The 72,089-nt window shown below is 44.8% G+C and overlaps 1 protein-coding gene across 1 annotated transcript; it reads right to left on the reverse strand.

Annotated features, from left to right (window-relative positions):
- Positions 1–12,710: 12,710 nt before the first annotated feature.
- LOC126191128 (venom toxin OcyC11) lies at positions 12,711–43,606 on the reverse strand. The gene is made up of 3 exons (XM_049931876.1): positions 43,450–43,606; positions 18,298–18,418; positions 12,711–12,884 (listed from the first exon to the last, which is right to left on the reverse strand). The coding sequence occupies exons 1-3, from the start codon at positions 43,547–43,549 to the stop codon at positions 12,791–12,793; spliced, it is 315 nt and encodes a 104-aa protein (XP_049787833.1). The 5' UTR covers positions 43,550–43,606; the 3' UTR covers positions 12,711–12,790.
- Positions 43,607–72,089: the final 28,483 nt, after the last annotated feature.

Genomic DNA, 72,089 nt, shown 5'->3' on the forward strand with positions numbered 1-72,089 from the left:
GCATAGAATGTATAAAGGAGAACTGTTGCAAAACATTGTAGCTGAATTTCGTTTTAAGCATTTATAAAGATCCCAGGATGCTCGAAGATGGGCGTTAATGGCGACAGATGATGTTCTTGAAGTCCAATCATTGAAAATTTGTTATTTTTATTACACCAACCTGTTTGATCGTTGCTGCAGCTGTTGTTCTTGTAAATGTTGATTTAAGTGAATTTGGCTCCTACAATTTCTACAGTATTTTTTTTTCATTTGATCTATGAAGTACCTTATATAAAGTTCCTATGAAATCATGAATTTCATCCCAATCTTCACCGAATTGCAATTCGAGTAAGAATTCGTGTATAGTTAAAGATTCTTCAGCAGTACAACAATAATCGATCACATTTACATGGAAAGATTCAAAACATACATTTTTAGCACTCTGAAGAAGAGCATGTTCAGTAGCGTGTATACTTACGGCAATTAGAACATGTTCAGGGGCTTGCTGAAATACTTTATCACCACGAGTAGATAAAGAAACTGCGGATTTTGATGACCTTACAACTTATGTAATAGGTACACTTCCTGGTTATGCATAAATTGTATTATATCCTGAAACCCAGATTTTTTTGTGACATTCCCCCTGTAAGGTCTCCAGGTAGTATTGGCTTTTAATAATTGGATCCCTGATTGGTTTCACTATTTATGTTTGGCGAATGCTGTCTAGATCCACAAATAAACGAATTTCCTGTTCCTTGCTTTCGAACCACTGATTTTTTGCTGATTTTTGCATTTTGCGACCGTCGAAAACGTGCGAAGTGATGTTAGGTTGGAAAGGTTTCTCTAGAAATTAGGATTTTGTACATCCGTGTTTGTTTTTGATCCAAATAATTGATTAGATTAAGTTCCCACGTTTTTACTTCTTGGGAATAATTTTGTGAATCGACCCCCCCCCCCCCCAATCACCCCTCCCAATTCTATTAACGATGAAGTAATCGAAAACACTCATGGTGTCTTTCACAGAAATGAGTTGTGTAGATTAAGAGATAGAGTATATGAGGATATTGAACAGGCAATTCATTACGTAAAGGGAGAGAGAAATCTAATAGTCAAGGGGGGTTGTAGGGGAAGAAGTAGAAGAAAGCATTACGCCAGAATATGGGGTTCTTAGTAGGAATGAGAGAGTGGAAAGGCTAACTTAGTTACAGAATAAATTTCAGCTATTAATAGCGGACACTCTGCTCGAGAATCACAATAGCAAGAGGTATACTTGAAAACGCCGGCAGATACGGGAAGATTTCAGCTAGATTACATCATGGTCAGACAGGTATTCCGAAATCAGGTATTGGATTGTAATGCGTACCAGGCACAGATACAGAGTCATATCACAATTTAGTAGTTACGAGGTGTAGCGTGAAGCTTAAGAGACTAGTCAGAAAGAATCAGTGAGCAAAAAAGTGGGATACGGTAGCTCTAAGAAATGAAGGGACACGCTTGAAGTTCTCTGAAGCTATTGCTACTGCGATAATGAATAGCTCAGTAGGGAGTTCTGCTGAAGAGGAATGGCAGTCACGGAAGTTAGAAATAAAACCATAGGTACAAGAAAGGCAACACGGAAGTTAGAAACAAATCCATAGGTAGTTCCGCAAGGCGTTCGATACAGTTCCCCACAGTCGTTTAATGAACAAAGTAAGAGCATATGGTCTATCAGACCAATTGTGTGATTGGATTGAAGAGTTCCTAGATAACAGAACGCAGCATGTCATTCTCAATGGGGAGAAGTCTTCCGAAGTAAGAGTGATTTCAGGTGCGCCTCAGGGGAGTGTCATAGGACCGTTGCTATTAACATAAATGACCTTGTGGATGACACCGGAAGTTCACTGAGGCTTTTTGCAGATGATGCTGTGGTGTATTGAGAGGTTGTAACAATGGAAAATTGTACTGAAATGCAGGAGGATCTGCAGCGAATTGATGCATGGTGCAGGGAATGGCAATTTAATCTCAATGTAGACAAGTGTAATGTGCTGCGAATACACAGAAAGAAAGATCCCTTATCATTTAGCTACAAAATAGCAGGTCAGCAACTGGAAGCAGTTAATTCCATAAATTATCTGGGAGTACGCATTAGGAGTGATTTAAAATGGAATGATCATATAAAGTTGATCGTCGGTAAATCAGATGCCAGACTGAGATTCATTGGAAGAATCCTAAGGAAATGCAATCCGAAAACAAAGGAAGTAGGTTACAGTACGCTTGTTCGCCTACTGCTTGAATACTGCTCAACAGTGTGGGATCCATACCAAATAGCGTTGATAGAAGAGATAGAGAAGATCCAACGGAGAGCAGCGCGCTCCGTTACAGGAGCGTTACGGAGATGATAGATAAACGCCAGTGGAAGACTTTGCAGGAGAGACACTCAGTAGCTCGGTACGGGCTTTTGTTGAAGTTTCGAGAACATACCTTCACCGAAGAGTCAAGCAGTATATTGCTCCCTCCTACGTATATCTCGCGAAGAGACCATGAGGATAAAATCAGAGTGATTAGAGCCCACACAGAAGCATACCGACAATCCTTCTTTCCACGAACAATACGAGACTGGAATAGAAGGGAGAACCGATAGAGGTACTGAGGGTACCCTCCGCCACACACCGTCAGGTGGCTTGCGGAGTATGGATATGGATGTAGATGTAGATGTAGAAGAAAGGCAACTGCAAACAAACCATGGATAACAGATGAAATACTTCAGCTGATCGACGAAAGAAGGAAATACAAAAACTCTCAGAAAAATTCAGGAACACAGAAATACGAATCACTTAGGAACGAAATAAACAGGAAGTGTAGGGAAGCTAAGGCAAAATAACTGCATGAAAAATGTGAAGCAATCGCAAACAAAATGACTGTCGGAAGAACTGACTCAGCTTACAGAGACGTCAAAACAGCCTTTGGTGAAACTAAAAGAAAGGGCGGTAACATTAAAAGAGTCCAACGGGAATTCCACTATTAAATGCAGAGGAGAGAGCGGATAGGTGGAAAAAGTACACTGAAAGGGTGAAGACCTCTCTGATGACGTGATAGAAGAAGAAACAGAAGTCGATACCGAAGAGATTGGGGATCCAGTATTAGAATGAGAATTTAAAAGAGCTTTGGAAGAGTTATAATCAAATAACGCAGAAGGGATGGATAACACTCAATCAGAAATTCTAAAATCTTTGGGGGGAAGTGGCAACAACGAGTACTCACGTTGATGTGCAGAACATATGAGACTGGCGATATAATATCAGACTTTCCAAAAAACGTCATCCACACAATTCCGAAGATTGCAAGAGCCGTCAAGTGCGATAACTGTCGTACAATCAGCTTAACAGTTCATGCATCCAAGTTGCTGCCGAGAACAACATACAGAAGAATGGAAAAGAATATTGAGGATCTATTACATGACGAGCAGTTTGGCGTGAGTAAAGGTAAAGGCAGCAGAGAGGCAGTTCTGACTCAGAGGTTAGTAATGGAAGAAAGACTGAAGAAAAATCGAGACACGTTCTTTGGATTTGTCGACCTGGAAAAAAAGTTCGACAATGTCAAATGGTGCAAGACGTACAAAGTTCAGAGAAAAACAGAGGTAAGTTATAGGGAAAGACGGTTAATACACAATATGTGCAAAAACAAGACGGGAACAATAACACTGGAAGATCAAGAATGAAGCTCAGATTAGAAAGGGTCTAAGGCGAAGGTGTAGTCTTTCACCCCTGCCGTTCAGTCTGTACGTCAAAGAAGCAATGAGAGAAATAAACGAAAAATTGATGTGTGGTATTAAAATTCAGTGTGAAAGGATATCAATGATATGATTCGCTAATGACATTACTGTCCTCAGTGAAAGTGAAGAAGAATTACAGGATTTGTTGAATGGAATGTACAGTCTAATAATTACAGTATATGGATTCACAATAAATCGAAGAAAGACGAAAATAATGAGAAGTGGCAGAACTGAGAACAACGAGACGCTTAACATCATAATTGGTGATCGCAAAGCAGAAGAAGTTAAGGAATTTTACTACCTAGGCAACTCAATAACCTTTGACGAACGGAGCAAGGAGGACGTAAAAACAGACTAGCACTGGCAAAATGGACATTCCTCATCAAGAGAAGTCTGCTATTATGAAACAAAGATCTTAGACTAAGGAAGAAATTTCGTTGAATGTACGTTTGGAGCACAGTATTGTGTGGTAGCGAGCTACGGAATGTGGGAAAACTGCAACATAAGATAATCGAAGCATTTTAGATGTGTTGCTACAGAAGAACGTTGACAATTAGGTGGACTGATAAGGTAAGAAATGAGGAGTTATCCGCAGAATCAGCTAGATAGGGAATACACGTCAAACACTGACAAGAAGAAGGAACAGGATACTAGGACATCTGTTAAGACATCAGGGAATAGCTTCCATGGTACAAGAGGGAACTGTAGAGGTTAAAAACTGTAGAGGATGACAGAGATTGGACTACAACCAGCAAATAATTGAGAACGTAGTTTGAAATTGCTCCGCTGAGATGAAGAGGTTGCCACAGGAGAGGAACTCGTGGCGGGCCGCATCAAATCAGACGACTGATCTCTCAACAAAAAAGGGGAATCTCTCTGGTCAACTGAAAGGTGGCTGGGCGAGGGTTCTGAAAAGTGGGTCGCCGCGAGAGAGCTAGGATGAGGGTACTACAGCTAGTTGGCCCTGGTTCCTCGTGTGGCGCGAACAAGGAAGCAAGGGTGGCGTGGCGACTGTGCATATGGAATGTTTGGAGTAACGTACGATATTGCAATGAAAATGTTATTCCGAATTGCAGTGTAATGTTCCATCGGACATGCACACAAGCCAGGTTAGCCAAGAGCACGCCGGCACGGTAGCTCAGCGTGTTCGGTCAGAGGCATAGCTGCCTTCTGTAATAAAAAAACTAAGTTAATGGACCAACGACGAACTGTAATGGGTGTCTTGCGACGTCCGCGCCGAGCAGATACAACGAACGAAAACGAACAAAATGAGACCCTGGATCGAATCCGCCCGGCGGATTACCGACGGCGGCTGGTGTGTCGGCCAGTCTGGATGTGGTTTTTAGGCGGTTTTCCACATCCCGCTAGGTGAATACCAGGCTGGTCCCCACGTTCCACCTCAGTTACACGACTCTCAGACATCTGAACACGTTCGCACTATTCCATGGATTACAGTAGACGCAGACAGCTGGGGTTCACTAATTCCGTCCTAGGGGGTATAGGGTGGCGGCAGGAAGGGCATCCGGCCACCCCTTAAAACTAACCTTGCCAAATTCGTTCCTAACCGTGCCGACCCTGCGAAACCGCAGGACAAGGCACCAGCAAAAGAAGAAGAAGTTCCATCGGACATGCACGTCCGAAGGAACTTCGCATCTAATTCGGAATAACATGCATGCATGTCCGAAGAAACTTCGCACCGTAATTGGGAATAACACAAGCACTGCAATATCGTATTTACCCGCCGACACTGGGCAAGTGAATTTGAAGAATTTGAGATGTGATGTCTCCCCTGTACGGGAATATATGTAACGGATGTACGAGTAGGGTTGTAGACACTTGACTGACGTCGTATGGAAGTTTGGGTTATCTGTGACTCGTGCTCGGATAGCCAAATGGTAAGTCGACCACTCGCGATAAGTTGCAAATCCGGGTTCGAGTCCCGGCCCAGCATAAATTTTCGCTGTCCGTTAGGTTCCAACACTTCCTGTGTGGCTCGAAGTGACTGTTGACATTGAACGCTTTGCCACGACGAACGCTCATAGTGCCTTGTCAGTGGTCGAGTTTCAACACCGCAAAAGAACATCACTGTATTTGCACTACCCAGTTCTGTTTCTTCTTAACAGAGCACTATCTGCATCCATAAGCTCGCCAAAAGTTTCGTTTTATTAATGTTTAAGATTGAATAATTTCCTTGTATCTAATGGCAGATTTATCTTTTGTATTAGTGGCCAGTGTTAGACGAACTTAGGATTGTTCTTGTTTTGCAAAGTGCTGGTTCAGCCGCCAGGGAATTCGCCCTCGGCCGGATGTAGTGGGAGAATATAAACCAGTGAGGGACTGTTGGCCTGTATTTATGTATGGCTCATCTTAATTCTGATACTAAGTAGATACACCATTATCTAGTCAACATTTGGCAGTATGTAACTGTAGCCCCTAAGGTCGTTTCTGCGGATTTCTTTTTTGATATTTACTGAAGCTTGAAAAAAATTGTTAAAAATATGTTATTTGCATTTTGGTGCCGTGTCGTATTGAGCGGTTTAGCTTTAGTTACTCAGCAGTGAGACTGATTTATTATTCTTAAAAACATCTGATTTCGCATTTAATGGAAACTCACTTAAACAAAAACATTTAAAAATTATTATTGCCAATTCAAGTTGTGTCTGCTTTTGTTAATTAAATGGTGACCACTCATTATAAGTCACTGCTGAGTTTGTCGAAGTACTGTTTAATCTTCCATAAGGTAAATTTTATTAAAAGTTATTATTGTCTTGCTGGTGTGTTGTAGTCCACAATCTACACTCCTGGAAATTGAAATAAGAACACCGTGAATTCATTGTCCCAGGAAGGGGAAACTTTATTGACACATTCCTGGGGTCAGATACATCACATGATCACACTGACAGGACCACAGGCACATAGACACAGGCAACAGAGCATGCACAATGTCGGCACTAGTACAGTGTATATCCACCTTTCGCAGCAATGCAGGCTGCTATTCTCCCATGGAGACGATCGTAGAGATGCTGGATGTAGTCCTGTGGAACGGCTTGCCATGCCATTTCCACCTGGCGCCTCAGTTGGACCTGCGTTCGTGCTGGACGTGCAGACCGCGTGAGACGACGCTTCATCCAGTCCCAAACATGCTCAATGGGGGACATATCCGGAGATCTTGCTGGCCAGGGTAGTTGACTTACACCTTCTAGAACACGTTGGATGGCACGGGATACATGCGGACGTGCATTGTCCTGTTGGAACAGCAAGTTCCCTTGCCGGTCTAGGAATGGTAGAACGATGGGTTCGATGACGGTTTGGATGTACCGTGCACTATTCAGTGTCCCCTCGACGATTACCAGTGGTGTACGGCCAGTGTAGGAGATCGCTCCCCACACCATGATGCCGGGTGTTGGCCCTGTGTGCCTCGGTCGTATGCAGTCCTGATAGTGGCGTTCACCTGCACGGCGCCAAACACGCATACGACCATCATTGGCACCAAGGCAGAAGCGACTCTCATCGCTGAAGACGACACGTCTCCATTCGTCCCTCCATTACACGCCCGTCGCGACACCACTGGAGGCGGGCTGCACGATGTTGGGGCGTGAGCGGAAGACGGCCTAACTGTGTGCGGGACCGTAGCCCAGCTTCATGGAGACGGTTGCGAATGGTCCTCGCCGATACCCCAGGAGCAACAGTGTCCCTAATTTGCTGGGAAGTGGCGGTGCGGTCCCCTACGGCACTGCGTAGGATCCTACGGTCTTGGCGTGCATCCGTGCGTCGCTGCGGTCCGGTCCCAGGTCGACGGGCACGTGCACCTTCCGCCGACCACTGGCGACCACATCGATGTACTGTGGAGACCTCACGCCCCACGTGTTGAGCAATTCGGCGGTACGTCCACCCGGCCTCCCGCATGCCCACTATACGCCCTCGCTCATAGTCCGTCAACTGCACATACGGTTCACGTCCACGCTGTCGCGGCATGCTACCAGTGTTAAAGACTGCGATGGAGCTCCGTATGCCACGGCAAACTGGCTGACACTGACGGCGGCGGTGCACAAATGCTGCGCAGCTAGCGCCATTCGACGGCCAACACCGCGGTTCCTGGTGTGTCCGCTGTGCCGTGCGTGTGATCATTGCTTGTACAGCCCTCTCGCAGTGTCCGGAGCAAGTATGGTGGGTCTGACACACCGGTGTCAATGTGTTCTTTTTTCCATTTCCAGGAGTGTAATTTAACGGTGACTATTCATTAATATTTAATCAGAGTCACTGCTGAGGTTACTGAAGTACTATTTAACGTACCTTAAGAAGAATTTTATTAAAAGTTATTGTGTCATTCTGGTTCAAAAATGGTTCAAATGGCTCTGAGCACTATGGGACTTAACGTCTGAGGTCATCAGTCCACTAGAACTTAGAACTACTTAAACCTAACTAACCTAAGGAAATCACACACATCCGTGCCCGAGGCAGGATTCGAACCTGCCACCGTAGCGGTCGCGCAGTTCCAGACTTTAGCGCCTAGAACCGCTCGGCCACGCCGGCCGGCTGTCATTCTGCTCCTGTGTTGTATTCCACTGTTTAATTTCAGGGTGACTGCTCGTTAGGAAAATTTTAATAAAAGTTATTATCGGGATTTTGCTGCTGTGTTGTATTCCACAGTTTAGTTGAACGGTCACTACTTATTAGTATTTGAGATGATAAGTTGCTGTAGAAGTTGCTGAAGCGCTATTTAACCTATTTTAAAAGAGAATTTTATTTAAAGTTATAGTGTCATTTTGCTGCTGTGTTGTATTCCACAGTTTAATTTAACGGTGAATACTCATCAGTATTTAAGCAGATAAGTCGCAGTTGAGGTTCTTGGAATACTGTTTTACTTCTACCACAAGAAAATCTTCTTGAAAGTTATTAGTGCCATTTTGGGGCTGTGCTACGTTGCAGTCAACGTAATCGTTCATTATTTGCGTTCTTTTGGGTTGTACTAATGTCTTGGGGCTGGGGTCTTAATTTGTAGGCACAAGGCAATTATCAATGAACCCTGATGTTTCTGTTAAATAAAAGATTACTCCTGACCCCTGCCACTTCCCAAACAACCCCCACCCCCATATCAGTTGATAGAGGGGTGTCCTTATGGCTAAGTGTTTTACATTTTGTCATGTGTTAAGTAAACGTTCATCATTGGTGTCGCAAATAGAAAACTTTTTATTCATAGTATGTACCAATGGCGACCTGTCATTTTAATGTTCATAGACACTACCTAACGAAAAAGTAAAACACCCAGAAGAGGCGGAGGAAGAAAAATGAGACTTCACGCGTTGAGGGGTACGTGATGTCATTTCGGTGACTGCAAAATCGAGTCAAATTTATGAAGCACGTGGCAGTATGAATCCATTTATCAGTAATACGTTACAGAGCACTGCCCTGGATGCATGCACTGATTCGATTTGGAAGGGTGTCGAAAAGCCGTTATATACTCTCCTGAAGTAAGCTGGCCGACAACTGTTGAAACTGGTCCTTGATATTCTCGATACTGCCACTAGGAAGGAGTTGAGGTCCAAGCTGGTCCCAAAGGGCTCTGAGCACTATGGGACTCAACATCTTAGGTAATAAGTCCCCTAGAACTTAGAACTACTTAAACCTAACTAACCTAAGGACATCACACACACCCATGCCAGAGGCAGGATTCGAACCTGCGACCGTAGCAGTCCCGCGGTTCCGGACTGCAGCGCCAGAACCGCTAGAAGCTGGTCCCACACATGTTCAGTTGAGGAGAGATCCAGAGACATTTGTGGCCATGAGAGTACTTCAGCATCACGCAGATAGTTCACAGAGGCACGAGGCATGGGTGGACGAGCATTGTCTTGCTGAAAAATGGCAACACTATACTGTTATGCTGGCAATAGTGACAATTTAGGGGGGAAATAAGCTGAAGATGTGAAGTTTGTGTTGGAGAGGGCATTTGACTTAGGTAGTTCGTGCAGCAATGTTAACCATAATGCTGCGGTGGTGTACTGGTCAGCAATTCTGCCTCTTAGATAAGGAGACATGGTTTCGAGTCCCGGTCGTGTCAGAAATTTTAATTCACTTCTTCAGCTTCCAACATTATCGTAGATAAATATGAGACTTAAATGTCTCGGGAAAATTTAATTATAAGAAATTAGGAGACCGCAGGATGCCCATGACTTACTGTTGTGCCGTCAGAGTTCTCTCAGTCGCTACCAGCCATGGTCTGAGGTCATACGTGATAGCTTCTCACACTATGACGCCAAGAGTAATACTGCAGTACACTGAAAGTACGGGACGTATCCCAAGGTCGCTGCCCTCCTGAATAGGGCAGAAGGCGATACATTTAAGAAGACAAAGGTAGTCCAGTCCTTGTTCTCGAGTGTCAGGCGCAAATGTAACGGTGTGCTTAGTGCATAATTTGGCAACCCTCCTATGTGTTGGTCACGCGTGATCGGATGTAACCTGGATGAAGAGTATACCTGCACTTGCAGATCTGGATATTCCAAGATTCGACCAGCCGGGCAAATGGACATCGACATTGAGACGTATTTCGAACTCCGTCAGTTGCTGATAATGGTCTCACGGCATCTCCGTGGTCACTCCACAGTCTGCCGCCGTTCACGCCTCTTACATATCCTACCAAACCTGGTAACAACATAAAACATAAAGAATTGCAACAGATTATTTCTACACTATGCGGAGGCATTGAATAGAATTGGGGAGAAGAGGAGTTTGTGGCACAACTTGACAAGAACAAGGGACCGGTTGGTCGGACATGTTCTGAGGCATCAAGGGATCACAAATTTAGCATTGGAGGGCAGCGTGGAGGGTAAAAATTGTAGAGGATGACCAAGAGATGAATACACTAAACAGAAAGGATGTAGGCTGCAGTCAGTACTGGGAGATGAAGAAGCTTGCACAGGATAGAGTAGCATGGAGAGCTGCATCAAACCAGTCTCAGGACTGAAGACAACAACAACAACATGCGATCAAAGGTATCCGGACACCTGGCTGGAAATGGCTTGCAAGTTCGTGGCGCCCTCCATCGGTAATGCTGGAATTCAATACAGTGTTGGCCCACCCTTAGCCTTAATGACACCTTCCACTCTCCCAGGCACACGTTCAATCAGGTGCAGGAAGGTTTCTTGGGGAATGGCAGCACATTCTTCACGGAGTGCTGCACTGAGGAGAGGTATCGATGTCAGTCGGTGAGGCCTGCTCGAAGTCGGTGTTCCAAAACATCCCAAAGGTGTTCTATACGATTCAGGTCAGGACTACGTGCAGTCCAGTCCATTACAGGGATGTTACTGTCGTGTATCCACTCCGCTACAGGCCGTGCATTATGAACAGGTGCTCGATCGTGTTGAAAGATACAATAGCCATCCCTGAATTGCTCTTCAACAGTGCGCAGCAAGAAGGTGTCTAAAACATCAATGTAGGCCTGTGCCGTCGTAGTGCCACGTACAACAAGAGCTGCAATCCCCCTCGTTGAAAAATACGACCACACCATAATACCACCGCCTTCGAATTTTTCTTTGGCACTACACACGCTGGCAGATGACGTTCACCGAGCATTCGCCACACCCACACCCTGCCATCGGATCGCCACATTGTGTACCGTGATTCGTCAACCCACACAACGTGTTTTCACTGTTCAGTCATCTAATGTTTACGCTCATTACACCAAGCGAGGCGTCGTTTGGCATTTACATGCCGCTCGACCATGAAATCCAAGTTTCCACACCTCCCGCCTAACTGTCATAGAACTTGCAGTGGATCCTGATGCAGTTTGAAATTCTTGTGTGATGGTCTGGTTAGATGTCTGCCTATTACACATTACGACCCTCTGCCACTGACGGCGCTCTTTGTCAGTTAACAGCCGAGGTCGGCCTGTACGCTTTTGTGCTGTAAGTGTCCCTTCACGTTTCCGCTTCACTGTCACATCGGAAAAAGTGGACCTATGGATATTAAGGAGTTTGGAAATATCGCGTACAGACGTAAGACACAAGTGACACCCAATCATATGACCACGTCCGAAGTCCGTGAACTCCGCGGAGTGCCCCATTCTGCTCTCTCACGATGTCTAATGGCTCCTGAAGTCGCTGATATGGAGTACCTGGCGGTAGTTGGTAGCACAATGCACCTAATATGAAAAACGTATGTTTTGGGGGTCTCCGGATACTTTTGATCACATAGTTTATACTTGCCAACAGCTAGTACGTGCAGGAAGTTTAGTGTATTCATCTCTTTGTCTCCCTCTACGATTTTTACCCTCCACGCTGCCCTCCAATACTAAACTGGTGATCCCTTGATACCTCAGAATATGTCCTACCAACCGATCCCTTCTTCTAGTCAAGCTGTGCTACAAATTTCTCTTCTCCCCAATTCTATTCCTCTTCATTAGTTATGTGATCTACCCATCTAATCTTCAGCATTCTTCTGTAGCACCACACTTCGAAAGCTTCTATTCTTTTCTTGTCTAAACTATTTATCGTCCATGTTTCACTTTCATGCATGGCTACACTCCATACAAATACTTTCAGAAACGACTTCCTGACACTTAAATCTATACTTGATATTAACAAAGTACTCTTCTTCAGAAACGCTTTCCTTGCCATTGCCAGTCTATATTTTATATCCTCTCTACTTCGACCATCATCAGTTATTTTGATCCCCAAACAGCAAAACTTATTTACTACTTTAAGCGTCTCATACCCATCATACCACATTGTAAAATATGTTATTGTAACAGCAGAAATTTTATTGGCTTGTCTGGATATTCAATTACTCAGTGCAGAATTTCCCTGATGTAAAACAGTAGATCACGAGAACCTCTGTTTATTTCTATATACTACAACCACCGGTGCTGTGTCAAGCGTAAGATGTGCAGAACACGCATTTCAAGAACAAAGAGAGCTTGACAATGTACTGAATGGAGAACAGGTCGAAGAAAGCTCAAGGTACACTGACAATAATAGTTGGTTGGTTTTCGTGGCTGGTACATGCAGTTGGTTTATTGAAGCTGAAAACAGTAATTAAATGTGGACGACGAATCTGAGACTGCCTCTATGGACACTTGACGGTGGGGCAGCACTCTGGGTACGGCTTGGACGTGTCCCTCACCACCTCACACGGAGGTGATGTGCCCACCGCACCGCACCTGCAACATTAGAGACCAGGATTAGTTCTCGGATAACACATCGTCGCTTTTGCGGAATAAGTTTCGTTTCTTTACTAACCCATAACTCAGCACTGACCATTTACATTACCTGCTCACAAGTTTCCGGACCACAGTTAGTGTTCATTAAACTTGGCTGAGTCCCCCCCTCCCCCCCCCCCCCCTTCGCCTTCATGACAGCATGAACTCTGCAGGGTACAGTTTCAATGCCGCTTCTGCGTTTCTGTGGAAGAAGAGCAGCCACTCTTTCTCAAAAGCCGAAACCAGAGAAGGTACTGGTGTTGGACGCCGGGGTTAGAGGTTATGACTCATCCCAAAGGTTTCCATTGTGTTGAAAGTGGGACTCGTGGCACACCAGCCCGTTGCACGCAAGTTCTTGTCCACAAACCATTGCCTCACAGGTGCTGCTTTATGACAGGGCGTGTTGTCTCTGAACTATCCCTCTACTGTACACAAGGCTATAAAATGCGTTTATATTCTTCCACATTTGACGTTATCTTCAGCGCTGAAAGGAGACCACATCCTAACCAAGAGAAAGACCCTCACACCGTAACACCACCTCCCCTGTAGTTTACTTTTGGCACAACACACGCTGGTGCCTAAAGTCCTCCATGCATTGGCCTAATGTAATCTCTTCCACCGGATTGGCACAGGGTATAGCGTGACTCCAATCATTTCCAGTAGCTGGCCGGAGTGGCCGAACGGTTCTAGCCGCTGCAGTCTGGAACCACGCGACCGCTACGGACGCAGGTTCGAATCCTGCCTCGTGCATGGATTTGTGTGATGTCCTTAGGTTAGTTAGGTTTAAGTAGTTCTAAGTTCTAGGGGACAGATGACCACAGCAGTTGAGTCCCATAGTGCTCAGAGCCATTTGAACCATCATTTCCAGACATCCACTGTCCAGTAGTGTGGCTCTTTACACCACCTCAAGCGTCGTTTACGACTGACAACGGAAATACGTGGCTTATGAGAAACCGCTCGACCATTGTGGTCCAGTCTTTACAGTTCCCTACCCTCATCCACTATGCTAGTTGGACTGCTGGTAGCCCTTTGGAACTCACGAGTGATTCCTTCCGCTTGTCCGATTTCTTAAACCACCTTCCTTAGTGCTTGACGATTCCTGTCCGCCAGTACATTACATCTACATCATACTCCGCAAGCCACCTAATGGTGTGTGGAGGAGGGTAATTTCGGTAACACTACCTGATCCCTCCAACCTTGTTCCACTCCCGAATAGTGCGTGGAAAGAATATTTGTCGGTAAACCTCTGTATTGGCTCTAATTTCTCGAATTTTCTCCTCGTGGTCAATACGCGAGATGTATGTGGGATCAGGTAATACACTACTGGCCATTAAAAGTGCTACACCAAGAAGAAATGCATATGATAAACGGGTATTCATTGGACAAATATATTATACCAGAACTGACATGTGATTACATTTTCAAGCAATTTGGGTGCATAGCTCCTGAGAAATTAGTACAGAGAACAACCACCTCTGGCCGTAATAACGGCCTTGATACGACTGGGCATTGAGTCAAACAGAGCTTGGATGGCGTGTACAGGTACAGCTGCCCATGCAGCTTCAACACGATACCAAAGTTCTTCAAGAGTAGTGACTGGCGTATTGTGAAGAGCCAGTTGCTCGGCCACATTTGACCAGACATTTTCAGTTGGTGAGAGACTGGAGAATATGCTGGCCAGGGCAGCAGTTGAACATTTTCTGTGTCCAGAAAGGCCCGTACACGACCTGCAACATGCGGTCGTGCATTATCCTGCTGAAGTGTAGAGTTTCGCAGGGATCGAATGAACGGCAGAGCCACGGGTTGTAACTCATCTGAAATGTAACGTCCACTGTTCAAAGTGCCGTCAATGCGAACAAGAGGTGACCGAGACGTGTAACCAAAGGCACCCCGTACCATCACGCCGGGTGATACGCCAATATGGCGATGACTAATACACGCTTCCAATGTGCGTTCACCGCGATGTCGTCAAACACGGATGCGAACATCATGATGCTGTAAACAGAACCTGAATTCATCCGAAAAACTGACGTTTTGCCATTCGTACACCCAGGTTCGTCGTTGAGTACACCATCGCAGGCGCTCCTGTCTGTGATGCAGCGTCAACGGTGACCGCAGCCATGGTCTCCGAGCTGATAGTCCATGCTGCTGCAAACGTCGTCGAACTGTTCGTGCAGATGGTTGTTGTCTTGCAAACGTCCCCATCTGTTGACTCAGGGATCGAGACGTGGCTGCACGATCCGTTACAGCCATGCGTATAAAATGCCTGTCATCTCGACTGCTAGTAATACGTGGCCGTTGGGATCCAGCACGGCGTTCCGTATTACCCTCCTGAACCCACCGATTCCATATTCTGCTAACAGTCATTGGATCTCGACCAACGCGAGCAGCAATGTCGCGATACGATAAACCGCAATCGCGATAGGCTACAATCCGACCTTTATCAAAGTCGGAAACGTGATGGTACGCATTTCTCCTCCTTACACGAGGCATCACAACAACGTTTCACCAGGCAACGCTGGTCAACTGCTGTTTGTGTATGAGAAATCGGTTGGAAACTTTCCTCATGTCAGCCACCTGCGCCAACCTTGTGTGAATGTCCTAAAAAGCTAATCACTTGCATATCACAGCATCTTCTTCCTGTCGGTTAAATTTCGCGTCTGTAGCACGTCATCTTCGTAGTGAAGCAATTTTAATGGCCAGTAGTGTATGTTATCCGATTCCTCCTGAAATTTGCTGTCCCTAAATTTCAACAGTCAATCTCTCCGTGATGCACAACGCTTCTCTTGAAACGTCTGCCAGCGGAGTTTGCTTAGCATTTCCGTAATGCTCTCTCCCCAGCTAAACGATCCCGTGACGAAACGCGCTACTCTTTGTTGGATCTTCTCTCTCCTCTATCAGCTCTACCTGATAGGGATCCCAGATAGATGAACAATACTCAAGAATCGGGTTAACAAGCTCCTTACAAGCCACTTCTTTCGTGGATGGGTTACATTTCCTTAAGATTCTTCCGATGAATCTGAGTCTGGTGTCTGCTTTTCCCATTATCTGCTTTATATGGTCATTCCACTTAAGGTCGCTCTATATAGTTTACGGCAGACGCTGTCTCCAGCTGACGGTCATCAATAGTGTAACTGTACAGTAGTAGATTTCTTTTCCTATGTATTCGCAAAATGTTACATTTATTTAGGTGCAGGGTCAACTGCCACAGCCTGCACCAATCATCAATTCTCTTCAGGTCGCTCTGCAAATCCTTACTATCTTCTGGCGTTGCTACTTTGGCATAGACAACTGTAACATCTGCGAATAGCCTTAAAGAGCCTCCGAAGCGTTCTACTAGATCATTTATATACATTTTAAACAGAAATGGTCCTGATCGACGTTTTGAGTCCTATCGGCAAGAAAGTCTTGGATCCAATCGCAGATCTGCTCCGACACTCCGTAAGCTCGTATTTTTTTCATTAGAAGGCAATGCGGGACGGTGCCAAATGCCTTACTGAAATAAAGGAACACGGTATCAACCTGAGCGCCGTTGTCCACTGTGCTGTGGATCTCATGGAGGAACAGAGCGAGCTGAATTTCGCAGGATCTCTGTTTGCAAAATCCATGTTGATTTTTAAAGAGATGTTCATTTTCCAAAAAAGTCATTACTCTTGAGCATAATACACGTTCCACAATTCTACAACAAATTGACGTCAACGATATAGGCCTATAATTGAGTGGATATGTCTTACTGCCTTTCTTAAAAACGGGAATGACCTGCTCTTTTTTTCCAGTCGTTAGGTACCTTTCGTTGCTCAGGCGATCTACAATAAAATGCTGCTAGGAGGGGAGCAAGTTCTTTCGCATAATCTTTATAGAATCTTTTAGGTATCTCATCTGGATCTGACGGCTTTCCACTACTAAGCCATTGTAGCTGCTTTGCAATTCCGGGATTGAAAGGAGGGACAGCGCTACCACCATCCGCGGTGAAACAACTTCGGAACACCGAATTCAGTATTTAGGCCTTCTCTCTGTTATCTTCCGTTTCGCTGCCAGTATGGCCGAGAGAATGAATAGATGATTTTGACCCACTTATTGATTTTACATGGCCGGCCGCGGTGGTCTAGCGGTTCTGGCGCTGCAGTCCGGAACCGCGGGACTGCTACGGTCGCAGGTTCGAATCCTGCCTCGGGCATGGGTGTGTGTGACGTCCTTAGGTTAGTTAGGTTTAAGTAGTTCTAAGTTCTAGGGGACTTATGACCTAAGATGTTGAGTCCCATAGTGCTCAGAGCCATTTGAACCATTTTTTGATTTTACGTACGACCAAAATCTCTTAGGATTTTTACTCACGTCGGTTGACAACATCTTACTTTCAAAATCATTGAACGCTTCTCTCATTGCTCTCCTTACACTCACTTCCGCTTCCTTCAGCTTTTGTTTGTCAGCTAGGTTTTTTCCTCTCTTGAATCAGAGATGAAGTGCTCTTTGTTTACGTTGCGCTTTTCTAACATGGCTATCTAACCATGGTGGATCTTTCCCATTCGTTAAAACATTACTCGGAACATACTTGTCTAAGGCATATTGATCGATGCCTTTGAATTTATTCCGTTTGTTCTTCTCATCTTCGTCCTCATCACCGAATATTTGATGCTGACTGCTGAGGTATTCTGAAATTTGTATCCTGTCACACTTCCTGAGCAAATATATTTTCCTACCTTTCTTAACATTCCTTATACGACCCGTCGTCATAGATGCTGTCACAACCTTATGATTGCTGACACCTTCCTCTACGTCAAATAATTATATCCCCCTGATCTCCGTTTAGCCACGATTGTTCTTTCGCGTTTCCATTTCACACTCACATCAGCCGACTTGGGCAGCTTTAGAGGGATTGAACCGTCCCTGATGTACTTTTTATATGAATAGTCAATCTCCAGATTGATCCACTCTACTGTTACTGCCTCTCTACCGACAACACAATACCCCCCGCCTCATCTGACATCTAGTGGTTAATTCCGCATTACATAGAGGCGTCCGGATACTTGTGACCAGAAGCGTATTTTAGTTTCACCCCATTCCCTTCTCTATGTTGCCAGTGGCGATAAAATGTCTTCTGACCATAAACAATAGACCACGGACCTTCGATTGTTTCCCATTTAACCACTTTCCTCCCCCCCCCCCCCTCTGACACACACAGACATACACGAGCGCGCACACACACACACACACACACACACACACACACACACACACACACACACACAGAGGGAGGGAGAGAGAGAGAGAAAAAAGAGAGAGAGAGATGGGAGGCGGCTGGAAGCCTCTAGTCACAGTAAGTGACTAAACTTAGTAAGCACACAAAAATTTAAGTACGAAGTGCTGCAGGACTTACCCTACATGTTTAATGTGCGGGAATGAGCAACTGTACTCCACACATTCTCCTGGGACAAGCCATTTCTCGCCACTCTTATAGAAGTTGCCCGTCTTGGAGTGGAAGCACTGTCCTGGATGATCTGCAACAAACGGACGTAACTATAAGACGAATCCACATCTTCTAGAACAATGTAATCCAACCCGAGAGTAAAACTTAGAAAATTAGGTTATATTTCTCGCAGGACTGGAATTTCTTTTTAAAAAATGGCGACGAACCTCGGCTTCGCAAGGTTAGCACTAAACGTAAATGGCCAGACACCTTGTATTGCGCAACGGCAATAAATAGCTCGCAAGAGTAGTCAGACGTATTTGTTCGGATGTTTCAGCAGATTTTCGTAAATTCATTTTTGCGTTGTAGAGTTGGTGTCAACCCAAAGAAATAGTGCTCATCACGTCTTTCATGCGAAGCCAAATGTTGACGGAAAGGGTCGGTTTGTTTCCCGTTATAAACAAAATGATTTTTAAAGCGGAATTTTACGTGCCCATTCGATAGAGCGGTACCAGATTATTCTAGTGAGACACTATTTTTATAGATGTGCGTTAACAGGGACGTGAAACACGAAGAATAAACAGCATTCCAGCATTCTTGGCAGTAGCAGTCAACACGTGCCTTGCAGTGCTATGGCTGCTGCCAGTTGTGATTGAATTCTTCGTGTTTTGCTGTCCCTTTTAATACATACCGATAAAGCAAATATGGAACTGCACTATTCTGGGCTCTCTCTACCAAATGGACACTTAAAATTCTGCTTTAAAAATCATTTTGTTTGTAACGGGAAACCAGTCGACGCTTTCTGTCGACAGTAGGGATGCGCATGCTTTAATTTACAAAATATATAGATCGAAGATAGGTATAAACGTACAGATTCCGGTGGAGATTCTCTGTTCTCTAGAGTTGCAACGACTGCTTACGTTGCTGCTTTTCCCGTCATATAACGCCTGCTCTGTAGATGACCAGCCTATAGCCCCATCACTGCCACGAGAGGTCACTCCTAACTTCATTTCAACCTGGGACACACAACAATATACCGGAAACTTCCTGGAAGATTAAGACTGTGTGCCGGAATCGATCTCGGGACCTTCGCCTTTCGCGGGCTGGTGCTCTACAGACAGCACCACTCACGACCCATCCTCATAGCTTGGAAGACAGGAGTCGAGGTACTGGCGGAAATACAGCTGTCAGGAGGGGTCCTGAGTTGTGCTTGGGTAGCTCACACGGTAGAACACTTGACTGCGAAAGGCAAAGGTCCATAGTTCGAATCTCTGTTCGGCAGACAGTTTTAATCTGCCAGGAAATTTCATATCAGGACACACTCCGCTGCAGAGTGAAAATTTCATTCTGAAACATACGGGAATTTTACGTGCACGTTCGATAGAGCGGCCTGCGCTTACTGCTTCTGCCATGCAGCAGCGCTGCTCAATAGCTGGTCGAGTACTGCTATTCATCTTCTTTCACTGTTCTTCTTAACACACACATCAAAAGAAGTTTTGCATCACCTCTTCCGAGAGTTCCGGAACCTGTACAGGAAATTGGAATAGAGGTCAACATAAACATCATTTCCGCCCTTTATATTGCTCATGAAAACCACACACTGTATGTTGGACCACCATACAGCGAGATCTTCAGAGGTGGTGGTCCAGTCTGTTGTACACACCGCAATCTCTAATATCCAGTAGCACGTCCTCTTGCATTGATACATCCACAAGTTCATCACGACACTGTTGATCCAGATTGTCCCACTCCTCAACGGTGATTCGGCGTAGATTCCTCAGAGTGGTTGGTGTGTTACATCGTCCATAAACAGCCCTTTTCAGTCTATCCCAGGCATGTTCGATAGGGTTCGTTTCTGGAGAACATGCTGGCCACTGTAGTCGATAGATGTCGTCATCCTGAAGGAATTCATTCTCAAGATGTACACAATGGGGGCGCGAATTGTCGTCCATGAAGACGAATGCCTCGCCAATATGCTGCCGATAAGTTTACAACGCCAATATGCTGCCGATAAGTTTACAATATCGGTCGGAGGATGGCATTCACGAATCGTACACCCATTACGTCGCCTAGCATGACCATCAGCGGCGTACGTCGGCACCAAATAATGCCACCCCAAAACATCAGGGTACCTCCACCTTGCTGCACTCGCTGGACAGCGTGTCTAAGGCGTTCAGCCTGACCGGGTTGCCTCCAAACACGTCTCCGACGATTGTCTGGTTGAAGGTACGTGCGACACTCATTGGTGAAGAGAACGTAATGCCAATCCCGAGTGGGCCATTCGGCATGTTATTGGGCCCATCTGTACCGCGCTGCACGGTGACGTGGTTGCAAAGATGGACCCCGCCATGGATGTCGGGAGTGAATTTGCGCATCAGGCAGCCTATTGCGCACAGTTTAAGTTGTAACACGATGTCCTGTGGCTGCACGAAAAGCATTATTCGACATGGTGGCGTTGCTCTCAGGGTTCCGCCCAGCCATAATCAATAGGTATCGGTCATGCACTGCAGTAGTAGCCTTTGGGCGGCCTGAGCAAGGCATGCAATCGACAGTTCTTGTCTCTCTGTATCTCCCCCACGTCCGAACAACATCGCTTTGTTCACTCCGAGACCCCTGGACACTTCCCTTGTTGACAACCCTTCCTGGCACACAGTAACAATGCGGACGCCGATCGAACCGCGGTATTGGCCGTCTACACATGGTTGAACTACAAACAACACGAGCCGTATACCTCCTTCCTGGTATTTCTGGGCGCTGTTTCGATCACAAGCGAGGATTATTCCTATACGTCGGTCAGGGGCCTGAAGATGGCGCAGTAAAACGATGAAAGTGGTTGCCCGACAAAAGACGGCTGAAGGGCGTTTAATTTGACACCTTCGTTCTCCTAAGTCCCACATTCATTTCTGCCGTCATTTCATGCAGTGTTGCTTGTTTCTTGGCACTGACGACTCTGCACAAACGCAGTTGCTCTGGGTCTTTAAGTGAATGCCGTCGGCCGATACGTTATCCATGGTGAGAGTTAATGCCTGAAATTGGGTATTCTCGGCACACTCTTGACACTCTCGATCTCGGAATATTGAATTCCCTTCAGATGTCCAAAATGTAATGTCCGATTCGGCCATTCCCAACCGCTATCCCGTGTTCAAATGCTGTTAACTCGCGTCGTGCGGCCGTATCACCTCGAAAACCTCTTCACATGAATCACCTGGGTACGAATGACAGAACCGACAATAAAGTGCCCTTTTGTACGTAGTATATGCGATACTACCGCCATCTGTTTGTGTACATATCGCTATCCCATGACTTAACACCTCAGTGTATACGAAACGGGACGAACACATGAAACGTGCATTAGGTAATACGAATGGTCGGCAGGTTTGTTGATTCTGGAAAAGTACAGAGCACCTGTGAAAGCAGAAGAGAATAAAAATGCCGGTGCAACCAATTCAAGAGTTATTGCCCCAGCGTTTTATTGACCTTGTCAACTAGTCATAACGGCAGACATGGAACGAATACAGAAGCGCGTTGCTAACATCGTAACGGGACGGAGCAGCCCACTCCTTAACGTGACAAAGACGTTCGGGAGACTGAAATTGGAATCTACAGGGTGTTACAAAAAGGTACGGCCAAACTTTCAGGAAACATTCCTCACACATAAACAGAGAAAATATGTTATGTGGACATGTGTCCGGAAACGCTTACTTTCCATGTTAGAGCTCATTTTATTACTTCTCTTCAAATCACATCAATCATGGAATGGAAACACACAGCAACAGAACGTACCAGCGTGACTGCAAACACTTTGTTACAGGAAATGTTCAAAATGTCCTCCGTTAGCGAGAATACATGCATCAACCGTCCGTCGCATGGAATCCCTGATGCGCTGATGCAGCCCTGGAGAATGGCGTATTGTATCGCAGCCGTCCACAATACGAGCACGAAGAGTCTCTACATTTGGTACCGGGGTTGTGTAGACAAGAGCTTTCAAATGCCCACATAAATGAAAGTCAAGAGGGTTGAGGTCAGGAGAGCGTGGAGGCCATGGAATTGGTCCGCCTCTACCAATCCATCGCTCACCGAATCTGTGTTGAGAAGCGTACGAACACTTCGACTGAAATGTGCAGGAGCTCCGTCGTGCATGAACCACATGTTGTGTCGTACTTGTAAAGGCACATGTTCTAGCAGCACAGGTAGAGTATCCCGTGTGAAATCATGATAACGTGCTCCATTGAGCGTAGGTGGAAGAACATGGGGCCCAATCAAGACACCACCAACAATGCCTGCCCAAACGTTCACAGAAAATCTGTGTTGATGACGTGATTGCACAATTGCGTCCGGATTCTCGTCAGCCCACACATGTTGATTGTGAAAATTTACAATTTGATCACGTTGGAATGAAGCCTCATCCGTAAAGAGAACATTTGCACTGAAATGAGGATTGACACACTGTCGGATGAACCATTCGCAGAAGTGTACCCGTGGAGGCAAATCAGCTGCTGATAGTGCCTGCATACGCTGTACATGGTACGGAAACAACTGGTTCTCCCGTAGCAATCTCCATACAGTGACGCGTTCAATGTTACCTTGTACAGCAGCAACTTCTCTGACGCTGACCTTAGGGTTATCGTCAACTGCACGAAGAATTGTCTCGTCCATTGCAGGTGGCCTCGTCATTCTATATCTTTCCCCGTCGCGAGTCATAGGCTGGAATGTTCCGTGCTCCCTAAGACGCCGATCAATTGCTTCGAACGTCTTCCTGTCGGGACACCGTCGTTCTGGAAATCTGTCTCGATACAAACGTACCGCGCCACGGCTATTGCCCCGTGCTAATCCATACATCAAATGGGCATCTGCCAACTCCGCATTTGTAAACATTGCACCGACTGCAAAACCACGTTCGTGATGAACACTAACCTGTTGATGCTACGTACTGATGTGCTTGATGCTAGTACTGTAGAGCAATGAGTCGCATGTCAACACAAGCACCAAAGTCAACATTACCTTCCTTCAATTGGGCCAACTGGCGGTGAATCGAGGAAGTATAGTACATACTGACGAAACTAAAATGAGCTCTAACATGGAAATTAAGCGTTTCCGGACACATGTCCACACAACATCTTTTCTTTATTTGTGTGTGAGGAATGTTTCCTGAAAGTTTGGCCGTACCTTTTTGTAACACCCTGTATAGAAGAAAAGCGCCATCCGGAGAGTCTCAAGACACGTCTTCGGCCTAGAATCTCACTGACGGGAATAGAATTGTCTTCAGAGGTGAGTCCCGCTTTGAACTGAGTCTTTGAAGCAGGCCCCCACAACCGCACGAGTGGTCGACTGTGAAGAGCGGACAAATTGAATAGCTGGGCGGCGGCCATTAGAGTGGTAAACTGACGCGCGGAGTTCGAATGTTTATACATCGCTTTTGGTTACAAAATGCCTTCCCTTGAGTTAGGTCGCAAATATAATGCCTCATTTAAATACGTTACTACAATATACTTTTTAATTTATGAACAAACAGCAACTAGTCACTGTTTATGAATTTATCTTACGTACTACATGGAATCTGCCGTAGCTAAAAGTTATGTACTGGACCCCTAGCATTTTTCGTAGTTCATTTACGATAGATGTACGCAAAATGCATCAAAATACTCGAAGATTTGCCCACTATATTAATAGATATTTTCTGACTCTACCAAAGATTTTATGTCGAGAAGTGCGTTATATATGGCATAGTGCTTTGGCAACTCACGACCAAATTATCAAGTTTCAACCTAACCTAGACCATGAAAACACTACCGATCAGCCAACTTTCTTCAAAATGATCAGAACATATAAAATGGTATTCTGTCGGTCGGAAATCTTGTCTCCTGACAGCGTGTAACCATTTTTGTAACAGCTGTGGTTTTGAGAAAGGAAACCTGCAAATAGATGCACAGACATATTGCTAATACCGTGTTACAAAAACATTTATTAAGCAAGTGCACTGACATACAAAACAACTTAAAATATTCACATACCTATGAAATGTAATATTCGTTCCTTTCTCGAATTTATTTGTACAATTAATCGCTGCACAACTCTTCACAGTTGTACTTCTTTTGATTGGAACGTACAGACAGTAGAATTACGAATAACAAATACTATATGTACGCCCCAACAAATATACAACGTTGAATCAGGGTCTTCATAAACAACAATACTACACAACACATCAGACTACAACCACTATAATGGCGTCCAGCCGAAGGTTCAAATTATCCCGCGACTGCAGCGCCATCAGTGAGTCTAGTTATTTTTTACAAGGTCTTTGCTCTGAAGACACCCCCTGACAGCGATAGGATACCACACTGTTGCCGGCTTACGGCCAGACAGCCAGGACTGATGGTCTAGGGTGCCATTTCTTTTCTGAGCAGGAGTCTTTTGGTTATTATCTGTGGCACCTTTACAGCACGGCGGTACGTCGATGATATTTTACGTCCGGCTTTGTTGCCCCTCATGGCAAGCCATCCCGGGCTTACATTTCAACAAGATAACGCCCTCCACATACGGCGAGAGTTTCTACTGCTTGTCTTCTTGCTTGCCAAACCATAACTTGGCCTGAAAGGTCGCCGGATCTCTACCCACTTGAGAACGCACTATGGGCAGTGCCCTGCAATCATCTCGGATCTTGGACGATTTGACGCGTCAATTGGACAGAGTTTGGTACAATATCCCTCAGGAGCACATCATTTCCAGGCCGAATAATTGCTTGCATATGGGCCAGAGATGGACCACTGCGTTACTCATTTGTTAATTTGTGAAGCTTTTTGTCTTTAATAAATCATTCAGTTTTTCTGGAATTGTTATCATTTGCTTGTCTGTACATGCACGTCACATCTGCCGATTTTTGTCTCGTTTGGATAATTCCTTCTTGGTACGCAGGTTTTTTTCATTTTTTTTCTTTTTCTTTTTCTTAGAGTGTATTGAAGGTTGTACAAAATTATGAATGAACATTTCTTATGAGGCATATGTTTCTAAAATTGTTTAAACAAAGAACTGTCTAGCACATGAACGGTGGTGGCGCTACCTTAAAAAACAGTACACACTCATCTGTAATGTGTACATGGTGGAACTTCTCTCTCTTCACAGTTCTTGACTGGTTACAGAAGATGGAGCATTATTCTTTGTAGTAACACGTATGTAAGTGTTCGAGTTGTCGCTTGCTAGTGGTTATTTTCATATAAGGCATATATAACTTTGTGAATGGAAAATTCAGTCAGTTTCTAGTATAGAGGGCCTGATGATGGCTTATTATATGGCCGACAGAGATATCGTACAGAATAAACTGGAGATGTACTTAACAATCTTGATATTTTCACATTTATTAAAACGTGTTGAGGGTGGATGTTCTTCCCGCAAAGCCCAATGACTAACGAAAGAAAAATTTCGCATGAGGTATTAGCCCAGCTGGAAGAAATTTACCATAGTGGGCAAGGAGTGCAGTGCTGCGACTGTTTATGATGACGGTGTAGTGGAATGGAAAACGTCGAAAATGTTGTCTTTGAGTGGCTGCCGTAGTATTCAGGATGACTTGTATAGAAAGAATACCATTGGTTTGATGAATAATAGATTCCTCTAAATGTGTAAAAATTTTAGTGAAGATAATTAGGAAAACCAATCCTGTAATGTTCGAATAAAGTATTAGTGCTGTGCTGCCCGACACAATCACGTCGATTAAATGCCAGGGTCATTTTGAAAGTCATTGCAGACCACTCAAGAGCGACGGTTACGGTCGTGTGACAAAGTTCAAATTCATGTCAATTGTGAGCTAGTCTTTAGACGTGACAGTCGTATTTGTGTTTGCTGGTTCACGTGGCTGTGTCGTGGGTAATTCAGTTCTAAAAAGGGGACTGAAACCGAGTCAGCTCGAGTTAAATGCTGTGACCACCGTTCGTACATCTAAGTCGAATCCCAATGTGGAAAGAACCCAACGGAAATTCACAATGCTTTGAGAGAGGCGTGCGGGAATAGTCTACTAGATCTTAGCACAGTATCACAGTGGTCTTCTCGTTTCCGTGAAGATCGGGTAAGCACAGGGCACAGCCCAAGAAAGAAAAGGTCATTGACTGCAACAGACTACAGCGTTGTAGTTAATGACATTTTGAGAGACGACCGACGAAAAACGTGTGAGGAAACTGCAAGTGAGGACAGAATGTCTGTCACTTCACGTTTACATAATCGTAACTGAAAAGTTAAACATGAGATTGACTGCTATACCTCTCTCTCATACTTTCCAAACTAAATACCTAGGAATTACAGTTCTGAACCACTTAAATTGGGAGGAACACATAGAAAATGTTGTGGGGAAGGCTAACCAAAGACTGTGTTTTATTAGCAGGACACTTAGAAAATGTAACACATCTACTGAGAAGACTGCCTATACTACACTTGTCCGTCCTCTTTTGGAATACTGCTGCGCGCTGTGGTATCCTTACAGACAGGATTGACGCAGTACATCGAAAAAGTTCAAAGAACAGCAGCAAGTTTTATATTATCGCGAAATAGGGGAGAGAGTGCCCCTGAAATGATGCAGGATTTAGGCTGGACAACTTTAAAACAAAGGTGTTTTTCATTGCGGCGTGATCTTTTCACGAAATTCCAATCACCAAATTTCTCCTCCGAATGTGAGAACATTTTGTTGACACCGACCTACATATGGAGAAACGATCACCATGATAAAATAAGTGAAATCAGAGCTCGTACGGAAAAATATAGGTGTTCGTTCTTTCCGCGCGCTATACGAGATTGGAATAATAGCGAATTGTGAAGGTGGTTCGATGTACACTTTGCCAGGCACTTAAATGCAATTTGCAGAGTATCCATGTAGATGTAGATGTAACATATCTTCTGCATACCTTGCTGAAGTAGCACTGCCGGAAGAAAGAATGTTGGAGAGCGCTATAGCCCCAGCCGGAAGCAGTTTCCAAATGGTTCAAATGACTCTGAGCACTATGGGACTTAACATCTGAATCATCAATCCCCTAGAACTTAGAACTACTTAAACCTAACTAACCTAAGAACATCACACACATCCATGCCCGAGGCAGGATTCTAACCTCTGACCGTAGCGGTCGCGCGATTCCGGACTGAAGCACTTAGAACCGCTCGGCCACAACGGCCGGCTAAGTAGTTTCCAGAATGATTTTGAACAAAGAGTTCAACGTCGTAAATTGGCTTCTCAGCACTGAGACTGTGAGACTGGTTGAACAAATCTTTGTTACTTTTAGGTATAAGTTGTCTACATGAATAATAAAACTATATCTAAATTTGGGGCCATTAGGTCCACATCACAGAAAAGTCAATTTGTGTTCCTAAATTATCAGTATAAATTTGACCGTAAAGATCAAGGACGCCCTTTGAGGTGTCCATAATGGTTAAGATAGGCAACTCATAAAAATACCGAGCCTTTAAATCTTCTGGGGTTATACGTCCATAAAAAAGATAATAGCGGTTTAATTTAGAACCATGAGCGACGCTTTTTGTGAGGCACTTAATGTACGCTTATTACGTTCAGCTATGGTTTCACTGATATCAGATATGAAAACGTGCAGCTACCTCATTTTACACTCTTTCGCTCACTCCACTTTTATGTATACTCCCACTATTTGCACTCGAATAGTTAGTTGGTGTTTTTTTAACAATTTGCTGGCGCTGTGAACGAGTGGTTCTAGGCGCTTCAGTGCGGAACCGCGCTGCTGCTACGGTCGCAGGTGCGAATCCTGCCTCGGGTATGGATGTGTGTGATGTCCTTAGGTTAGTTAGGTTTAAGTAGTTCTAAGTCTAGGGGACTGATGACCTGAGATGTTAAGTGCTTAGAGACATTTGAACCATGTTATTTATTTATTTATTTATTTATTTTTGATAACGTGAGATGAAAATTCCAGGTACTTCATCTCCTTCTTATAATAGCTATTGTTCATATGTCAGTACAGTTCTCTGAGTTGTGTAATCGCTACTGTTTGCGAAATCCATTACACAAATCATTGTCAAGAAGGACTCTTTCACCTTTCAAAATCGATGTATAATAGAATCCGGTAACCATTACGTACAGCAGGAAGCTTCATACAAATCATTCACAGTTGTCGAGAGAAGAAATCTCCGTTACCTCCGCATTTTCAGGTAGTTCATCGTGTAAGGTTCAAAAATGGCTCTGAGCACTATGGGACTTAACATCTTTGGTCATCAGTCCCCTAGAACTTAGAACTAATTAAACCTAACTAACCTAAGGACATCACACACATCCATGCCCGAGGCAGGATCATCGTGTAAGGCATGTGCTGTATTATGTCAAGCCAGGTGGTGGAGGTTCCAGTCCTACCATGGGGCAAAAATACTTGGCGGTAGTGGGGTTCTTAGCATGGCAGTCGTGCACACTGACTTTTTTAAATAATTTATTATTATTTCTAAAAACAAATTACATTCCAAAAAATGAAGATCTTTATCTATATGTACGTTGACTAGTTCAATACGTTGTCAACTATGTTCAATAAGCAAAATAAATAAACAAATACCAAAAAGGTTACGTGATGAACACAATGTTGAAAAATCCATTGCAGTAAACAAATTGTGATATTCTGCGTCTGTTGCAATATTTGTTTGTGAACTGTATGAAACCTACAGCAGACATAAATACACCACTGTCAGCAGTTATTTGAAATTGTAATATGTGAAAAGGCACTTCACTGAATTCGAAAACCACGTACTAATTGCATCAATATGAACTACGTTTACAAATGAACATAAAATATCTCTGAAAAAGTTATCTAATTTATGGATGGGAATAAATTTTGACTAAAGTTACTGCTACTCAATTCCAGGCACAGTTATTCAGCTGCGGAGGATGACTTTCAAATTGTTCTTTATGTTAAATACATAGTTTTAGGTATCTATTGTCTAGTTCCTAACCTATTTATTTGCTTCTTCATCTGTACCATTCAGATTTTTACATATTTCTTGGTTCCATATTTTCCCTCGATTTACTGTTCATTCGGAACTTATAAGTCGAGTAGTAGCTAACACAGATGACAAAGTAGAGTGCATAATCCGAGTGTAGACGCCCAGAATGCTTTCAACTTTGTCAGAAGCCCGATACGTGGATTCAGTTCTGTTATCGTTCCGTTTATTCAGCCACCACCTTGAAAACCAATACGTGGTACATGTAAGATCAAAAAAGGAATTATCTGAATAGACAGGAAATTAGTAGATGCGATCAACAGACAAAATATGATTCCAGTTTCAAAAAAATTGGATGATTTATTCCAGAGAAAGAGTTTCACGAATTAAGGCAGTGAATAACGTTTTGTTCAAACAAATTTCGGGCTTGCAGCCGGTCGTCGTTCAATACTTCGCACGATATTTCAACTGGGCTGCGACGGCTCACCTGAAGATGACTGGCAGGTGCCCAGTTGAAATATCGTGCGAAGTATTGAACGACCACCGGCTGCAAGCCCGAAATTTGTTTGAACAGTCAATTCGCCGGGAAAATTTTAAAATTCACAATAACGTTTTGGTCTGCCTCTGGCCCTTGATCAAGCTTTTATTCGGCTTGGCTTTGATTGACAGAGTTTCTGGATGCAGCATAGGGATAAGTCGACGATATTATTCTACGGCCTGTTTTGTTGCACTTCATGACAAGTCATCCTGGGCTTATATTTCAGCAAGAAAATGCCCTCGCACACACAGCGGCAGTTTCTACTGATTTTGTTCGTGCTTGCCAAACCCTACCTTGACCAGCAAAGTCGCCGGATCTCTCCCCAATTGAGAATGTTTCAGTCACTATGGGCAGGGGCCCTCTAGCCATCTCGAGACTTCGACGGTGTGACGCGCCAATTGTTCAGACTTTGGCAGGAGGGTATCCAGCAGCACTACCAGTCAGCGCCATGCCGATTAATTCCTTGCCCAAGGGCCACAGGTGGACCAACGCGTTATTGACTTGTTCAATTCATGAAGCTCTTTTTCTTGAAGAAATAATCTAATTTTTTTGAAATTGTAGCCATTTGTTTGCCTGTACTTATACACCACATCTACAGTTTTCCGTCTCATTCGAATAATCCCTGCGTGATGGTTAATTTGTGTGTGTATGTATGTATGTGTGTGTGTGTGTGTGTGTGTGTGTGTGTGTGTGTGTGTGTGTTGCATAAGCCACTGTAGACAGGGGTGGGATCACCATGCTCAAAACGTATTCCAATGCACTCGAAGGTGGAAAAATATCCGTTATCTTCGCCACTAACCAAACAACATTTTCCATCTTCATTGGTGTGAATGCAGTACGTGTAGTGTTTGCATTTTTTCTGCTTTGTATGTTTTCGTGATGTTAAGGACCAATAGGGACGAACTATCGTAAGGTCGGCTTCCATAAGTTTCTTAAAACTCGTTTAGGCCCCCGAAAAAAGAAAACTATTCGAACCATCATTACGCATGTCGACAATCTCAGCACTCATATTTCATAGACGTATCTCTCATATAAGCGATAAGTGAAATGGTGAACACTATAGTAGGGCCGGCCGGAGTGGCCGTGCGGTTCTAGGCGCTGCAGTCTGGAACCGCGAGACCGCTACGGTCGCAGGTTCGAATCCTGCCTCGGGCATGGATGTGTGTGATGTCCTTAGCTTAGTTAGGTTTAACAAGTTCTAAGTTCTAGGGGACTAATGACCTCATACGTTGAGTCCCATAGTGCTCAGAGCCATTTGAACCATCTATAGTAGGAAATATTCGTCTTTTGAAGGAGGCTATGTATTGAATTTCAGTGACCAGTACTTACATAACGGCAACCACAGATGGACCTGATGTGACTTATTATTACTTTGCCTGACGATCACAAAGATTTGCCACTATGTCCAGAGTACCAAGTTACGAGAAACGATTCCTTTCTCAGGCTCCAAGTGGTTTCCTGTTGAGAGCAACCGCAGCTGAAGTAACCATGTTTCAGAAATGAAATATCGGTTTTTCAGATGGTTCAAATTGCTCTGAGCAGTATGCGAGGTCATCAGTCGCCTAGAACTTAGAACTAATTAAACCTAATTAACCTAAGGACATCACACACATCCATGCGCGAGGCAGGATTCGAACCTGCGACTGTAGCGGTCGCCCGGCTCCAGACTGTAGCGCCTAGAACCGCACGGCTACTCGAAATATCAGTTTTTGACCTGGTCAGTATGAACTATGACGCCCTGCTGTTGCCGGTAATGGTATTTTACCTTGAAAAGGTTGAGTACCCCTCTTATACGTATTAGGCGTGTGTAAACCTCAATATGTCATTTGACATCACGAAACTGGTCGCGTAAATGTAAAAGTTCATATATAGCTGAAAGCGATTTTTTTCTGAAACATAACCTTCTCAGACTGTTTACGGCGATGGGGGCTGAAAATAATGGTGTGCTTTAGGTATCTCCAGGAATTTCTCGAAATGGAGACGGAAGTAATAAAAATCCGTTGCGTCGTTAAATTTAAATCAGCGCTGCTGGTTGGTAGGTTATACAGGTTTGACTCGTTTAAAGATTATTAGCGGGGTGCAGTTTTGAAAAAGACTGTTTTCAAATGAGTAAATGACGCGAAGCTTGGCAAAACCATTGAAAAGAGCAAAAACACCGCGCCAGTAGATTGGTAAGCTAGTGGTAGAAGTGGGAAAGAGGAAAAGACGGAGGTAGGAGAACGCTGCAGAAGTTTTTCTCCGAGCCAAATTTTTTATCGAATTACAATTTTTTGTGATAGATTTTTTGAGACATCGGAAATTACGAACACAGGACTGTAATGATCGAAATCCGTTAATGTTGCGTTCATATTAGAGCTCCGCGAGAAACGTTTTCACTATGAACTCGCTAAGACTCACATTTGAAGAAGCAAAGATGCTCTCTATGGATACTGACCGCGTAATAAACCGCGACCCATGTGAAGCGATAAGGTGCCCCTCCGACGTATTCAACACTTTTTTATACGAAGCTGATAACTGGTAAGTCACAAAGCCGGCTAACGAGGTTATCGGCTAAATGAAAAAAGCGAATGTTTCGCTGATTGGACAGTTCTTAGGCCAAAGGTCTAAGATGTACTCTTACGGCATAGAGTCGGGTCCATCATGTGGTGCATAGTGTGGTGCAATCAGAAATCGGGCTTTATCGCCATGACAATAAAAGGATCGTTTGTTAGGACGGAAAACTTTCGCTCATTATGATCAACAGAAAATTGTCATCTGTGTACTTCACATTTAAGGGCATAATCGCACCCATCCCGTGGATCTGTTTGTAACATTCCATTAGTTCTTTAGTCTTACGGTTTCTTCTGCTGTTGGTTTCACCGAAAAGGGAGTATGACTTTTTTTTACTTCATGCGCATCTCAATCGTTCTACGTTTAGTCCACAAGGAAAAAGAGGAAGGAGAGAGAAAGAGAGACGACATGGACTACACAAAAAGAGACCGCAAGCGAATAGAGGGGCAATCTGACGTGTAACATGGCCACCAGAGTTCATTTAGTTCTAGTATGTCCATCCTTGGATTGGAGGTTTGAGGTGCAATACCACAACCCCTATTGGAATCCTGTATCCCATTCCAGTCTCATCTCCATTCTCCCAAAGAGGGCATATATGTAATGTTAGTAATTTATACTTATTTAAACTGTTGTTCTGACATTGTTTACGCTGGGCCTCGCTAGTATATAGAATGAAGCAAACACGTTGGGTTAAAAACTAATGTCCGATCACAATTTACACACAATACAAACTACAGGCACATAGTAGGAATAAAATTGCTACTGTATTTATGGCGTAACTAACGATTAAAGTTCCAATATTTCACGTCATGGAGAGACACCTATTTTTGTGTTTTGTTAGATCGGAAGTAATTTGTATCCCTAATAAAAATACACTCCTGGAAATTGAAATAAGAACACCGTGAATTCATTGTCCCAGGAAGGGGAAACTTTATTGACACATTCCTGGGGTCAGATACATCACATGATCACACTGACAGAACCACAGGCACATAGACACAGGCAACAGAGCATGCACAATGTCGGCACTAGTACAGTGTATATCCACCTTTCGCAGCAATGCAGGCTGATATTCTCCCATGGAGACGATCGTAGAGATGCTGGATGTAGTCCTGTGGAACGGTTTGCCATGCCATTTCCACCTGGGGCCTCAGTTGGACCAGCGTTCGTGCTGGACGTGCAGACCGCGTGAGACGACGCTTCATCCAGTCCCAAACATGCTCAAAGGGGGACAGATCCGGAGATCTTGCTGGCCAGGGTAGTTGACTTACACCTTCTAGAGCACGTTGGGTGGCACGGGATACATGAGGACGTGCATTGTCCTGTTGGAACAGCAAGTTCCCTTGCCGGTCTAGGAATGGTAGAACTATGGGTTCGATGACGGTTTGGATGTACCGTGCACTATTCAGTGTCCCCTCGACGATCACCAGTGGTGTACGGCCAGTGTAGGAGATCGCTCCCCACACCATGATGCCGGGTGTTGGCCCTGTGTGCCTCGGTCGTATGCAGTCCTGATTGTGGCGCTCACCTGCACGGCGCCAAACACGCATACGACCATCATTGGCACCAAGGCAGAAGCGACTCTCATCGCTGAAGACGACACGTCTCCATTCGTCCCTCCATTCACGCCTGTCGCGACACCACTGGAGGCGGGCTGCACGATGTTGGGGCGTGAGCGGAAGACGGCCTAACGGTGTGCGGGACCGTAGCCCAGCTTCATGGAGACGGTTGCGAATGGTCCTCGCCGATACCCCAGGAGCAACAGTGTCCCTAATTTGCTGGGAAGTGGCGGTGCGGTCCCCTACGGCACTGCGTAGGATCCTACGGTCTTAGCGTGCATCCGTGCGTCGCTGCGGTCCGGTCCCAGGTCGACGGGCACGTGCACCTTCCGCCGACCACTGGCGACAACATCGATGTACTTTGGAGACCTCACGCCCCACGTGTTGAGCAATTCGGCGGTACGTCCACCCGGCCTCCCGCATGCCCACTATACGCCCTCGCTCAAAGTCCGTCAACTGCACATACGGTTCACGTCCACGCTGTCGCGGCATGCTACCAGTGTTAAAGACTGCGATGGAGCTCCGTATGCCACGGCAAACTGGCTGACACTGACGGCGGCGATGCACAAATGCTGCGCAGCTAGCGCCATTCGACGGCCAACACCGCGGTTCCTGGTGTGTCCGCTGTGCCGTGCGTGTGATCATTGCTTGTACAGCCCTCTCGCAGTGTCCGGAGTAAGTATGGTGGGTCTGACACACCGGTGTCAATGTGTTCTTTTTTCCATTTCCAGGAGTGTATGATGATGATGAATAAAAATATGACATGATGATTTTTCAATCAGGATCAAACATGGTCATGTTCTAAATGGTGTCAGTTAATGAAACTGTAATTACGACCATATAGAAAATGTAAAATTTTACTCTTACAAAATTTAATTAATAAAATCTATGCCTTTCGTTCAATAAAACTAATCTCTCTGTTCACCTGAAAATGCTAGGATTACTTTCCTTTTTGTTAATAAAATAATGTATGCAAATTAGTGAAATATATTGTTGCAATGATAAAACATGTAAGTTATGGTCTTTATAGAAATATATTCTTTCCTGTATTTGCTTGAAATTATTCAACGTTATGCCATGTAATTTTCTATGAAATTTGGGAAGATGTATAAAAAAACTTTAATTGTTAAATATGCAAAATTTAATATGTAACAGCACCAGTAATTGTTTGAAATCATATAAATAGCAGCGATTTGTAATCCGCCAGAAGGCAGTCTTAAGTCAGACTTCAGATGAGTTTTATGCATGTAGTTCGCCGCCAAACATCTAGCGTGCGAAATAAAATTCTTTGTGAACAAGAAGTACTGAAACTTATTCACACCATTACAAGACTCCCATGTGGCGATGCAGTAACATCAAGATGAACCTACGGCAGCATCAAGAAGCAGCAGCACAGATCACACAAGATACGTATTATTCATTTGGTGGAGCATATCCGTAATAAGACGTGGCATATTACAGATGGACTTTGGTCGTTCACTTATATAATTAAATGGAACAGCTACAGCCGTCCTTATGACGTCATTTGCCACACGGTTACCAGTTTCGGTGCTTCAGTGGTCCATCTTCAGGTCTTAACTGACACTGAGGGGGCTAATACCATCAAATCGACGGTTGAAGACACAAAATTGTGGTTACAGATAGTTTGCGAAAACCAATTAAGATGTTGGCCATTGATGCATCGTGTATACAGATGGTGTTAACCTCCTCAACATCAGCTAAGGCCTGAAGATAGTGCACGGAAGCACCGAAACTACTAGCCACGTGGTAAGTGACATCATAAGGACAGCTGTAGGTGTTCCATTTTGTTAAGAGAGTGCATTGATGTTCTTCGTGTTTAATGTTGTTACCAGGCCTGATAGAGAATATAAGAGGCTTGAGTGACAGCTGCGAAGGACACGGAGACGCCACGTACTCGTGTGGGACAGCTGGCAGCTGGCAGAGTTTGAAAGGCGCCCCATTGCGGGTCTCCACTTAGCAGGGTCATCGAATCGTGCAATATCGAGTTTGTGAGGCTTTCGGATGGTACAGTGATCCAATGTTGAACTGCATGGGAACGTCAAGGCAAGCACACTCATAGTCGAGGTTCCCGTCTACCGCATTTTATCACCAGAAGGGGCGAAGGCAGTACTGTGCACCGACCACACACATCCACGCCTGCCATCCGAGAACAAGTAATCGACACCTTGCAACATTCTGGGTCATTCCTCAACACTGGTCAGAGACTAATAGCACAAAGAATTACCATCCCATGCGTATGCTGCCATTAGTACGACAACATAGACTGACCGGGAAGCATGGCCTGCTGAAGAATGGCGTCGCATTGTGTTCAACTATGAATCGCGATTCTGCACTACCCCGGATGAATATCGTCGGAGGTTCCGCTGTTTCAACGTTTAGGAGAGGCGCAATTGTATTACTCCTGAGCCATGTAACTCCTGGCGAAATGGTGCGGTAAGCAGTTGGGAAATTTGTGGTAAATTCCTACGGGAGCAAACTACTGACGTCATTGGTCCCTGGGCTTACACACTACTTAATCTAACTTAATGTAAGTTACGCTAAGGACAGCACACACACCCGTCTCCGAGGGAGGACTCGGACTTCCGACGGGAGGAGCCGCGGAAACCGAGGCAAGGCGCCTCAGACCGCACGACTACCGCACGCGGGATGCTGTTGGGTTTGATTTCACGGCTGGTAGTGACTCAGGGTACGTCACGGACATCCTGCATCCTCACGTGTTACCTGCGATGTGACCTCCACTTTTGAAATGGACAATGCCCATCCGTACATGATATGTGTCTCTATGAACTGTCTGCGTCATGTTGCGGAACTCTCGTGGTCAGACATAACCCCGAGAAAACACGCATAGGACCAAGAAGCTGGTAGAACACTTGCCCGCCAAAGGCAAAGGTCCTGAGTTCGAGTCTCGGTCCGGCACACAGTTTTAATCTGCCAGGAAGTTTCATATCAGCGCACACTCCGCTGCAGAGTGAAAATCTCATTCTGGACGCATAGGACCAGCTCGAATGTCAACACTGCCAGCTTGCCTCAGGAGAGAATACGACAGTTTCATGACGTCGTTCCCAACCGAGTCAGTGCATGCATCCAGGACAGCGGGAGTGCAGTCTCATTCTGGTAAGGCAGTTCATGCTGACAAGTTCTTTGAAAATTTGACGCCGCGCAGGATTAGCCCAGCGGTCTAAGGCGCTGCAGTCATGGACTGTGCGGCTGGTCCCGGCGGAGGTTCGAGTCCTCCCTCGTGCGTGGATGTGTGTTTTTTTGTCCTTATGATAATTCAGGTTAAGTAGTGTGTAAGCTTAGGGACTGATGACCTTGGCAGTTAAGTCCCATAAGATTTCACACACATTTGAACATTTTTGAAAATTTTACTCGATATTGTGATCACTGTAACAGCATCACATATTCTTGCAAATCGTGAGGTTTCCAGTTCTGAGTGCTTCACTTTTTTTTTTTTTTGGCATTGAAGATAATTACAGATGGTTCCATAAAATTTCTGGCGGGCAGCCTCATAAATTCGACTTCTTCTTCTAATATTTCGACTGAATACCGTCCTGCCGTCTTCGGAGTGAGCGAAAATATGAAGATGCACATAAATACAGATCTTCGCAACAGAACATTGGGAGATAGTTGAATAGTTCGTTCAGGAAACACAAAATGGCGTGTGCGCTCACCAGAATTATTGCCTCTGGACTTACAGAGGTAGGTAAAAATTAAAAACGTCAGTCGACGAATCCGGGAGACAGCAAAAGTCTTGTAACACAGGACTGTGTGCGATAAATCCAGGTGAAATTCAGGGTGCAATGTTGTATCTAGGGACCACTTCAAAGAATAATCGATGTTTTGATCATCTGACAGGACGATAATAATAACAAACACACGACTCCTATAAAAGGGCAAAGTGAACGTAGATGTAGTCCCTAAGCTTACACACTACTTAACCTAAATTATCCTAAGGACAAACTCACACAGGGAGGACTCGAACCTCCGCCGGGACCAGCCGCACAGTCCATGACTGCAGCGCCTGAGACTGCTCGGCTAATATCTCGCGGCCCGTTACAAGACCCGCCAGGTTAGCCGAGACCGCTAACGCGCTGCTTCCTGGCCTCGGGTAGGCGCGCCGGCCCCGGTTCGAATTCGCTTGGCTGACTACCGACGAGGGCCGGTGTGCCGGCCAGCCTGACTGCGGTTTTTAGGCGGTTTTCGACATCCCACTAGGTGAGTAGCGCGCTGGTCCCCACGTCCCGCCTCCGTTACACGACGCTCAAACATTTCCAACACGTTCGCACTGTTTCATGATCCACACTAGATGCAGACAGCCGGGGGTGGACTAATTTAATCCCGAGGGATACGGGGTGGCGGCAGGAAGGGCATCCGGCCACCCCTTCAAACTAACCATGCCAAAGCCGATTGTAGCCACGCCGACCTTGCGAAGACTGCGGGACAAAGACGCAAGCGATAGACGGAAACAGTACTCTTCGGAGCGCTGTCACGCCCTGGAAGTAATTACGATAGTGTCTGACAAGGCACGACACTTAATTACTGACCAAAACTTTTCTTAGAGAATACCCTTCGTACAATATTACTGTGATTATGTTTCTCATCTTAAAATTGGACTGTTCACTATTTCTATTTTTCTTCTTTTTTCACAGTTCAGCACACCTTCTTCCTGTTTTCATGCCTCATCTGTTTCAGTTTTTGACAAGCTATCCACTGGGCCATCTTACCACAAGATCTGAATGGGATGCTATGAGGAGTTTCCCATTTCAGTCTGGAAACCAAGAGTGGTGCCTGATTTCTGTATACAGGTTTATTCTTATTAACGTTTAAAACCTCCGAAGCGACGTAGATGACGCTGAGACAAGTGATTTAGTATAAGACACACGGGGTCGAAAATGTAGAAAAATATCCTAGACGCGGATGACAAATGTTTAACATGTGACGTCACCAGATAACGCACCTCTTCGAACCAGCAGCATTTGGGCTTGTCTACATCTACATCTACATCTAGATGGATACTCTGGCAGAGGGTTCATCGAACCACCTTCACAATTCTCTATTATTCCAATCTCGTATAGCGCGTGGAGAGAATGAACACATATCTTTCCGTATGAGCTGATTTCCCTTGTTTTATCTTGGTGATCGTTCCTCCCTATGTAGGTCGGTGTCAACAAAATATTTTCGCATTCGGAGGAGAAAGTTGTCGCACCTAATCTCGCCAGTAGAGGGTAGTGCTCCGCTAGATTGATCCGTTTACGATTTCGCATTATCCAATGTGATACAGTAGTGCTCGCGGTAGTGGTAATACAAATGGTTCAGATGGCTCTGAGCACTATGGGACTCAACTTCTGAGGTCATTAGTCCCCTAGAACTTAGAACTACTTAAACCTAACTAACCTAAGGACATCACACACACCCATGCCCGATGCAGGACTCGAACCTGCGACCATAGCGGTCTCTCGGTTCCAGACTGCAGCGCCCAGAACCACATGGCCACTTCGGCCGGCTAGTGGTAATACAAGACTACAATAAATTCCATTTACATTTAATGAGCTTGCAGATAATTATCAGGGTTATGGTGCTACTTGCAGCATTTTCGCAGAACGTTTTTCACAGCGGGTTTTACGTTCTCACATAAGGTTTGCAACCGTGACTCGTCCAATGCGTGAAACAGGGACTCTGTACTTAAGTAAACACTGAAGGCAAAAAAATATATTCAGGAAATGTAACACAGTCCTCACATGTGCTGTGTTCTGAAGTCGAGGTTAATTATCGGACAAGATGTGACGTATGAAATGATTTCTACCTTGTTGCTATATGCCAGCATTACCGTATCACAATGGATAATGCAAGAATGAATGTGTAGTACTGCCCCCTGATAGCGAGGGTAGAATGGACAAGCAAGAATTCTGCAAGTATGACGAGGCAAACCCTCTAGTAACATCACATTTTCGACATTTGTCACCCACTTTTGGAGTATTTCCTGACATTTGCGACCCCATGTGTCTTATATTAAAGTATTTGAGCCAGCGTCATCTAAGTCGCTTCAGGGATTTTTAAACGTTAATAAGAATTACCTTCACGTTGGTGTGTAAAGTGTATGAGTCTGGCGACATTCCATATAAGTTTCGGAAAAATATCATCCACACAATTCCGAAGATTGCAAGAGCTGACAAGTGAGAGAAATATTGCACAATCAGCTTAACAGCTCATGCATCCAAGATGCTGACAAGATTAATATACAGAAGAATGGAAAAGAAAACTGAGGATATGTTAGACGACGATCAGTTTGGCTTTAGGAAAAGTAAAGGCACAAGAGAGACAATTCTGACGTTGCAGTTGATAATGGAAGAAAGTCTGAAGAACAATCAAGACACGTTCATAGGATCTGTCGACCTGGAAAAAGCGTTCGACAACGTAAAACGGTGCAAGATGTTCGAAATTCTAAGAAAAGTAGTCGTAAGCTGCAGGGGGAGACGGGTAATGTACAATATGTACAACAGCCAAGAGAGAATAATAAAACTGGACGACCAAGAATGAAATGCCCGGATTAAAAAGGGTTTAAGCCCGGGATTTAGTATTCCCCCCCCCCCCCCCACACACACACACACTATTCAACTATCCAATGTGCTCATCGAAAAGCAGTGATAGTAGTCAGAGAAAGGTTCAGTAGTGGAATAAAAATTCAAGGTGAAAGGATATCAATTATACGTTTCGCTGATGAAAGTGAAGAAGAATTACGTGATCTGCAGAATGAAATGAACAGTCTAATGAGTACAGAATATGGATTGAGAATAAACTGAAGAAAGACGAAAGTAATGAGAAGTAACAGAAATGAGAACGGTGAGAAAATTAAGATTACGATCGATGTTCATGAAGTACACTCCTGGAAATGGAAAAAAGAACACATTGACACCGGTGTGTCAGACCCACCATACTTGCTCCGGACACTGCGAGAGGGCTGTACAAGCAATGATCACACGCACGGCACAGCGGACACACCAGGAACCGCGGTGTTGGCCGTCGAATGGCGCTAGCTGCGCAGAATTTGTGCACCGCCGCCGTCAGTGTCAGCCAGTTTGCCGTGGCATACGGAGCTCCATCGCAGTCTTTAACACTGGTAGCATGCCGCGACAGCGTGGACGTGAACCGTATGTGCAGTTGACGGACTTTGAGCGAGGGCGTATAGTGGGCATGCGGGAGGCCGGGTGGACGTACCACCGAATTGCTCAACACGTGGGGCGTGAGGTCTCCACAGTACATCGATGTTGTCGCCAGTGGTCGGCGGAAGGTGCACGTGCTCGTCGACCTGGGACCGGACCACAGCGACGCACGGATGCACGCCAAGACCGTAGGATCCTACGCAGTGCCGTAGGGGACCGCACCGCCACTTCCCAGCAAATTAGGGACACTGTTGCTCCTGGGGTATCGGCGAGGACCATTCGCAACCGTCTCCATGAAGCTGGGCTACGGTCCCGCACACCGTTAGGCCGTCTTCCGCTCACGCCCCAACATCGTGCAGCCCGCCTCCAGTGGTGTCGCGACAGGCGTGAATGGAGGGACGAATGGAGACGTGTCGTCTTCAGCGATGAGAGTCGCTTCTGCCTTGGTGCCAATGATGGTCGTATGCGTGTTTGGCGCCGTGCAGGTGAGCGCCACAATCGGGACTGCATACGACCGAGGCACACAGGGCCAACACCCGGCATCATGGTGTGGGGAGCGATCTCCTACACTGGCCGTACACCACTGGTGATCGTCGAGGGGACACTGAATAGTGCACGGTACATCCAAACCGTCATCGAACCCATCGTTCTACCATTCCTAGACCGGCAAGGGAACTTGCTGTTCCAACAGGACAATGCACGTCCGCATGTATCCCGTGCCACCCAACGTGCTCTAGAAGGTGTAAGTCAACTACCCTGGCCAGCAAGATCTCCGGATCTGTCCCCCATTGAGCATGTTTGGGACTGGATGAAGCGTCGTCTCACGCGGTCTGCACGTCCAGCACGAACGCTGGTCCAACTGAGGCGCCAGGTGGAAATGGCATGGCAAGCCGTTCCACAGGACTACATCCAGCATCTCTACGATCGTCTCCATGGGAGAATAGCAGCCTGCATTGCTGCGAAAGGTGGATATACACTGTACTAGTGCCGACATTGTGCATGCTCTGTTGCCTGTGTCTATGTGCCTGTGGTTCTGTCAGTGTGATCATGTGATGTATCTGACCCCAGGAATGTGTCAATAAAGTTTCCCCTTCCTGGGACAATGAATTCACGGTGTTCTTATTTCAATTTCCAGGAGTGTATATGAAGTTAAGGAATTCGGCTACGTAGGCAGCAAAACAACCAATGACGGACGGAGCAAGGAGGACATCAAAAGCAGACTAGCACTGGGAAAAAGTGCCAGAGAGGCCCACTAGTATCAACCGTTACTTCCAGGAAGAAATTTCTGAGAATGTACGTTTGGAGCACAGCACTGTATGGTAGTGAAACATAGACTGTGGGAAAACCGGAACGGAAGCGGAAGGGAATCCAAGCATTTGAGGTGTACAGCTACAAACGAATGCTGAAAATTAGGTAGACTGATAAGGTGGGGAATGAGGAGGTTCTGTACAGAATCGGAGAGGAAAGGACAATGAGGAAAACACTGACAGGGAGAAGGGACAGATTAATACGACATCTGTTAAGAAATCACGGAATGACTTCCATGGTACTAGAGGGAACTGTATAGGTAAAAACCTGTAGAGGAAGATACAGATTGAATACATCAGCAAATAATTGAGGCTGTAGGGTGCAAGAACTACTCTGAGATGAAGAGGTTAGCACAGGAGAGGAATTTGTGGCGGGCCGCATCAAACCTGTCAGAAGGCTAATGACTCAAAAAAAAAAAAAAAGAAAGAGAATCTTCTTTTGTTGTGTGTGGTTGTCTAAGTAGTCCGTCCCGATAAGCTGAGTGGTCTGCGCGGCGGTGTGTCACGCCAAGGGGCCCGCGTTCGATTCCCGGCTGGGTCGGAGATTTTCTCCGCTCAGGGAATCTGTGTTGTGTTGTCCTCATTATCATTTCATCATCATCAGTGGAAGGCAACGGGAAACCACCACTGGAATCACTTCCCTAGACGCTCATGCGGTGGACATCTCTGAATGGGCTTTCCCCATGACAAGACCTGCCGTAAGGCAGAACACAAAGTTTTTAAGTTGTCTAAGTTACTTCACCCTGTATTTAGATTAGTGATGAACGAGTATAGGCTTGCTCAAAAAGCTGGAGTTATGGTACATCGCAGCGCCGTTCATATGAGATAACCGTATGGTATTAATGGCCGCCTAGTGCCAGCCTTTTTATCTGAGGTAATTTAGGCGACTTGAGCTTCAGTGATGATGAAAGAATGATAAGGACGACACAACACCCAGTCTCAGAGGAGAAAATCTCAAACGCCGACAGCAATGGATCCCAGGTGCCCTGCATCCAGTTACGGAGGCGAACGTAACGTCGTTTAATGTTACGGATGGCACGAATAAGAGCGTGGTTGCTTACGCGGACACTCGGTGACGATCTCGATGCTGACTTCGGCGTGAACCGCGGCCAGCAGCACGGCTGCGCAGAAGGCGGCGAGCAGCGCTGTCGTGGTCCTCATGTTGCGGCGTTGGCGTGTCTTCTGGCGTCGCAGTGGCTGCCCGCTTCTTCCTGCGTAACGCCCTCCGTGGCAGTAGCCCGAGATAGCACGAAGGGCAGTCGCCTCAGATAAGCCGAGCTTCCCCCGATCACTGCACTCTTATCGGCAGCAGAGAAAACACGTCTGGCTAGATTTCGTAATAAGTGCTTATTATGCGACTAAAGGGCCGTGTACGGGCCTGACGCCTGTGGCAGCTAAACTGCGAGGCTGGCGTGAGTTCTACGATGCACACTTTTTCATTAACCACCTACACTAACGCGGCAAAAGTGATGGGATGCCTCCTAACACACTGTCAGGCCACATTTTGCCCCGCGTAGTGCAGCGACTCGATTTGTCATGGACTCACAAGTCATTGGAAGTTTCCTGCACAAATACTTAAATCACTCTGCCTCTGCAGCCGTCCTTATGCCTCAAACTGTTGGCGGTGTAGTCTTGTGCTCGAACTGATTCATAGATTATGTCCCACAAATCTTCGATGGGATTTACTCTACTGGTCATTAAAATTGCCACACCACGAAGACAACGTGCTACAGACGCGAAATATTACCGACAGGAAGAAGATGCTGTGATATGCAAATGATTAGCTTTTCAGAGCATTCACACAAGGTTGGCGCCGGTGGCGACACCTACAACGAGCTGACATGAGGAAAGTTTCCAACCGATTTCTCATACACAAACAGCAATTGACCGGCGTTGCCTGGTGAAACGTTGTAGTGATGCCTCGTGTAAGATGGAAAATGCCATCACGTTTCCGACTTTGATAAAGGTCGGATTGTAGCCTATCGCGATTGCGGTTTATCCTATCGCGACATTGCTGCTCGCGTTGGTCGAGATCCAATGACTGTTAGCAGAATATGGAATCGGTGGGTTCAGAAGGGTAATACGGAACGTCGTGCTGGATCCCAACGGCCTCGTATCACTAGCAGTCGAAATGAGAGGCATCTTATCCGCATGGCTGTAACGGATAGTGCAGCCACGTCTCGATCCCTGAGTCAACAGATGGGGACGTTTGCAAGACAACAACCATCTGCACGAACAGTTCCACGACGTTTGCAGCAGCAGGGACTATCAGCTCGGAGACCGTGGCTGCGGTTACCCTTGACGCTGCATCACATACAAAAGCGCCTGCGATTGTGTACTCAACGACGAACCTGGGTGCACGAATGGCAAAACGTCATTTTTTCGGATGAATCCAGGTTCTGTTTACAGCATCATGATGGTCTCATCCGTGTTTGCCGACAATGCGGTGAGCGCACATTGGAAGCGTGTATTCGTCATCGCCATACTGGCGTATCACTGGGCGTGATGGTATGGGGTGCCATTGGTTACACGTCTCGGTCACCTCTTGTTCGCACTGACGGCGCTTTGAACAGTGGACGTTACATTTCACATGTGGTACGATCCGTGGCTCTACCCTTCATTCGATCCCTGTGAAACCCTACATTTCACCAGGATAATGCACGACCGCATGTTGCACTCGTGTACGGGCCTTTCTGGATACAGGAAATATTCGACTGCTGCCCTGGCCAGCACATTCTCCAGATCTCTCACCAATTGAAAACGTCTGGTGAATGGTGGCAAGGAAAGGAGTGGCGTTTGCGTAGAGTTGTCATTAGTAATAGAGAATCAATACTACGTGAAATTACCGCAGAAATCAATATGGGACGTACGGAGAACGTATTCGTTAGGACCGTAGGCGAAATGTGGTGTTATTGGGCAACGGCAGCAGATGAGTGATACAAGTGCCTTTGCTAACAGCACAGCATCGCCTGCAGCGCCTCTCCAGGGCTGGTGACCGAATCAGTTGGACCCTAGACGACTGGAAAACCGTGACCTGCTTAGATGAGTCCTGCTTTCAGTTGGTAAGAGCTGGTGATAAGGTTCAAGTGTGGTGAAGACCCCCAAAAACCACAGACCCAAGCTAGCAATAAGACGCTGCTCAAGCCAGTGGTGATCCATAATGGTGTGGGCTGTGTCTGCATGGAGTGGACGGGGTCCTCTGGTCGAGCTGAACCTATCATTGACTGGAAATGGTTCTGTTCGGCTACAATGACAGAAGTTTTATGGATGAATTGCGCCATGGGCCGAGTCACAATTGTTCGCGGTTGGTTTGGAGAAGACGCTGGACAATTCCAGCGACGGTTTGGCCCGTCATACACTACTGGCCATTAAAATTTCTACACCAAGAAGAAATGCAGGTGATAAACGGGTATTCATTGGACAAATATATTATACTAGAACTGGCATGTCATTATATTCTCACGCAATTTTGGTGCATAGATCCCGAGAAATCAGTACCCATAACAACCACCTCTGGCCGTAATAACGGCCTTGATACGTCTGGGCAAACAGAGCTTGGATGGCGCGTACAGGTACAGCTGACCATGCAACTTCAACACGAAACCACAGTTCAACAAGAGTAGTAACTGGCGTATTGTGACGAGCCAGTAACTCGGCCACCATTGATCAGAAGTTTTCAGTTGGTGAGAGATCTGGAGAATGTGCTGGCCAGGGCAGCAGTCGAATATTTCCTGTATCCAGAAAGGCCCGTACACGAGTGCAACATGCGGTCGTGCATTATCCTGGTGAAATGTAGGGTTTCACAGGGATCGAATGAAGGGTAGAGCCACGGATCGTAACACATGTGAAATGTAACGTCCACTGTTCAAAGCGCCGTCAGTGCGAACAAGAGGTGACCGAGACGTGTAATCAATGGCACCCCATACCATCACGTCTGGTGATACGCCAGTATGGCCATGACGAATACACGCTTCCATTGTGCGTTCACCGCGTTGTCGCCAAACACGGATGAGACGATCATGATGCTGTCAACAGAACCTGGATTCATCCGAAAAAATCACGTTTTGCCATTCGTGCACCCAAGTTCGTCGTAGAGTACACCATCGAAGGCGCTCCTGTCTGTGATGCAGCGTCAAGGGTAACCGCAGCCACGGTCTCCGAGCTGATAGTCCAATCTGCTGCAAACGTCGTGGAACTGTTCGTGCAGATGGTTGTCGTCTTGCAAACGTCCTCATCTGTTGACTCAGGGATCGAGATGTGGCTGTACGATCCGTTACAGCCATGCGGATAAGGTGCCTGTCTTCTAGACTGCTAGTGATACGAGGCCGTTTGGATCCAGCACGGTGTTCCGTATTGCCCTCCTGTACCCACCGATTCCATATTCTGCTAACAGTCATTGGATCTCGACCAACGCGACCAGCAATGTCGCGATACGATAAACCGTAAACGCGATAGGGTACAATACGACCTTTAATAAAGTTGGAAACGTGATGGTAGGCATTTCTCCTCCTTACACGAGGCATCACAATAACGTTTCACCAGGCAATGCCGGTCAACTGTTGTTTGTGTATGAGAAATCGGTTGGAAACTTTCCTCGTGTCAGCATGTTGTAGGTGTCGCCACCGGCGCCAACCTTGTGTGAATGCTCTGAAAAGCTAATCATTTGCATATCACAGCATCTTCTTCCTGTCGGGTAAATTTCGCGTCTGTAATACGTCATCTTCGTGGTGTAGCAATTTTAATGGACAGCAGTGTACCTTACAGCTGTCTAGTACCCAAGCTTATTTTATTTGGCTACCAGTTTCACCGGTTTACTACGCTACATTATGGCCCCTGACCGACGAGTAGGAAGATTCCACCTCGGTCATGGTCAGAACATGGGGCAGCAGTGCTGACATTGGTAGATATCTGCTTGCTGACCGTACTGGCGAGGGCAGAGTCGGAAAGTTCAAATGTTGCACATATGGCGAGATACAGCATCTAGTGACGTCACATTTTCGACACTTGTCATCCACTTTTGGGGTATTTCCCAACATTTACACCCCCATTCTCTTATGTTAATATACTTGCGTCAGCGTCATCTGCGTCGCTTGACAGGTTTTTAAACATTACTAAGATTCACCCTCTACGTTTTGTATGGCCTGTGTAAGCTACTTCGACCTATATTTATATTAGGGATGAACAAAGAATGGGCTTGCTTGAATAGCTGGAGTTACGGTACATTGCAGAGCCGTTCAAATGAAATAACCGTATGGCATTAATGGCCAGCACGCCCCATCTGAGGTAGTTTGACCACCTAGTGCCCATTGAGAAGCCCGCTAAACCCGCTCGGCAGAACAGGTAATAGGATTGTGGAAAGGACCAAAGGTTGAGGTCAGTTTCTCCTTCTAATTGTCATTTATTGTAATTTAATAACCTTTACAATCATAGCGGCACATAGCCGGACTTGTACCGAATGCAACTCTTTCACGGCTGAAGGTCTCCAAACAAGAAATCTTAGCAAATCAACAAGATAAAAATGCAATTAAAGAGGTAAATAAAATAAATAAAAAAAGACTTATCACGGCTACGTGGAAAGGCTTACGGCTAAGCAGATAGAACACGCATATGCAAGGTGCAATACCAATGGCTGAAGGCCACAATTAAGTTTCAAAATTTTAAAATATATTACCATATTCCTTTAAAATCAGACGGCCGCAATGTTTAAGCTTGATAGATAAATTTATGCTACAGAAGAATGCTGAAGATTAAATGGGTAGATCACATAACTAATGAAGAGGTATTGAATAGAATTGGGGAGAAGAGGAGCATGTGGCACAACTTGACTAGAAGAAGAGATCGGTTGGTAGGACATGTTCTAAGACATCAAGGGATCATCAATTTAGTATTGGAGGGCAGCGTGGAGGGTAAAAATCGTAGAGGGAGACCAAGAGATGAATACACTAAGCAGATTCAGAAGGATGTAGGTTGCAGTAGGTACTGGGAGATGAAGAAGCTTGCACAGGAGAGAGTAGCATGAAGAGCTGCATCAAACCAGCCTCAGGACTGAAGACGACAACAACAACAACAACAACAACAGCAGATAAATTTAAAAATTAATTTTGCAAAATTTTTAAGAAAATGAACAATAACTATAAGCTTTGAATTTAAAGTAGTTGACAACAGATAATTAAACACCGGTGGCAACTCAGAAGCCTCCAGGGTGGTCGGTGTGCCCCCGTTCACTTAGGCGAGACGGGCGGTGAGCCCAACTACACTTGATCCGTCGGAACCCAACCAGGGGACAGCCACGGACCGACCGACACAACGACTTGCTTGCCACCAATCGGTACATGAGAACTCAAACAGAAAATGTTACAACCGTGATAATCCGCAATGGAGTACGTATTAGCTGTCAAAATTACACACCATGTTGTACAGCGACAACAGGTGAGGAAAGGACGCTGCCTGCAATTACGTCAGCGCCCGGGGCAGGTAACCGGAACACTAACGGCCTCTAGGCAGAAAAATTCCACTGGTACACTTGAATTTGAAACACGGTAATATAGCTAACTTCACTCAAAAGAACACTGCCTGAATTTTACGTCAGTGCCCAGGGCAGGTAACCAGAACACTAACGGCCACAAGACAGAAAATTCCACTGGTGCACTCAAATTATAGTCGATCAAAATAGTTAACTGCGCCGCATGGCGGCTAAATTTCATCAGTAGAAACACAGGGAAACCTCCCCAACAGCAAACCACCGAAACGAAGCACCACAACATGAATGGACGTGGCTTAGGTAGTTGAAACTACTACTCAACTTTGACGTCCTGGTTCGGTAAACCACGAACCTCGTAGCGATCGGACAGCTCCACACGCGCCCCGACACTGCGCAGGGCCCGGCAGCAGGCCCAGGTGACTGCACCGCACGGAGATGTCCTCCGAGCGGAGATGTCCTCCATCACGCTGTGATGCTTAGTAATTTTTACGAGCTATAACTCGTTAGCTGTCCTTTTCTTTTATAACAAATATCTCATGTGCAAAGTAGCTGAAATCGAATAATATTACAGCATCGACCTGTCGGGTTGGCCGGCCGGAGTGGCCGCGCGGTTAAAGGCGCTACAGTCTGGAACCGTACGACCGCTACGGGCGCAGGTTCGAATCCTGCCTCGGGCATGGATGTGTGTGATGTCCTTAGGTTAGTTAGGTTTAAATAGTTGTAAGTTCTAGGGGACTTACGACCACAGCAGTTGAGTCCCATAGTGCTCAGAGCCATTTTTTGTCCTCCCTGGACCGCACGAACCGACGGACTGCCTGCTGCTCCGTCCGCGACTGCTGCTCCGTCACGACTGCACTGCTGGTGCGTCACCGACTCACTTCCAGACACACGACGGCAGAAATACTGGCTCGGACCCAACCATGGAGAGGCAATACGCACACTGGCTAAACAACATCCCTGCACCAAGCAAGGACAGACCCAAGTTCCACAATATGGTAATGAAGGACGCCAGAAGCGTTCAGAGAACGAAATACACGTCGCCCAATGAGACGACCGACCTCTCAGAGCCAGTATGCCGACAACATTTAAAATAACTTGTCAAAGGAAATCACGCCAACTACACACACAACCTCAGTTGCACGAAGTCCAGAACGATACCCAACAGTAACTCAGCACAAACGAAGACAAATCGGGAGACGATGAGCGCGCGCGCACACACACGCACACACGCACACACACACACACACACACACACACACACACGCACACACACACACACACACACACACACAGCCGACTCATGAACGATCGGCGACCCAAAACGGGTCGTCCGGTAGGACGACCGACCGACGACCCACCAAGACCGTGGCTCGGTTCAAGTGATGCGTGGCGATAATGGTCGGGCGAGCCATGACGACGCAGACCTCACAGCTCCAACCCGACTGGTCGATGCTGTAATATTATTCGATTTCAGCTACTTTGCATATGAGATATTTGTTATAAAAGAAAAGGACAGCCAACGAGTTGTAGCTCATAAAAATTACTAAGCATCACAGCGTGAGAGTAAAGAGACGAAATATTTACATAATGTGCCCCTATACCAAGACGCGCGTCCAGCGTTTAAATTCTCTAAATAAACACTATGACCCGCTGGACACAGATATTTAAAATCATTGCTGCAGCACTTGATAGCAAGAAGCTGCGAAACAGAAGAAAGAACAATCTATCTTTTGTTAAGATCTGTTCTAGAGACCTCATTATCACCTGTACTTTTGGTCGCCGACATGCTAAGACGTACTACATGGCACTGCTACAAGTTGTATTTTTATTTTGTGTAAAAACTATGTGGAACGACGACGGACTCGGGTGTGGATACAATGTACTTACGCACACGCAAGGACATTTAATTTTAAGAAGGAACGGCCAGACAAAACAGCGATTATTGGACTGCGACATTTACAAAAGAAATATCAGATGTGAGTCATGCATTTATTGTGTATTTGTCAATGAGTAGAAGTTTGAAGCCAATTTGTGCAAAATATATTAATATTTTACAATGCAGTAATTTTCTTCTTGTTCTTTTGCATCACTAACCAAAAATGATGTTCATATTGTATATGAGCTTTGCTACAGGTTCGCTCTTTACCGCGGTGTTTCGATTGTATTTGGGAGACGACTAATGTGTTCAACCTCCGATCTGTTAATCTTTCTCTTTCGAAATTCGACTAATTTGCTTTCATTTCCTTTTTTATATTCAAATAGGTCCCGTGGTCTAGAGGAGCCGGCACGGTAGCTCAGCGTGTTCGGTCAGAGAGCTGGTTGGCCTCTGTAATAAAAAAACTAAGTCCAAAGATCAACAAACGAACTTTAACGGATGTCATGTGACGTCCGCAACGACCAAACACAACGATCAAAACGTCTTCGGTCCCGGGTTCGATCCCCGCCACTGCCTAAATTTTGATAAATAATTAGCATTGGCGGCCGAAGACTTCCGGCATAAGAAGTCAGCCTCATTCTGCCAACGGCCTTGTCAAAGAGGGCGGAGGAGCGGATAGAGGTTCAGGACACTCTCTTGTCCTAGGGGTGGGAAATTTCCCCTAAAGGCTGAAGAATCAGCAATGATCAACGACATGAGGATGCAGAAGGCAATGGAAACCACTGCATTAAAGACACGTAACGTGTATCCACAGGACATGTGGCCTGTAATTGAAGAAGTGTCATTATGATCTCTCCATTGGCAAAAGATTCCGGAATAGTCCCCCATTCGGATCTCCGGGAGGGGACTGCCAAGGGGGAGGTTACCATGAGAAAAAGATTGAATAATCTACGAAAGGATAACGTTCTACGAGTCGGGGCGTGGAATGTCAGAAGCTTGAACGTGGTAGGGAAACTAGAAAATCTGAAAAGGAAAATGCAAAGGCTCACTCTAGATATAGTATGGGTCAGTGAAGTGAAGTGGAAGGAAGACAAGGATTTCTGGTCAGATGAGTATCGGGTAATATCAACAGCAGCAGAAAATGGTATAACAGGTGTAGGATTCGTTATGAATAGGAAGGTAGGTCAGAGGGTGTGTTACTGTGAACAGTTCAGTGACCGGGTTGTTCTAATCAGAATCGACAGCAGACCAACACCGACAACGATAGTTCAGGTATATATGCCGACGTCGCAAGCTGAAGATGAACAGATAGAGAAAGTGTATGAGGATATTGAAAGGGTAATGCAGTATGTAAAGGGGGACGAAAATCTAATAGTCATGGGCGACTGGAATGAAGTTGTAGGGGAAGGAGTAGAAGAAAAAGTTACAGGAGAATATGGACTTGGGACAAGGAATGAAAGAGGAGAAAGACTAATTGAGTTCTGTAACAAGTTTCAGCTAGTAATAGCGAATACCCTGTTCAAGAATCACAAGAGGAGGAGGTATACGTGGAAAAGGCCGGGAGATACGGGAAGATGTCAATTAGATTACATCATGGTCAGACAGAGATTCCGAAATCAGATACTGGATTGTAAGGCGTACCCAGGAGCAGATATAGACTCAGATCACCATACAGTAGTGATGAAGAGTAGGCTGAAGTTCAAGACATTAGTCAGGAAGAATCAATACGCAAAGAAGTGGGATACGTAAGTACTAAGGAATGACGAGATACGTTTGAAGTTCTCTAACGCTATAGATACAGCAATAAGGAATAGCGCAGTAGGCAGTACAGTTGAAGAGGAATGGACATCTCTAAAAAGGGCCATCACAGAAGTTGGGAAGGAAAACATAGGTACAAAGAAGGTAGCTGCGAAGAAACCAAGGGTAACAGAAGAAATACTTCAGTTGATTGATGAAAGGAGGAAGTACAAACATGTTCCGAGAAAATCAGGAATACAGAAATACAAGTCGCTGAGGAATGAAATAAATAGGAAGTGCGGGGAAGCTAAGACGAAATGGCTGCAGGAAAAATGTGAAGACATCGAAAAAGATATGATTGTCGGAAGGACAGACTCAGCATACAGGAAAGTCAAAACAACCTTTGGTGACGTTAAAAGCAACGGTGGTAACATTAAGAGTGCAACGGGAATTCCACTGTTAAATGCAGAGGAGAGAGCAGATAGGTGGAAAGAATACATTGAAAGCCTCTATGAGGGTGAAGATTTGTCTGATGTGATAGAAGAAGAAACAGGAGTCGATTTAGAATAGATAGGGGATCCAGTATTAGAATCGGAATTTAAAAGAGCTTTGGAGGACTTACGGTCAAATAAGGCAGAAGGTATAGATAACATTCCATCAGAATTTCTAAAATCATTGGGGGAAGTGGCAACAAAACGACTATTCACGTTGGTGTGTAGAATATATGAGTCTGGCGATATACCATCTGACTTTCGGAAAAGCATCATCCACACAATTCCGAAGACGGCAAGAGCTGACAAGTGCGAGAATTATCGCACAATCAGCTTAACATCTCATGCATCGAAGCTGCTTACAAGAATAATATACAGAAGAATGGAAAAGAAAATTGAGAATGCGCTAGGTGACGATCAGTTTGGCTTTAGGAAAAGCAAAGGGACGAGAGAGGCAATTCTGACGTTACGGCTAATAATGGAAGCAAGGCTAAAGAAAAATCAAGACACTTTCATAGGATTTGTCGACCTGGGAAAAGCGTTCGACAATATAAAACGGTGCAAGCTGTTCGAGATTCTGAAAAAAGTAGGGGTAAGCTATAGGGAGAGACGGGTCATATACAATATGTACAACAACCAAGAGGGAATAATAAAAGAGTGGACGATCAAGAACGAAGTGCTCGTATTAAGAAGGGTGTTAGACAAGGCTGTAGCCTTTCGCCCCTACTCTTCAATCTGTACATCGAAGAAGCAATGATGGAAATAAAAGTAAGGTTCAGGAGTGGAATTAAAATACAAGGTGAAAGGATATCAATGATACGATTCGCTGATGACATTGCTATCCTGAGTGAAAGTGAAGAAGAATTAAATGGTCTGCTGAACGGAATGAACAGTCTAATGAGTACACAGTATGGTTTGAGAGTAAATCGGAGAAAGACGACGGTAATGAGAAGTAGTAGAAATGAGAACAGCGAGAAACTTAACATCAGGATTGATGGTCACGATGTCAATGAAGTTAAAGAACTCTGATACCTAGGCAGTAAAACAACCAATGACGGACGGAGCAAGGAGGACATCAAAAGCAGACTCGCTATGGCAAAAAAGGCATTTCTGGCCAAGAGAAGTCTACTAATATCAAATACCGGCCTTAATTTGAGGAAGAAATTTCTGAGGATGTACGTCTGGAGTACAGCATTGTATGGTAGTGAAACATGGACTGTGGGAAAACCGGAACAGAAGAGAATCGAAGCATTTGAGATGTGGTGCTATAGACGAATGTTGAAAATTAGGTGGACTGATAAGGTAAGGAATGAGGAGGTTCTACGCAGAATCGGAGAGGAAAGGAATATGTGGAAAACACTGATAAGGAGAAGGGACAGGATGATAGGACATCTGCTAAGACATGAGGGAATGACTTCCGTGGTACTAGAGGGAGCTGTAGAGGGCAAAAACTGTAGAGGAAGACAGAGATTGGAATACGTCAAGCAAATAATTGAGGACGTAGGTTGCAAGTGCTACTCTGAGATGAAGAGGTTAGCACAGGAAAGGAATTCGTGGCGGGCCGCATCAAACCAGTCAGTAGACTGATGACCAAAAAAAAAAGGTATTTTCATCGAAGATTATGATTGCGTGAAGACAATCCGAGTCAAAAGGTCAATTATTCGCGTAAGCAGTCCGTACGTTTCCTGAACACAATCGAGAACCGACGCATCGGTGATCAATTAATAATCTCTCTCTCTTTTCAAGTCGTACTAAAAAACGGCCACACAGGATAGCCGTAAGTACGCAATCTAGCGTTAGGTTGCATTTTGTCAGTAAATATTACCAACCAACAGTTACAGCATCACTATTATTAATAAGCAAGTTCCTGACGACAGATGTGGCGCCAGAACAGGGACTTGACTAAAACTGATCTGTTCTCTTTACTTGTCACGCAACCAACTGGGGGTGATTTGGAAGTGAGTCGCAGAAAAATCAGTAAAAAAAAATCGCAGTACGAAACCACAACAGCCGTAAATTGCAACGCCAAGACAACGAAAAGTGCATACGACTTTTCATTACGTTTGAAGCTTTGCGTACCACGTATTCAATCGGCTAATGAGAATTCGTTCTCTACACTCTATTCCTTTTCCTTTCGCTCTCTAAATTCCAAATTTCCAAATTTCCGTTGCCTTTTTCCAGTTAGGTCTCTTTCACATCATTTCGCTTAAAATAGAAATAGTTAATCAAAATTTCAATTGTTGTAAATTTTAGTGGATCAAAATGGCCGCTATCTACACCAGTTTCAGTGCTATATAAGTGTTTTTCATTTATTTTATCTCTCCATGCGCTATATTGGCATCTTCGTGTGCTAGAGTTTCAGTTGTTCATAACGCGCAAGCAACACCTGAGAAATCACGACGCGAAATCATAATTATAAATTATCTTTTCTGGCTCGTGTGATGTAACTACGCCAAATTTAAGATGGCAGATGAGCATCCCATACAACTTATACCGCGCGCAGGTGTAAACAAACTTGAATCTCGTAGTGAAGGAACAACAGACGACGAAGCGACCCACGAGGTATCGACGCCACAGTCCGCGTCGCAACCGCGTGAATGCTCGTTGTCAAATGTACTAAAATTGTTTGCTGATATGAAAACCTGTTTTGAAGCACACATGGGACAGTTAACAAAAAAAAGTGACAATATTGAAATGCAGATCAGTCAGTAAACAAACAAAAGTGACAGTATTGAAGTTCACATGGGTAATCTTAGAAGCTGTAAGTAGGCTGTTTATATTTTCTTATTGGCAACGTTACGTAGCGCTCTGCATGAAAATCACTGGCTGTGCTGTGTGCAGCCTGTGGCTAGTTTGCATTGTTGTCTGCCATTGTAGTGTTGGGCAGCGGCAGCTGGATGTGAACAGCACGTAGCGTTGCGCAGTGGGAGGTGAGCCGCCAGCAGTGGTGGATGTGAGGAGAGAGATGGCAGAGTTTTGTAATTTGTCATGAACTGCTATATATATGATGATATTAAGGTAAATACAGTGTTTGTTCTCTATTAAAATCTTTCATTTGCTAACTATCCCTATCAGTAGTTAGTGCCTTCTGTAGTTTGAATCCTTTATTTAGCTGGCAGTAGTGGCGCTCGCTGTATTGCAGTAGTTCGAGTAACGAAGATTTTTATGAGGTAAGTGATTTGTGAAAGGTATAGGTTAAAGTTAGTCAGGGCCATTGTTTTGTAGGGATTATTGAAAGTCAGATTGCGTTGCGCTAAAAATATTGTGTGTCACTTTAGTGTATGTTTGAGTACGTTCAGTTTTGCTCAGCTGTTTGAAAAGCAAATAGTGTAAGAGGTTTATCAGCACAGTCGTGTATAATTGTTCTAAGGGGACGTTTCAAAGCCAAATAGCGGAAGTTGATACCAGATTACAGGAACAGAACAGAGCTGTAGACAGCAGGTTCAACAGTTTAGAATTGAGGATAGAGGACACTCAAGTGCGAGTGACCAATATAAATTCTGTTATTACCGACATCCAAACACAAATCAAAAGTTCGAATGACACCGTGGAGGAAAAAATTAAAGCCATTACCACTGCTTACGCAAGCGAGCTAAACGCAAGCGTACATGCAAAAATAGACAGTGTTCTTTCCATGGTGGATTCCGCCGATACAAACATTGGTAGAAAGTTTACAGATTTGCAGACCCAAGTAGATGTGTGTAAATCAACAGCGAGTGACCCTTTGAAACATTAGAATGATGTTTCAAAAAGAGTAGGCCAATTGACAGAAGGTGTCAGCCACATTGCCGAGCGAGTAGAAAACCTTGCTCAGCGAATATCCGATGTCAATATTGACAAAATGATCGAAGGTATCACCGCAGGAATAAGCACCACAGCCGGCCGGGGTGGCCGAGCAGTTCTAGGCACTACAGTCTGGAACCGCGCGACCCCTACGGTCGCAGGTTCGAATCGTGCCTCGGGCATGGATGTGTGTGATGTCCTTAGGTTAGTTAGGTTTAAGTAGTTCTAAGTTCTAGGGGACTGATGACCTCAGAAGTTAAGTACCATAGTGCTCAGAGCCATTTGAATCATTTTTGAACCAACCGTAAACAATACGCGTGATAAAGCTTCAACGTCCCATAGTCATACCGATCAACTGACACTCGTTGAACTAATGCGAGAAGAGAGTGTGATGAAACACAGAGTTTTCCAGCCTTTTATACCTGAAAAACGAAATATATAGCCCATGGTATTTCTAAAATCATTCACAGGTGCTTTTCCAGAATCATGGAACGACAGACAGCGAATACAGCTCATATTAGGGTATGTTCACGACGAAGGATCAATTTGGGGTACTGAAATAATAGACAAATTTCACACCTACGCAGATTTCGAAAGGCATTTTTTGAGTAAATTCTGGAGTTCTGGTATACAACAAAGACTCCCAAAGAAGATCTGCAACGCCGAACCCTTCAACACCAAGGGAGGAGGTTTGAGGCGTTATTTCGAAAAGTATCTACGTAAAATTCAGTATTGGGACACGCCCATTTCAACCAAAGATGTCATCATGATCTTAAAGTCAAAACTTCTTGTATCAATAAGGGAAACATTAGTTAATATGAGTGAAGAGGACCAGGAAGCCTTTCTTTCCGTTCTTGACCATTTGGATATGATCTATGAGGATGTGCGTGCGAGTGCGCGAAATAATTACAATAATGGAGCGCCCGCTTCGCAACAGCACGTAGCAGACTGTGTCAACGGAATGTCGTACCAACAAAACACGGGACAACCAAACGCTCAACCTTACAACAATCATAATAATTTCAACCGCCGCAGTGGAAAACCATATAGTAAATATCCAAACCAGAATATATACAACCCAATTTATCAAAACACAGCGACAATATGGTAACTCACCAATAAATCAAAACGGTAATTACCAGTATCCGGACAACAGGAAATATAATGGAAATCGTCACAAGAGAAAGAAGTGGAACAATTATAACGGGCCACAACAGTCCAATCAGCCAAGTCACTTCACTCCCTCACATCAAATGAATTCTTTACAGCTTCAAAATGCGACATTTTCTCACCAACTCAACTAACATTTCAGGAACAATAATCAGGACAATCCGCCGCATGCTTTTTTTTAACACCGCCAGTCATAATAGTCAATTTTTTACACACAGGCGAACAAAGCATCAAACGCGATGTAAAATGACACGCAATCAAGTGGTGCATAGTTCGAATAGGATACAAACGCAAGTTTTCAGCCTAGTATGACACAAAATACTAATCAAGTAGAAATAACTGACATTTCAACTCCACCCAAGTCGGAAAACCATTAGCAGTTTCTTTATGCCTTCACGGGGAAGCTGCGGAACAAAATTACAACACGCTGAAGTAGCCTTAGACGACGAGATAAGACAAGCTCTCATATCTTTAACCATTCATGCCAACCTAAGAAAAAGGACCAATGACAAACACATTAGCAAAGTCTTATCATATCGTATAAATGAACAAGTGCTATTAAAGGCCCACTTCAAACCATCTTTGATTCATCATAAGAATCGCAAGAGGCAGCACTTGTATGAAGGACCATTTATTATACTAAAAAAACCGCACATTGGTTGCTATCTATTAGCTGGCCCTGTAGCTGGACGAATAAAAGGATTGTTTCATCACGCAGATTTAAACAAATAGCCATTGAAGATTTAAACAAATAGCCATTGAAGATTTAAACAAATAGCCATTGAAGATATCTGCTAAGTTAAGCTGCTAAAAATAAATATATAGGTATATAATTATAAGGTGTAAAACTATGTGTGAAGTATACGCATACATAAGAATAATGCACAGGATTAACACCATGGCGACCTGCCTCCACAAGAGAAGTAATTTATGTGAGTATCTGAAATAAAATACATTTATTGTACGAGAGCAAGATTTGCCTTAGATGTAAGTTAGTTTTAAGTTAATTGAGCCATGAATGGCCACAGCCAAAGAGCTGACAAATAAATAACATAGTAGGGACGTGCTGCCGGCCGGCTTGGCCGAGCGGTTCTAGGCGCTACAGTCTGGAACCGCGCGACCGCTACGGTCGCAGGTTCGAATCCTGCCTCGGGCATGGATGTGTGTGATGTCCTTAGGTTAGTTAGGTTTAAGTAGTTCCAAGTTCTAGGGGACTGATGACCTCAGCTGTTAAGTCCCATAGTTAAAAATAAAAATAAAAAGAAAGAAAGGGACGTGCTAAGTGTCACCTACTACCACTAGTTTTAAGTATAGCAAAGTTCTCTCCTCTTGAATGAAATTAATTAAAATGATCATTCGGACCAGAATGATTGCTCGTAAATAAAAGTTGATTAAGGCCGCTTACTCTTATGAGGTAAATGTTATGTTTGGAGTGTTTGACAACAATTTTTATGAGACCACCTGTGAAAAGCTGCAGACAAAGGCAGCAGCTTAGCATATAAGAATCAAGTAAATCATTAACGAACCAGGTAGCCGGAAAGAAGTGCGCAACTCAATTATTTTTATTACAGTACGGAGAAAACCGTATGTGTTCATAAGAATTTTACGGCACAGTGCGGCTGAAATACTTACAAAGATCATTTATAAGTAAACTAATTTAGTACCAGAAGCATCTACTTTAGGTCCTCGAAATATGACGACTGTTTCTTTCTTTTTTTTTTCACAACAGAAGATAGCTATCAGGCTCTCTGTTCACTGCTAATGCATCGTGTAAGTAATTTTAGATATGCATAGAGAAATGCTTGGAGAGCTGGATCAGACGATACTGATACTACCGTATCTATTCATTACGCTAACTACTTGTCATGAAAAATTAGGGTGATAATGCTCAATTTATGTTAGGCTCATCATTTCATATGTCATTAACATTGTGTTTTCAAATCTCTTCATTCCATAAAAGTCTATTGTGTTTTCCTCTAATCAATAGCCTTACCTCCCTACCCTACCCAGTAGAGAACTGAATTTTACAGACGGATTACATGCTTGATTATTAATTAGTTAGCCTTCTGCCGCCGAGCAGTGTGTCAGCAGTGCGCAAGTAGCAGTAAGCGGCTTATTTAACGTTCATATAAGTGTGGTAGTCAAGCTGAAAATTTGTTTGAGTGTTCTTAGCGCACTTGTTTAGTTAAATCCGTCAAATCATTGTGTAGTTTCGTAATTAGCAGGGGCAGATTTGCATTTTAATATCTGTGACGTGTGAAGTCGCTTAGTCGTATGTCATTTGTTTATTTCTTTCAAATAGTCTTTGTACGTTACTGACAGAACAATTAGCCTTCTGCCGCCGAGCAGTGTGTCAGCAGTGCGCAAGTAGCAGCATTACTGCATTTACTAGGCAGTCTTTTATTTTAATAACCGTTTAAATTTTGTGTCTAATTGTTTGTGCTCTCTGTAGATTAGTTCAGACGTTCTTTGCACAACAGTATTTAGCATGGATAGGGAATGCGACTGCTGTGTTCGGATGCGGGCTGAGTTGGCATCCCTTCGCTCCCAGCTTCAGGTAGTGTTGGCTTTGGTCACACAGATTGAGGCTGTTGACAAAGGGCATCACTGTGAGGGTCCGGACAGGGGTTTGTCGGGGACGGCCAGCTCGTCCCACACATTCCCCGATCGGACTACGGCTATGGCTGCCAGGGATACTGCCCACATTGAGGCTGACGCCTCACCCATTGTAGAGTGGGAGGTCGTCTCGAGGCGTGGCAGGGGACGAAAGACACTCTGGAGGGCTGAACAGAAGGCCTCTCCAGTTTGTCTGACGAACCAGTTTCAGGCTCTGTCTCTGGCTGATACTGATCTTCGGCCAGACATGGCTGCTTGACCTGTTTTAGAGGTTGCCCCTCAGTCTGCAAGATCCGGGCGGTCGCAGAGGGTGGGCTTACTGGTAGTTGGGAGCTCCAATGTCAGGCACGTAATGGGGCCCCTTAGGGATATGGCTGCAAGGGAGGGGAAGAAAACCAACGTGCACTCTGTGTGCATACTGGGGGGAGTCATTCCAGATCTGGAAAGGGTCCTTCCAGATGCCATGAAGGGTACAGGGTGCGCCCATCTGCAGGTGGTCGCTCATGTCGGCACCAATGATGTGTATCGCTATGGATCAGAGGAAATCCTCTCTGGATTCCAGCGTCTATCTGATTTGGTGAAGTCTGCCAGTCTCACTAGTTGGAGAGCTCACCATCTGCAGCATCGCCGACAGGACTGTCAGTGGACCTTTGGTGCAGAACCGAGTGGATGGTCTGAATCAGAGGCTGAGACGGCTGAGACGGTTCTGCGACCGTGTGGACTGCAGATTCCTCGACTTGCGCCATGGGGTGGTGGAGTTTCGGTTTCCGCTGGATAGGAGTCCACTACACACAGCAGGCCGCGACACGGGTAGCAGGGGTTGTGTGGCGTGGACTGGACGGTTTTTTAGGTTAGATGGCCTCGGGCAAGTACAAAAAGGGCAACAGCCTCAAAGGGTGCAGGGCAAAGTCAGGACATGCGGGTACCTACCAGCAGTCGGCATTGTAATTGTAAACTGTAAAGCTGCGTTGGTAAAATACCGGAACTTCAAGCGCTGATAGAAAGCACCGTAGCTGAAATCGTTATAGGTACGGAGAGCTGGCTGAAGCCAGAGATAAATTCTGCCGAAATTTTTACAAAGGCACAGACGGTGTTTAGAAAGGATATACTGCATGCAACCGGTGGTGGCGTGTTTGTCGCTATTAGTAGTAGTTTATCCTGTAGTGAAATAGAAGTGGATAGTTCCTGTGAATTATTATGGGTGGAGGTTATACTCAACAACCGAGCTAAGTTAATAATTGGCTCCTTTTACCGACCTCCCGACTCAGCAGCATTAGTGGCAGAACAACTGAGAGAAATTCTGGAATACATTTCATATAAATTTCCTCGGCATGTTATTGTGTTCGGTGGAGATATCAATTTACCAGATATAGATTGGGACACTCAGAGATTTAGGACGGGTGGTAGGGACAGAGCATCGAGTGACATTATACTGAGTGCACTATCCGAAAATTACCTCGAGCAATTAAACAGAGAACCGACTCGTGGAGATAACATCTTGGACCTACTGATAACAAGCAGACCCGAACTTTCCGACGCTGTAAGCGCAGAACAGGGAATCAGTGATCATAAGGCCGTTGCAGCATCCCTGAATGTGGAAGTAAGTAGGAATATAAAAAAAGGGAGGAAGGTTTATCTGTTTAGCAAGAGTAATAGAAGGCAGATTTCAGACTACCTAACAGATCAAAACGTAAATTTCTGGTCTGACACTGACAACGTTGAGTGATTATGGAAAAAGTTCAAGGCAATCATAAAATGCACTTCAGACAGGTACGTGACGATTAAAACTGTGAGGGACGGGAAAAACCCACCGTCGTTCAACAACAAAGTTATGAAACTACTGCGAAAGCGAAGAGAGCTCCACTGCAAATTTAAACGCAGCCAAAACCTCTCAGACAAACAGAAGCTAAACGATGTCAAAGTTAGCGTAAGGAGGGCTATGCGTGAAGCTTTCAGTGAATTCGAAAGTAAAATTCTATGTACCGTATTTACAGAAAATCCTAGGAAGTTATGGTCTTACGTTAAATCAGTAAGTGGATCGAAACAGCATATCCAGACATTCTGGGATGATAATGGCATTGAAACAGAGGATGACACGCGTAAAGCTGAAATACTATACACCTTTTTCCAAAGCTGTTTCACAGAGGAAGACCGCACTGCAGTTCCTTCTCTAAATCCTCGCACGAACAAAAAAAATGGCTGACATCGAAATAAGTGTCCAAGGAATAGAAAAGCTACTGAAATCACTGAACAGAGGAAAGTCCACTGGACCTGACGGGATACCAATTCGATTCTACACAGAGTAAGCGAAAGAACTTGCCCCCCTTCTAACAACCGTGTACCGCAAGTCTCTAGAGGGACGTGTGCAGCTGTACGATAGGGAACACCAAGCTTCATAATTTCCCTAATAGAAACTTGAACTGTTCATCACGTAAACGAAGCCACATTCACTATGTCTCCAAATTAACGGCATAATTAACAGAGAGAAAATGAAAGATCTGAACTTGAGAAAAGAGTAATTACTGTAAAAAGAAAAGAATAACAAGATTTCGAAGTAGGTGTAAACCTGAAGTGCCTTGGAAGCACAAACTATGAATAAGAGACACGTTTCTACTAATTTTTCTTTATAAACAATTTTTAGACACAATATGTATACCGAATGTTAACTGTACTTTGTAGTAATAATGCAGTCATCAATTTATGGGCACGTATTTGGTGCTGCGTGTAAACCGACTATAGACAAGCAATAAACGGACACGTATAAAAGTGGTACGTGTGAACTTTAACATGACGACCAAATACATCTGGACACGAAATAATCATAACGTGTGAACTAAAGGGTGATAACTTTATGGACACGTGTGAAATTCCGCGTGTGAAGTAATGTTATAAGTACTTGTACCACGAAACCACGTTGTAGAAAGCTGAATTGTGCTAGTGAATAAGTGTTGTACTTACCGCAACCGGTACTGTACGCCTTTCCACGAACACATTCTTCGACACAGCTGGGGGAGTCGCCACGTGTGGCTGCTTCCGTAATTCCGAGTCGATGAAAAATTGTAAAAACTCACGACACGGCTAATATACACCAAACGCTCTGCCTCTCGCAGAACACTGCTGCTAGCGTGGTGAAGCCGTCAAGTTACTATCACGTGACTACGACAAACGGACGTAACACAGAGTACGCTGTGCGCTCAACAATCCAAATCACTTTGCACAACGAGGGCGGGCGCCAAATATGTTTGAAATACTTTCAATATCAAATCTGATAAAACAATGAGTTAAGCACTTATGTACCTTATAAAATCACTAAGACACTAATCTGAAAAGTCTTAAACTCGGCTGTAAAAATTGCTACCGAATTTATAGACCAGTCCAAGTAATGACGAAAACGTGTCGATCCAAATAAAACCAGAAAAATAAATAACTAACGAGAACTAAGCACTCCTAAAAGAATCAGACCTTATGTATATAAACAATTGTTATCCTTACTTAATCCACTTTTCTTTTAGACTAAGTTATTAGTAAGTAAGCACATTCTAGTACAGATTTTCTCTGTATTTTTCATGTACGAGAACATGAATGGAAGCTCGAACATGTGCCATGTGAAACAGAGACCGCCACCAAACGTCTCAACTCGTTGCAGAACCAGTCTTCCAGTTCCTGATCGCAGACCCATTTCCAACGCACCATCACATCCAGACAACCACTTCAACCTCCACAGTGAAAGTGATGCCCTACCTTTCCTCCACTGTGAAGGTGCAATCAATTTCCCTCACTCAAGTGCAGTGTTACCATTTATACCCGAAGTTCTACCACTCCCAGTGCAAGTCATACCTACCCAAGTGTAGTGAAACTTTTTTTTGCAGGTTATGAAAGCCACATATCGGTAAAGTTCTACGTGTTTACTACAAGAAATTTTCATCGAATCCACGGTAAAAAAAAAAAAAAAAATGTTCCTGTAATATGTCATTGTAAAACAAGAATGACGATTCTTTGTAATATATTTTTCCAAGTGTGCACACTGCACCCAGACTTCCTGCGAAGTCAAATAATTCTTGTCTCTTATCGAGAAATGAGCTTTTATTATTTTATATAATGCATTAGTAATAGTACAGCTCAATTGTCATCCAATTACCCTATGAACAAGCTACCATCAATTTCAGGCGTACGAATATATTTACCTGTTATACTTTATGTCAACCCCTTTGTCTCATGTCATATATGAAATCTATTGTAAAGAATTTTAGCAAGTAATACTAATTTGATTCACGAAAGCAATAATATTACGATTACGTTTGAGTCGCGATGATCCTTGCGGAGTCATCACACCTCACGCGGGAAGCAATGTAATATTATTGGATTTCAGCTACTTTGCATATGAGATATTTGTCATAAGAAAAAGACAGCCAACGTGCTGTAGTTCGTAAAAATGCTAAGCATCACAGCGCGAGGGTAAAGAGACGAAACATTTTGATAATGTGCGCCTATACCAAGACGCGCGTCCAGCGTTTAAATACTCTAAATATAAACTATGACCCGCTGGGCGCAGATATTTAAAATCATTGCCGCAGCGCTTGATAGCAAGAAGCTGCGAAACAGAAGAAAGAGCAATCTATCTCTTGTTAAGAAATATTTTAGAGACTTTATTATCCCTTGTACATTTGGTCGCCGACATTTTAAGACGTACGACATGTTAAGACGTACTACACAGCATTGCTACAAGTTGTATTTTTATTTTGTGTAAAAACTATCTGAAACGACGGCAGACTCAGGTGTGGATACAATGTACTTACGCACACGCAAGGACATTTAATTTTAAGAAGGAACGGACAGACAAAGCAGCGATTATTGGACTGCGCCATTTACAAAAGAAATATCAGATCTAAGTCATGCATTTATTGTGTATTTGTCAATGTGTAGAAGTTTAAAGCCAATTTGTTCAAAATATATTAATATTTTACGATGCAGTAATTTTCTTCTTGTTCTTTTCTTTCACTAACCAAAAATGATGTTCAAATTGTATATGAGCTTTGTTACAGGTTCGCTCTTTACCGCGGTGTCTCGATTGTATTTGGGAGACCACTAATGTGTTCAACTTCCGATCTGTTAATCTTTCTCTTTCGAAATTCCACGAATTTGCTTTCATTTCCATTTTTGTATTCAAATAGGTCGCTTAGGTATTTTCTACGAAGATTCTGATTGCGTGAAGGCAATCCGGATCAAAAGGTCAATTATTCGCGTAAGCAATCCGTACGTCTCCTGAAAACAACCGACGCATCGGTGATCAATTAAAGTCTCTCTTTCTTTTAGAGTCATACTAAAAAAACGGCGACACAGGACAGCCGTAAGTACGCAATCTAGCGTTAGGTTGCATTTTGTTAGTAAATATTACCAACGAACAGTTACAGCATCACTATTATTAATAAGCAAGTTCCTAACGCCAGAATGCACACACCCACAGCCGACTCATGAACGATCGGCGAGCCAAAACGCGTCGTCCAGTAGGACGACCGACCGACGATCCACCAAGACCGTGGCCCGGCTCAAGTGATGCGTGGCGGCAATGGTCGGGCGAACCGTGTGGACGCAGACCTCACTGCTGGTCCAACCCGACTGCACTAGTGCCGCATTGCAACTCACCAACTGGCAGGTCCGGACTGCGCTCCAGACGCGTTCCGACTGACTGGCAGACCCGAACTCGCAACCCGAACTCGCGATCCGAACTATCTACGACAGACGACGACTGGGAAGTAATAGCAGTCAAGCAAAGATACTACGAGAGGGGATATATCGATACGCGTTGCTAACGCCGCTCACGGTCAGGCAAAGCAGCAACTCAGTGACAGTAGTAATTTAAATTAACGTAGTGAGGTGGAAGTACGTTAAAACCAGGGTGTAAAATACATAATGGCGGGAACACGAGCCACGCACGGCTCACACATGTATTTATTTGAGGTCATTTTCTACATCTACATCTACATTTATACTCCACAAGCCACCCAACGGTGTGTGGCGGAGGGCACTTTACGTGCCACTGTCATTACCTCCCTTTCCTGTTCCAGTCGCGTATGGTTCGCGGGAAGAACGACTGCCGGAAAGCCTCCGTCCGCGCTCCAATCTCTCTAATTTTACATTCGTGATCTCCTCAGGAGGTATAAATAGGGGGAAGCAATATATTCGATACCTCATCCAGAAACGCACCGTGTCGAAACCTGGGCAGCAAGCTACACGGCGATGCAGAGCGCCTCTCTAGCAGAGTCTGCCACTTGAGTTTGCTAAACATCTCCGTAACGCTATCGCGCTTCCAAATAACCCTGTGACGAAACGCACAGCTCTTTTTTGAATCTTCTCTATCTCCTCTGTCAACCCGACCTGGTACGGATCCCACACTGATGAGTATAGGTCGAACGAGTGTTTTGTAAGCCACCTCCTTTGTTGATGACTACATTTTGTAAGGACTCTCCCAATGAATCTCAACCTGGCACCCGCCTTACCAAAAATTAATTTTATATGATCATTCCACTTCAAATCATTCCGTACGCGTACTCCCAGATATTTTACAGAAGTAACTGCTACCAGTGCTTGTTCCGCTATCATATAATCATACAATAAAGAATCCTTTTATGTATTCGCAATACATTACATTTGTCTATGTTAAGGGTCAGTTGCCACTCCCTGCACCAAGTGCCTATTCGCTGCAGATCTTCATGCATTTCGCTGCAATTTTCTAATGCTGCAACTTCTCTGTATACTACAGCATCATCCGCGAAAAGCAGCATGGAATTTCCGACTCTATCTACTAGGTCATTTATATACAGGGTGAGTCACCTAACGTTACCGCTGGATATATTTCGTAAACCACATCAAATACTGACGAATCGATTCCACAGACCGAACGTGAGGAGAGGCGCTGTGTAATTGGTTAATAGAAACCATAAAAAAATGCACGGAAGTATGTTTTTTAACACAAACCTACGTTTTTTTTAAAATGGAAACCCGTTAGTTTTGTTAGCACATCTGAACATATAAACAAATACGTAATCAGTGCCGTTTGTTGCACTGTAAAATGTTAATTATATACGGAGATATTGTAACCTAAAGCTGACGCTTGAGTACCACTCCTCCGCTTTTCGATCGTGTGTATCGGAGAGCACCGAATTACGTAGGGATCCAAAGGGAACGGTGATGGACCTTAGGTACAGAAGAGACTGGAACAGCACATTACGTCCACATGCTAACACCTTTTTATTGGTCTTTTTACTGACGCACATGTAGATTAGCATGAGGGGTGAGGTAAACGTACAAACGTGGTTTCCGTTTTCAATTACGAAGTGGATAGAGTGTGTCCCACTGGAAACGCGTCGACGTATGTGGTATCAGCATGATGGTGCACCTGCACATTCCGCAATTAACACTAGGCTGACCCTTGACAGGATGTTTGACGGGCGTTTCATAGGACGTGGAGGACGCATAAATTGGCCAGCCCGTTCTCCTGATCTTACACCTCTGGACTTCTTTCTGTGGGGTACGTTAAAGGAGAATGTGTACCGTGATGTGCCTACGACCCCAGAGGATATGAAACAACGTATTGTGGCGACATTACACCAGATGTACTGCAGCGTGTACGACATTCATTACGCCAGAGATTGCAATTGTGTGCAGCAAATGATGGCCACCACATTGAACATCTATTGGCCTGACATGTCCGGACACACTCTATTCCACTCCGTAATTGAAAACGGAAACCACGTGTGTACGTGTACCTCACCCCTCATGGTAATGTACATGTGCGTCAGTGAAAAAGACCAATAAAAAGGTTTTAGCATGTGGACGTAATTTGCTGTTCCAGTCTCTTCTGTACCTAAGGTCCATCACCGTTCCCTATGGATCCCTACGTAATTCGGTGCTCTCCGATACACACGATCGAACAGCGGAGGAGTGGTACTCAATCGTCAACTTTAGGTTACAATATCTCCGGATGTAATTAATATTTTACAGTGAAACAAACGGCATTGATTACGTATTTGTTTATATGTTCAGATGTGCTAACAAAACTAACGGGGTTCCATTTAAAAAAACGTAGGTTTGTGTTAAAAAACATACTTCCGTGCATTTTTTTATGGTTTGTATTAACCAATTAGCCCCTCTCCTCACGTTCGGTCTGTGGAATCGATTCGTTAGTATTTGATGTGGTTTACGAAATATATCCAGCGGTAATGTTAGGTGACTCACCCTGTATATATATATTGTGAAAAGCAATGGTCCCAAAACACTCCCCTGTGGCACGCCAGAGGCTACTTTAACGTCTGTAGACGTCTCTCCATTGAGAACAACATGTTGTGTTCTGTTTGATAAATACTCTTCAATCCAGCCACACAGCTGGTCTGATATTTTGGAGGTTTGTACGTCAAAGATGATGAAATAATGATAAGGACAACACAACACCCTGTCGCCGAGAGGAGAACCGATCTGGAGGAGAAGCGAACCTGGGTCCCCTTCATGGCAATCAGCTACGGAGGCGAACACAGCGCCGTTTAGCTGTAAGGACGGCACGAATAAGAGCGTGGTTGCTTACGCGGGGACTCGGTCACAATCTCGATGTTGACAGCGGCGTGTACCGCGGCCAGCATCACGGCCACGCAGAAGGCGGTGGGTAGCGATGTCGTGGTCCTCATGTTGCGGCGTTGGCGTGTCTTCTGGCGTCGCAGTGGCTGCCCGCTTTCTCCCGCGTAGCGCCCTCCGAGGTAACAGCCAGCGATAGCAGCCTCAGATAAGCCGAGCTGTCTGCCTGTCGTTTCCCCCACCTAACCGTACTCTCTAGCCATACTGTCTCCGCTTACGACTTTAAGCGTTACAGGCATCTGTGAAAACACGTCTGGCTAGAGTTCGTAATAAGTGCTTGTTATGCGATTAAAGATTAGTGTACGGATCTGAAGTGAAATATGATGTATGGTAATTAAAATCCGAGCCTGGTGTGAGATATATGATTTATTGCACACTTTTTCACTAACCACCTACACTGACGGGGCAAAAGTCACACGAACTCGCAACCCGAACCCTCGATCCGAACTCCCTACGACAGACAACGACCGGGAAGTAATAGCAGTCAAGCAAACATACTACGAGAGGGGATATATCGATACGCGCTGGCCGGCCGCGGTGGTCTCGCGGTTCTAGGCGCGCAGTCCGGAACCGCGCGACTGCTACGGTCGCAGGTTGGAATCCTGCCTCGGGCATGGATGTGTGTGATGTCCTTAGGTTAGTTAGGTTTAAGTAGTTCTAAGTTCTAGGGGACTGATGACCACAGCTGTTAAGTCCCATAGTGCTCAGAGCCATTTGAACCATTTTTTTATACGCGCTGCTAACGCCGCTCACGGTCAGGCAAAGCAGCATGGTTTCAGAAAACATCGTTCTTGTGCAACGCAGCTAGCTCCTTATTCGCACGAAGTAATGGCCGCTATCGACAGGGGATCTCAAGTTAATTCCGTATTTTTAGATTTTCGGAAAGCTTTTGACACCGTTCCTCACAAGCGACTTCTAATCAAGCTGCGAGCCTATGGGGTATCGTCTCAGTTGTGCGACTGGATTCGTGATTTCCTGTCAGGGAGGTCGCAGTCCGTAGTAATAGATGGCAAATCATCGAATAAAACTGAAGTGATATCAGGGTTTCCCCAGGGAAGCGTCCTGGGAACTCTGCTGTTCCTGATCTATATAAATGACCTGGGTGACAATCTGAGCAGTTCTCCTAGGTCGTTCGCAGATGATGCTGTAATTTACCGTCTAGTAAGGTCATCCGAAGACCAGTATCAGTTGCAAAGCGATTTAGAAAAGATTGCTGTATGGTGTGGCAGATGGCAGTTGACGCTAAATAACGAAAAGTGTGAGGTGATCCACGTGAGTTCCAAAAGAAATCCGTTGGAATTGGATTACTCGATAAATAATACAATTCTCAAGGCTGCCAATTCAAGTAAGTACTTAGGTGTTAAAATTAGGAACAACTTCAGTTGGAAAGACCACATAGATAATATTGTGGGGAAGGCGAGCCAAAGGTTGCGTTTCATTGGCAGGACACTTAGAAGAAGCAACAAGTCCACTAAAGAGACAGCTTGCACTACACTCGTTCGTCCTCTGTTAGAATATTGCTGCGCGGTGTGGGATCCTTACCAGGTGGGATTGACGGAGGACGTCGAAAGGGTGCAAAAAAGGGCAGCTCGTTTTGTATTATCACGTAATAGGGGAGAGAGTGGGGCAGATATGATACGCGAGTTGGGATGGAAGTCATTAAAGCAAAGACGTTTTTCGTCGCGGCGAGGTCTATTTACGAAATTTAAGTCACCAACTTTCTCTTCTGGATGCGAAAATATTTTGTTGAGCCCAACCTACATAGGTAGGAATGATCATCAAAATAAAATAAGAGAAATCGGAGCTCGAACAGAAAGGTTTAGGTGTTTGTTTTTCCCGCGAGCTGTTCGGGAGTGGAATGGTAGGGAGATAGTATGATAGTGGTTCGATGAACCCTCTGCCAAGCACTTAAATGTGAATTGCAGAGTAATCATGTAGATGAAGATGTAGATGTACTTCCTACAATCGTATCTGATCTTCTTTTGCCCATCGTAGTGCAACAACTAGACGTGGCATGGAAGCAACAAGTCCTTGGAAGTCCCTTGCAAAAATATTGAGCTATGTAACCTCTATAGCAGTCCATAGTTGAGAAAGTGTTGTCAATACAGGATTTTGTGCACGAACTGACCTCTCGATTATGTCCCAAAAATGTGGGTGGCCAACTCATTCGCTCCAACTGTCCAGAATATTCTTCAAACCAATCGCGAACTATGATCACCCAGTGATATGGCGCATTGTCATCCATTAAATTTCCATCGTTTCTTGGGAACATGAAACCATGAATGTCTGCTAAAGGTGTGTAAGTAGGCGAACGTAATCATTTTCGGTCAATGATCGGTACAATTGTACCAAGGGCTCACACAGCCCAAACTATTACGGAGCCATGACCAGCTTGCAGAGTGTCTTGGATCTATGGCTTCATGGGGTCTACACCACGCTTTAACCATGCCATCAGCTCCTAGCTACGGCAATCGGGACTCATCTGATCAAGCCACGATTTTCCAGTCGACCAAGGTCCAACCGATATCATCACGAGCCCGAGAGAGGCGATGTAGTCCACGTGCTATTAGCAAAGGCACTCGCGACGGCCGTCAGCTGCCATAGCTCATTCACGCGAAATTTCGCCGACTGTCCTAACGAATACGTCCGCCGTACCACCTACATTGATTTCTGAAGTTATCTCACGCAGTGTTGCTTGTCTGTTAGCACTGAAAACTCTACGCAAACGCCGCTGCTCTCGGTCGTTAAGTGAAGGCCGTCGGCCACCGCGTTCTCCGTGGTTAGAGGTAATGGCTAAGATCTGATATTCTTGTATTCTTGGCAGACTCTTGACACTGTGGATCTCACAATAAATCCCCTAACGATTTCCGAATTGGAATGTCCGATGCGTCTAGCTCCAACTACCGTTCCGCGTTCAAAGGC

The sequence above is a fragment of the Schistocerca cancellata genome, chromosome 6 (genome assembly GCF_023864275.1).
Source record: "Schistocerca cancellata isolate TAMUIC-IGC-003103 chromosome 6, iqSchCanc2.1, whole genome shotgun sequence".
NCBI lineage: Eukaryota > Metazoa > Arthropoda > Insecta > Orthoptera > Acrididae > Schistocerca > Schistocerca cancellata.

Bases quoted from the DNA above. Each gene is read 5' to 3' on its own strand.
- LOC126191128 (XM_049931876.1), bottom strand. From the start codon at position 43,549: ATGAGGACCACGACAGCGCTGCTCGCCGCCTTCTGCGCAGCCGTGCTG. The intron at 18,419-43,449 runs GTAAGCAACCAC...CGTTTGTTGCAG, and splicing joins GATCGTCACCGAGTGTCCGC to ATCATCCAGGACAGTGCTTC. The intron at 12,885-18,297 runs GTAAGTCCTGCA...CTAATGTTGCAG, and splicing joins CCGCACATTAAACATGTAGG to GTGCGGTGCGGTGGGCACAT.